Source organism: Sciurus vulgaris, assembly GCF_902686455.1.
Source record: "Sciurus vulgaris genome assembly, chromosome: 7".
Classification (NCBI taxonomy): Eukaryota; Metazoa; Chordata; class Mammalia; order Rodentia; family Sciuridae; genus Sciurus; species Sciurus vulgaris.
This window is the reverse complement of record NC_136467.1, coordinates 4,348,876-4,420,964: the sequence shown is the minus strand read 5'-3', so window position 1 is coordinate 4,420,964 and position 72,089 is coordinate 4,348,876.

Sequence of the window (72,089 nt, the reverse complement as noted above, 5' to 3'; positions counted from 1 at the left end):
ACACAAATTTTAAATCAGGTTGCCTATAAATATGAAAGGAAGTTACTTTTTAACACATGTACTGTAAGAATTTTGTGATGTGAGTCATTAGTATTTGAATATGAGATATATGCATACATACATGTAACTATAAATAAGTGGTTATTTATTAATGCTAAAATCTATCAAAGGTCCTAAGGGAAAGTGTTTCTTCCCATAGTGCTCGGGAAATGATCCAACTGATAGACTGATGTTCCGGGCAGCAGGTATGCCCTCTGCAGAGCAAGTCAAACAGCAAGAAAGTCGTACAGGGGATCAATTCCAGTTTTGTAATTGGACAGGTTCCAGCCATTTTAAACCTCTCACCAGAGAGGAGGCTAATTAATTAAGCTCAAATTTTTCTGGCTGTGTATAAGAATAGTGTGCAATCCTGAAGAGCAGGTATTAATCAAACCTGGCACCAGGGTGAGGAAGTAGCAGTGGTTGACAGCTTCCCTCTGCCACTCGCATGGGGTCTGTGCATCTCAGGGCGCACACACCAGCCCTGTGGGTCCAGGAGGAATGGGTAAGTCAGCCGCCCACAGAGTGGGTGTGAACCGAGGAGGTCCATAGAGGAAACAATGCTTAAGACGATGGCAGAGAGCAGTGTAGATTAGTTTATTGGATTATCTTGAAAGAAGTGCAGTCTAGCCACACTTGTGATACCTGCGTTACTCGCCGTAACCATTTAGGGAACCCTGGGAAAACAGCTGATAAACCCAAGTAGGTGGCTCTGTGCAGAAGGATCCCTTTGACTGTGTCCTTTTTGTTGCAACTCAAGCCTCCGGCTTCAAATTAATAAACCAGCTTAAGAGCAATTTCCTTAGTAAACAGTTTTCAAGGTTAAAACCAATATTCCTCATCAACTCTGCACAAATTTTCTTTAGCTTTGTGCTGCTAATTTGTTTTTTAATAACATATTTATCTTGTCTGTTGATCTTAGTTCTACAAGAACAATTTACTTTGATCCTTCTGATTTTAATTGACTTCTTTGGCTGATAGTCTAATACATATTCTACCACTTTTGAACTCCTAAGAATATTTAATCCTGCACCAATCATAAAATCAATATAACTGAAGAATGAATTATTATAAAATAAAAATATAAATAATAGCAAAAGACACAACTTACTCTTTTACCAAACAATTAGAAACAGGAACAAGTGACAGGAAGACTTTTGGGAAGATCATACTTGGCTGAGAGTTTTGAGCCACGTGGGAATAAGAGGGACTGGGGGAAGTCACTGTGGCTGTCCTTCCATACTGCAGCTGCCATCTTGCTATGTAACAAGAGACACAAGTTTCATTTTCAGTCCTGGTGTCTGGCAGAGAAATCCTGAAGCCCTTGGAGTTTCCTGGGGGAGAGGTGATAGGAACACCTCCCTGTCACAACATTTGAGATTAGTTCCCATTCCTGATGCAAGAGTTTCTAGGACCTCTGGACTCCAGGGAGGATGGGTGTCTTTTTATATGCTGATGAGAAACTTGGAGGCAGAGTTTCCCAGGTAGGTTGCAAGAAAGATCCAGGCACAGTTAGAAAGATCCAGGCAAGGAGTTTCAGCCTCAGCTCTGTCTTCTGGGAAGGGAATGATTCATCCATCATGCCTAGGTGACGAATAGTGAAACCTCTGTAAGAATCCTCAAGGATGAGAGCCAGAGAGGCCCTGTGTTGGTAACCTGGAAGTCTGTTGGTGTGCGGGCCAGGACAGACCAACTCTGCATCCCTTCCCCGGGGGCTGCTCTGAGTTGTGTCCTGCACAACAAACTAGCAACAGTACAACTGTCTTCTTGAGTTCTGTGAGTCTTTCTAGCAAGTTATTGAATCCTGGGAGGGGCTGGAGGAACCTCTGATATATAGCCAGTGGGCCAGCAGTACCGGGGCCAGCAACTGGCATGGGAAGTGGGGGCAGTCTCCTACGTAGTCCTTGAGCTGCGGAGTCCCAGACCAAGTCAGAGCTGCTGTTATCAGAGTTTAACTGACAGCTGCTGGTATCCGGAGACCTGGAGAACTGGTTGCTGGTGGAACAAAACCTGAAGGTTACGGTACTGTGTGTGAAAGCAGTTCAGACAAGAAACAGTGTGGTTCCTCACATTCAAAGGTAAGCACCTGACCCTTCTCCAATAAGAAACCATGTCCTCGTAGAATAAAGATGGCAATCCTCTAACAAATTGTTTTAATTAGTTGAAGTAATTCACCTACTTTACTAGACACAGCTAGTCAGAGTCTCTGTTTCATCCTTTGTCTATTTTAGGAAATTGCAATTTTTAAAGATCTATGTTCATTTTACCCAGGGGGTTGACTCTAAAGTGGCTCACTGTAATTCTGCTATCATTTTGATACCTGTATTGATAACATCCCTTAGATTCTAATTTGGGAGCACGTGTTCTTCATTAATGGGTGTAACTATGTGTTTATTTAACTAAGAGTTTCTAAGGAGAGACTTCTGAATTGGTGAGTTTTCTCCTTTGTTATGTTATATTTGGGGGGGATTCTGTGCTTCTCCTAATTGGTTTTTCCGTCTTTTTACTTGACATTGATTTTGCTCAGCTTTTTCAGGGATTTCACGTGTGTCTGTAATGGTTATAAATATTCTCTCTCGTTGTCACTGGCAGCCCCTTGCTCTCCTGGTAACATGCACCATACACCCTTCATCTTGTTTAATACACTTTGGAAGGTGTGTTAAATATTAGGACTATGTCTTCATCTAAATATTTGTTAGCATGTGCAGAAAAAGTCAAATAAACTCTAATTATATTTGTAGCAAGAATTTTAATGAAAAATTCAGGAGCAATAGACATTCATATATTTTTTACGTGTCATTTATACTAATATATGCATTTAAAATCCTTTGAATTTGCTCATTTCATCTAACCAATTTTTTGGTCATAAAATTGTAACTCCCATTTTATTTTGATATGACAAGGACCTGCATTGATTTTCCTTTTTAAATTTCTGTTTCGAGAATTTCTGTTTTATCTCTCATTTTCTTATGTGTCCAAATATCAAAATCAATGTCTCAATTTCACTGTGCCCTTGTTTTGTTTGTGATTAATTTAGGCCTTCTTCTATATTCCATTTATGATTTGGGAATCTTCATATTTTCTCCTTTTTTGTGTTTTGTTTTATTAATTACATAAGATAATCATTTAACTTGTACATTTCTAGCATTTATTCTTTCCTAGTTTACCTTAAATATTTTGATGTTTTCAAATTTCACAAATATTCATAGGTCAGTTTGTTTATTTGACTTGATAATAATCATTTTATTTTCTCTTTTTGAAAAAAATGTTACTTAATTTTTGAACCTTTTTTCTTTTTTTCTTTTTCTTTTTGGTAACTACATGCAACACTAATTGAATACTAGTTAAAGACTTTCATAACTCGCCTTAGAAATGTTTTATTCTTATACAGCTTATTAGATCTGAACCTGACATTGTTTCCCTCCTACAGATCAGTGAGACTTGGTAACTGCCATTGGACTGTGCATTTCTAAAAGTGACTACATCCCCACGTGTCTAAGATCAGTGCCACACTGAGCTGTCACACTCTCTTCCACTTGTGCCCATCCCAGGTTCTACAGGTAGGAATCTTACCAGTGACTCCCCTAGGTCCTTCTAAGAACCCTCACAATGGTGCCCATCAGCAGGAAAGCTATCCCCCAGCCACCAGCTGGTAGATTCAATTCCACAATCCAGTCCTTGTAGCCTGACACCTGGGAAAACTTCTGACACGAACTTCCATCTATCAGGTTCCTAGATAGAGATTTGTACGAAAGGAGTTTATTTGAGGAATGCTTTTGTGAGAAGATAAGTAAGGGAGGCAGGATGGGAAAGCTAAGCAAGATGTGTTTTCACTCAAGACTAGCTGTGCGCTATCAGGTGGTGACATCTCCTGAGCAACCAATGTAGCCTCTTGTGTAAACGGAAAACGATGGTGTTCACAGGTTTTAAAAGAAAAGGAAAGGGAAACAGGTGACATTATTTTAATGATACATTTTCTTCAACTAAGTATATCTAAAATATTATTTTTAACAAGTATCAATGTAAAAAATAATTCATAGATATTTTATATTCTCTTTGTGTGTTGTCTTGGGAATCCAGTGTACATTTTACGTCTATAATGCATCTCCATTCAGATTAGCCACATTGCATGTGCTCAGTGACCAGCTGTGGACCATGACAATTTGGTTGGACAGAGAAGCTCTGAAATGTGACCTCATTGCAGTTAGCACCACTCAGAGGGGAGGGACCAGCTGCCTTGACTGCCGCCAATCAATGGTCAGGGCTGGTTTCCCCTGAGAGGCTTGAGGGTCTCCACACAGTGGCTCCTATGAGGCACAACACCCAGGAAGTCATCGCTGCAGAAGGTGGCAGCTTGGTGTACCTACCAAATGAAATCTTTTATTTACATATGCTTTATCCGCCAAAGCAGGCACCATTTCAGTTTCTTCCTCGGGATTACACGGGTGCAGCTGGGTGGACAGAATAACTTGTAATACTCAATAACACAATTGGATAACTATGGTGAAAAACAATTGTACATGCAAACAGATACCAATATTCTTTCTGTGTCAAGATAAATATATATAAGTATAATATATGTACTATAGAATAATATTACAGAGGTTTCTAAATGTTCCCAACACAAAGAAAGGTAAATGTTCAAGGTGATGAATACCCTCGCCACCCTGTTCTGATTATTATGCATTGCATGCATGCATTGAAAAATCACACTGCACCCTATAGACATGTTCAATTATATTTAAATTAGATAAAAGTAAATAGTTGCATATAATATTTAAACATTACAAGAAGAGACATCATCATACACATATATATACCTAAACTCTGACACTGCACAATAATTTTTCATCCGTTATAAATAATACATTTTATTCATGTTTGAATATAATACATTTATGTTCATGTTTGTTTTATTAAGCCAATCTCAAACTAAGTTCAAAGGATAAGCACTATGTACATCACATGTATTTCTAGAAAATTCACATATATTTTGAAACTAAACAAAGTACTTTTAAGTGACTCATGAATTAGAGGAGAATGATAATGCAAATCAAAAATGCTAAGAACTAAATATTATTGAAAATCTAGCATGTGGTTAAAGCACTATATATCTAAGTGTTTATATTGGGAAATGGCAGACAGGGAGAGATTGTTGTAGGCAGGCGAAATCAATACAAACAGTGAATAAAGGAAGCAATAAAGATAAGAGCAAATAAAAATAAATTAAACAAAAATAGAAACCACAGATACCCATATTCTTTCTGTGTCAAGATAAATAGAAACTACCATCCTGACTGATCAAACAGAAAGAGAGATGTTGCAAGTAAATACTATTAGGAATGCGGAAAGCCTGCAAAGACAAATGCAACTAAATAAGAAATGAAACCCTAATATATTACAAGTATTATATCATGTACAATAAAAGTTTTATGTAAGTATGTGTAATTGTGGTAGTTTATTCTGGCATAAAGAAAACTTTATACATATATATAAAACAGTGTATATATAAGTGTGTGTGTGCAAAATGTGCATATCCTATGCTATAATAAAAATCATCCTTCGGATTGTTTTCTGATACTAGATGCTAACCACTGAAACTCACGTAATAAGGATAATGAAATGGCACAAAATGACAGGCTCACTCACCTGAATATCTAGATTCCAGAAATAAGGAATAAAATCAAAAGCAAACTACCAAGCACCAATATATGAAAAGACAGTTCATCATGCATAAATCAGGTTTATTCCAGAAATAAAAAGTAGGTTTACCTTTGGAAATCTGCCAGTTTAATTCAGAGAACCAGGATGAAGGAGATTATTATAAGCTGATCTCATATATGTAGAAAGAATTTTGACAAAATTCAGCTATATTATAAAATCTCTTACCAAACTAGAAAGAGAAGGGCACTTTCCTAATCGATGGGGCAAGTGCACTCAAGCCTACAGAGGTATTTAGAAGGGCACCTGGGGAGCTGTGGGTCGTCTCCGGTACTGCCAACACTCCAGGGGCCTCAACACGACTCCCACGTGTCCTCGACCCGTGCACTGGGGTGCAGGAGACTTAAGGTAGCAGCCCCAACGGCAAATGGACAAAATTTCTGAATACAAGAAAAAGATATAAAGAATGCATTTCCACATCTCAACAATAAATATAAAAGTATTTAAATGTTATTTTAATGGCAACTTTGTCAGTAATATAAGTTTCTTGGAAATAAACCTTCATAGATAAGGACACTCCTCATCGGAAGACTGTTCTCATCCATTAATCATCAGAGCAGCATAAATAACATAATGAATTTCCATTACACGTCCTCAGATTGGCCAAGCGCAAGATGTTCCAGGTATCACCAAGAATGGGGGCAGTATGGACCCGTGCCATACACCTGCCCGTCAGTGGTACAACCAACTGAAAAGCATTCTGCATTACCACGTGAGTGTCCACATATGACCATCCCACACTGAGCAGTGAGTTGTCCACCACAGAGGCACCAGACAGCAGAAGCCGTGTTCAGAGTATCATCCACACAGTGAGAACTGGGTATTCTACCTCCTCTACCTGCTGGATAAATCCTAGTTAAGTGTCAGTTCCATGTAGTTCTATCATCAGTGAAATTAAAAGTGAATTTGCAGATAAAACGAGTGCTAATCTCAAATACTCGATGTTGAAAGTCAGAGAAAAGGCATGTGGTGTGATTCCACTTTATGTAGTTCAAACTATAAATGATGCACATTTTAATAAGAAACACACAGATATACACAGCTGTTAATGCTATTTAAAAAGGAAAATGGATAATTAGCACAAAAATCAGGACCATTGCTACTCCTGAGAAGAAGACTGTCAGGAGAAAGGACAAGTGAGCCAGGCACAGCAGGGAAATTACTGATAATATTCTAATTTTGAAGGTGATAGAAGGTAGAGAGACATTCATTTTATCATTATGGAGATGATTGTTAAATATTTACCCTTTTCTATTTCCATCATGCATTTCAAAATAAAAAATGAAAGAATATTCAGAAAGAATGCAATTTCTCAAAAGTTTGTAGAAATAAAAGTAAAACAATGATCATTTCCATGACTGAAAAGCACATAATTCTGTGACCTATATTCAAGTGATAAGAAAAAAAAAATTTTAATATAAAGAGAAAGAATACAACCAAATGGAATATATTTAAATTTATAAAATGAACATAAATAGACATGCACATGTACTCATATCAATAATATTGATAGTATTTAAAATTACTAACTGCTCATAACTTTTGTGAAGTGCTTTCTATGCAACATAGTAGGTAAATTTTATGTGACTTTCTAGTTGGTTGCAAAATCTCCAAAAATTGATGTATTTGGTTGTCATTCACATAAGTTAAACCATATGTATATTTCCACTTTTAAAAACTTTACTAGGTATTTAGGGATAATACCTGTTTTAGTCTTTTTATTATTTTCTCATGTATATTTTTAAATGCTTTATTGAGGGGTAATAGACACACTGATATTCACCTATTTATGTGTAGAATTAGATGATTTGGTAGAGAGCTGTGCCTACATTACCGCAATACAGTTTTAGAACACTTTCTCACACCCAAACATCCCCCAAACTCTTTAGCTGATACCTGCTGTCAACACAACACAACAATCTTTGATCTTCCTCTGTCTCTAAATTTCCGTGTTCCATTGGTTCATACAACGGCTTCAGGAACATGTGTTCTTTCCTTCGTACCCTGTCACCCACAGTGTGTTTAGGGTGTCTGCATCGTTACATGAATCTGAAGCTCTTTCCTTTCATTGCTAAATAACGTGCCTCTCAATAGACAAATCGTGTTTTATTTTTCCATTCTTCAGTAACAGGACTTTGCATTAGTCCAGGGTTGGGTTATTATGAACACTACTGCTTCGTTTCTTTATGAAGACACGTTTCCATTCCTCATAGGCAGATTCCTACAGTGGAATTGCTTAGTTGTTTTGGTAGTTTTATTTAACTAGCAAAACAGTTGTTTTGGAAACAAAACAGTTGTTTTGGCAGTTGTTTAGGAAACTGCCACACTGTTTTTCCAAATATCCATAATATACTATATTCCATCTAGAAATATAACAGCATTCCACCTTCTCCTCATCCTGGCCAGCAGTAGGTATTTTCTCTTTTTTGTTATAGTCATTGTAGTGAATATGAAATGAACTCTAATCATGATTCTGAACTGCATTTTCATAAGGTCTAATGATGTTGAACATGTTTTCAGGTATTATTAATCAAATATTACAAATCTTTAATGAAATGTCCATTCAAATCTTTCCCTCATATTTTAATTGAATTATAGCATTTTCCTTCTTATTATTGAGTTGTTGTTTTCTTTATGTAGTCTGGGTGCAAGCTTAGATGAACACTTTGCATCTCCTTTCTGTCTCTTTCTCAATTGTATATTTTAAATATCATAGTTGTAAATGTTAATAAAATCTCAATTCAACTTCTTTTTGGATTGATGGATCACATTTTTGGGGGTGTATCTAGTTCTCAATCAACATAAAGTCATAAAAATTTTCTCTTTGATGCTTGTGTTCCAATATTTTCTTCTCCATCAGATATTATTTTTATTACTTCCATCTTACAAAGGAGGCCTAAAGATGTGACAGTCTCCTATCACGCAGTGAGTGAGTGGCAGAGCCAGGATCTGGAAGCTGGCATTCTGGCATCAGTTCCCATACCATGACACTGTGTGGTACTACCCTGTTCATGGTACGCTGATCCTATCCATATGCATGTGGCGTCCCTAAAGTTTAATAAATGAGAATAACCATGCAGGTGTGCATGTCAGATACACTCATCCCTACTCTTCACACAGACTTCATGACTCTGAAAATAAAGTTAGTCTTAACCTGAGTCGTCCTGACCTGCACTGGAGGTTCACTTCTGGTTTTGTGCAGAATGCTCTCCCCTCCTCCGCTCGACTGCTTCTCTTCTGCAGCTGTAGCACTGGTGTGGTCACAGACTCCTGCATCTCACAGCCTGGAATGCTGCCCACATCCACATGCTTCTTCCTTGGCCTGAACTGCTTTTCCTGCCCAGGTAACTGTATCACTAATATTCTGAGACGTGAAGTTCAGGTGACAAAGACATTGAGAGGACTAGTTTAACGTCCAGGAACTACTGTCCAGTGGAGGAGGCAGAAGTCCTACTGAGCTTGTGGCTTTAGCCCCACACACTCAGTTCTAAGAGTCATTGAGGCGTTGCACTCAATGATCACAAACTGTGAACTAAGATAAAGGTGCGATATGTAGGAAGGGGAAATTAGCTTTAAGTGGGAAGATTCTGGAAACCTTTATGGGACTAACAGATACTCACAATCCATCATACTGCTCTTAAGGCCTGTTTCAAGGTCAAAAGACCTTGAAAACTGTTTAAAGTTCACCGCCATGCAGATCCTATGAAGCATCCCTGTGGCCTGTCTTCTTGACTTTCAGGTCTTAATGAGATTAATGGCTTGATGGATCACCGTGCTTTAATGGTAAATAATAATAAAGTCCAGGGACGTGACAATCCCCGTGTTGTCCTTGACTCTTATAGGCAACTTTATTTCATTCTTCCTTTTCCTTCCTACTCATGGTAAAGGCCAAATCAGTAAAGGTCAAGCTGACTGGTATGGATTATTATAATATTGTTCTCAGCCTGTCCAGAGATCAATAGTGGATGTCATCATCCATTTTCCTGAAACATGGACACTAACTTCATTATCCTCATACACAAGAGGAAGCAGAGCCCGAAGCTATACCGGTTTCATACTTCCTCTGTTCCCTACTTCTCTTCTCATTTGAACTTTAAAATCTGCACATTAAAATGTTTTCAGTAGCTTCTCCTTAGAGATGCATGAGGACAGATCCCGGGCCAAGCCCTTCCAGTTCTCTTTGGTGGATACGTGATACACCCTGAGGAAGGCCAAAGGGTCACACCCTCTTCAACAGCTTCAAAGAGAGACATGCCGTTCCCCAGCCGGCCTACGCCAGGGGGAGCGAGCACAGACACTAACCCTGGTGACCACTGGCTGAGAAGCAGCTGAACACAGCGCCCTCTCCGGCCACTTACCCTGCAAATCCCCAGTTCCCGCCACACAAGACATTTTTGTGGGCATGGAAATGGCAAAGTCGACTGAAAAGTGAAGAACACGGAACCACGGCTCTCAGCAGTCACGCCAGGACGGATCTGACCACCTCCACGACAAAGCTGATGGCTGAACAAATCTGAGCTTGTGTTACTTTTTCTGTCATGTTGGATCTGATAATGTCTACTTTGCTGTCTTTTGGAGAAAAATAAACGTAAACTTACCTATGTAAGTGCCCAGTTAATATGTGAAATTTACCTAATACAATCTAATTTTGTTTGCTTAGGTTATAGACCATAGGTTTCAAAGGTTTTGAGGACCAGGCCAAATATCAGCATCAATAGCATGTCAGCAACTGTGGAGTGACAGTGTTATACACATTATCATGCAATATTTCACTTAATTAAATGTTCTATATTTAGGAAATTATGATGATGGTTATCCCTGGGGTGGAAAGGACAGTAAAACACCACAATGTCCCTAAATGCTTCTTTCCATTTCAGAGAACCTCACCAAGTCAAGGAGACCCTGAGAGCACACACAGCCCTGAACATGCAGATCAGCGCTGGCCTGAGTACATGGACACTCTCTCAAGCACTGGAGAGGAGGACGACTGGGCCTGTGGGAGAAACTGCATTCTTGCACGTATGCAAAGTTCTTTGGAATGCTGGCCTCACAATAAGACAAAGCAAACTTAACCTGCAAGTAAGTCCCCCTTCCTGCTAACGGGGCAGAAGAGAGCACCGTGAGAGAGTAGGTGATCTTCCAGCCCGCCGCCTGGGGACAATACTCTGTGAGGGACGGAGATGCTGAGGTCCTACTTTCTGGTGGAGCACCCTGAGGGAGGAAGATGCGGTCTGTCCAGCCGGTCACCCCTGGACTCCGGCGAGTACCACAGTGAAGGATGGGGACATGGTGGGAGGGCCGTGCTGCTGTCTGTCCAGCCTGCTGCTGTTGAACCTATCCTGTGAGCTTCTTGCAATAGACCTTACGTCCCACACGACATCTCTGGAGTCTTCTGTGGTCACTCAGCAACCTATCCCATATTCTGGACGATGTCACAACAAAATTTTGAGCTTTAATTTTTTTACTGCTAAGCAAAAGATCTAAATAGAAATGCAAACACAAATTAGACACTAAATTGTATGGCAAACTTAGCATAACAAAATACAGTTCATCCCTACCTAAAAATCATCTTTGAATTTCTGAATCACTCTGACATTCAACCTTACGCGATTAATGCTACACCATAAAATGACATGTGTATGTTTATTAGTTATTGTGATCTCCTATTACCAAGATGGATGACTGACTGAGTGTTCTTCCTATATCTTATAAATCTAACTTATGACCTTGCATACTTTCAATAAATGAATAAATGCATTTATAAAGGGCTGAATGAATCTCACAGATACTACATACATTAAAGGAATGTGACATATTATACTGGAACATAAAATATTTGTCCCAGTTTTTTCTGATTCTTCTAAAAGTAAAACCATCTTAGGAGCTGAGCTACCAACCATCACATCATTGAAGAAATTTAAAACAGAATTTGTAAAGATTTTGCAGGAAATTCTGGTATCTCCAATGACTCTTATTACAGAACACATTTTAACATGGAGGTAGAAAAAATTGGAATGTACTTTAAATCCAAAACTGAAATGATGGAACAATTCAAGTTTGTCCTCAAAGAAGGTATTTAAATATTCCTTTTGTAAAAGAATAAAATAAAAATTAAATTGGGGTAAAATACGGAAAGCTGCCACATAGAGAGGACCACCCTTTGCCTTGTCCTAAGAGGCAGACCAGCTACATGATGGCGGGTTGTCCAGGGACCGGTCTCACAGGGAAAATGCGCTGCACCACGTTCTGGTACGCACTGTGCATGAGACGTGGAGGAAAAAATGGAAGAGAAGTCCAAGCTCTCTGTGGACAGTGATAGGATCTTTTTCCAACTCAGTAATCTGTAAATCTACAATTATAATTACAGGGTATTTTTATCCTCTGGGTTCTAGTACAACTCCATAAAATCGAGGGTTAGTGAAGTGCAGTTATGAAAGAAAAGGGAGTTATGGAAAGGAGGCAAGGAGACATCGCAGGTTGGTCCTCTCATCCTCCCCATGAGCTCCCCAGTCCTCCCCAGGGGGCACTTCTGTGTGAGTGCTTGAGGTTTTCTTTTGGAGGAGTGGGGCGCTGTAGCAGAGCTTTCTTACATTTTCTGTCAGCGGCACAAACAACCCCACTGACACATTCACGTGAATGGCAAAAACAAAAAAACTGAAGAAATGAGGTCATTTTTGTGACTCAACCATGGTAGCTATTATGCTCCATGCTTGCCAAGAAGTGAGACCACCCACCAATGGAATTCAGGGAGAATGGCTCTGAGGAAACAGTGCCACCCTGTGCCACCAAGTATCGTTCTTGTTTTTGTTTTTTTAATTTATTTTTATTGTAAACAAACGGGATACATGTTGTTTAGTAAACATCTTTAGTAAACAAATGGGATACATGTTGTTTCTGTTTACATGAAGTAACAGCATACTATTTGCATATTCATATATATATTTACATAGAGTAATGATGTTTGATTCATTCTCTTATTTTTTTCCTTCCCCCCACCCCTCCCACCTCTCTTTTCCCTCTATACAGTCCCTCCTTCCTCCATTCTTGTCCCCCTTCCAACCCGTTAAGTGTCATCATCCACTTATCAGTGAGATCATTCCTCTTTTGGATTTTTGAGATTGGCTTATCTCACTTAAGATGATATTCTCCAATTTCATCCATTTGCCTGCAAATGCCATAATTTTATTATTCTTTATAGCTGAGTAATATTCCATTGCATATATATACCACAATTTCTTTATCCATTCATCAATTGAAGGGCATCTAGGTTGGTTCCATAGTCTGGCTATTGTGAATTGAGCCGCTATAAACATTGATGTGGCTGTATCTCTGTAGTATGCTCATTTTAAGTCCTTTGGGTATAGGCTGAAGAGTGGGATAGCTGGGACAAATGGTGGGTCCATTCCAAGTTTTCTAAGGAGTCTCACACTGCTTTCCAGAGTGGCTGCACTAATTTGCAGCCCCACCAGCAATGTATGAGTTTACCTTTTTCCCCACATCCTCTCCAACACCTATTGTTGCTTGTATTCTTGATAATCGCCATTCTAATTGGGGTGAGATGGAATCTTAGGGTAGTTTTGATTTGCATTTCTCTTATTACTAAAGATGTTGAACATTTTTTCATATGTCTGTTGATTGCTTATAGATCTTCTTCTCTGAAGTGTCTGTTCATTTCCTTAACCCATTTGTTGATTGGGTTATTTGTATTCTTGGTGTAGAGTTTTTTGAGTTCTTTATAGATTCTAGAGATTAGTGCTCTATCTGAAGTATGAGTGGCAAAGATATTCTCCCACTCTGTAGGCTCTCTCTTCGCATTGCTGATAGTTTCCTTTGCTGAGAGAAAGCTATTTAGTTTGAATCTATCCCAGTTATTGATTCTTGCTTTTATTTCTTGTGCTATGGGAGTCCTGTTAAGGAAGTCTGATCCTAAGCCAACAAGGTGAAGAAGTGGACCTACTTTTTCTTCTATAAGATGCAGGGTCTCTGGTCTGATTTCAAGGTCCTTGATCCATTGTGAGTTGAGTTTTGTGCAGGGTGAGAGATAGGGGTTTAGTTTCATTCTGTTGCATATGGATTTCCAGTTTTCCCTGCACCATTTGTTGAAGAGGCTATCTTTTCTCCATTGCATATTTTTGGCACCTTTGTGTAGTATGAGAAAATTGTATTTATTTGGGTTTGTGTCTGTGTCCTCTATTCTGTACCATTGATCTACTTGTCTATTTTGGTGCCAATACCAAGCTGTTTTTGTTACTATTGCTCTGTAGTATAGTAGAAGTTCTGGTATTGTGATACCCCCTGTTTCATTCTTCCTGCTAAGGATTGCTTTAGCTATTCTGGGTTTCTTATTCTTCCAGATGAATTTCATGATTGCTTGCTCTATTTCTGTGAGGTACGTCATTGGGATTTTAATTGGAATTGCATTGAATCTGTATAGCACTTTTGGTAGTATGGCCATTTTGACAATATTAATTCTGTCTAACCAAGAACATGGGAGATCTTTCCATCTTCTAAGGTCTTTCTTAATTTCTTTATTCAATGTTTTGTTGTTTTCATTGTAGAGATCTTTTACCTCTTTGGTTAGATTGATGCCCAAGTATTTTATTTTTTTTGAGGCTATTGCAAATGGAGTTGTTTTCCTCATTTCCCTTTCAGCTGTTTCATCGCTTGCGTACAAAAATGCTGTAGATTTATTTGTGTTGACTTTATAGCCTGTTATTTTGCTGAATTCATTGATGAGGTCTAGAAGTTTTCTGGAGGAGGTTTTTGGATCCTCTAAATATAGAATCATGTCATCTGCAAATAGAGACAGCTTAAGTTCCTCTTTTCCTATTCGTATCCCTTTAATTTCTTTGGTCTGCCTAATTGCTCTGGCTAGAGTTTCGAGGACAATGTTGAATAGAAGTGGTGAAAGAGGACATCCATGTCTTGTTCCCATTTTTAAAGGGAATGGTTTCAGTTTTCTCCATTAAGAATGATGTTGGCCATGGGCTTAGCATAAATAGCCTTTACAATGTTCAGGTAATGTCCTTATTTTTTCTAGTGTTTTGAGCATGAAGGGGTTTTGTTTTTTGTCAAATGCTTTTTCTGTGTCAATTGAAATAACCATATGATTCTTATCCTTAAGTCTATTGACATGATGGATTACGTTTATTGATTTACGAATGTTGAACCATCCTTGCATTCCAGGAATGAACCGTACTTGATCGTGGTGCACAATTTTCTTAATATGTTTTTGGATACAGTTTGCCAATATTTTGTTAAGGATCTTTGCATCTATATTATCAAGGGTATTGGTCTAAAATTTTCTTTCCTTGATGTGTCTTTTCCTGGTTTGGGTGATATTAGCTTCATAGAATGAGTTTGGTAGGGTACCCTCCTTTTCTATTTCCTGGTATACTTTGAGAAGTATTGGAATGAGTTCTTCTTCGAAGGTCTTGTAGAACTCGGCTGAGAATCCTACTGGTCCTTGACTTTTCTTGGATGGTAGATTTTTAAAATGGCTTCTTCTATTTCATTGCTTGATATTGATCTGTTTAAATCGTGTATGTCCTCCTGGTTCAGTTTGGGAGGAGCATATTTCTCTAGAAATTTGTCAATGCCTTTGGTAGTTTCTATTTTGTTGGAATACAGATTTTCAAAGTAGCTTCTCATTATGTTCTGTATCTCAGTGGTGTCTGTCGTGATATTTCCTTTTGCATCATGTATTTCAGTAATTTGAGTCTTCTTTCTCCTTCTCTTTGTTAGTGTGGCTAAGTTTTATCTATTTTGTTTACTTTCTCAAAGAATCAACTTTTTGTTATGTCAATTTTTTGAATAGTTACTTTTGTTTCAACTTCATTGATTTCAGCTCTGATTTTAATTATTTCCTGTCTTCTACTAGTTTTGCTGTTATTCTGTTCTTCTTTTTCTAGGGTTTTGAGCTGTAATGTTAGGTCATTTAATTGTTGACTTTTCATTCTTTTCTGGAATGCGTTCCATGCAATGCATTTTCCTCTTAGTACCACTTTCATAGTGTCCCAGAGATTTTGATATGTTGTATCATCGTTCTCATTGACCTCTAAGAACTTTTTAATCTCCTCTGTGATATTTTTTGTTATCCATGTTTCATTCAATAGTATATTATTTAGTCTCCAAGTGTTGGAGTAATTTCCTTTTTTTATTTTGTCATTTATTTCTATTCTCAGTCCATTATGATCTGATAGAACACAAGGCTGTATCTCTATTTTTTTGCATTTCCTAAGGGCTGCTTTGTGGCATAACATATGTTCTATTTTCGAGAAGGTTCCATGTGCTGCTGAGAAGAAAGTGTATCTGCTCGTTGATGGATGAAATATTCTATATATGTCTATTATTTCTAGGTTATTGATTGTGTTATTGAGTTCTATGGTTTCTTTGGTTGGATTCTGTTTGGAAGGTCTATCTAGTGGTGACAGCGGTGCGTTAAAGTCTCCCAGAATTATTGTGTTGTGGTCTATGTGATTCTTGACATTGAGAAGGATTTGTTTGATGTACAGGGATGCACCATTGTTTGGGGCATAAATATTTACTATCATTATGTCTTCCTGATTTATGGTTCCCTTAAGCAGTATGAAATGTCCTTCTTTATCCCTTCTGACTAACTTTGGCTTGAAGTCCACTTTATATGATATAAGGATGGAAACCCCCGCTTTTTTACTGAGTCCATGTGCGTGGTAGGTTTTTTCCCATCCTTTCACCTTTAGTCTGTGGATGTCTTTTTCTATGAGATGAGTCTCTTGCAGGCAGCATATTGTTCGGTCTTTCTTTTTAACCCAGTATCGTTCTTGTTGATCTCCTTTAGTGCTCCTGATCTCAGTATTGACCAACACCTTGCTTCACTGATGAGACTTGACAGGAGCTAAGCCCCAGCGCTGCGGCTTCCCACTGAGAACTCTGACTTAATTCATCTCCACCAACTCGGCTCTGGGAGTAGATACATGTTATAAAACTCCATTTTACTGTGCTTCTCAAAGTGAAATCTTGCCAACATTGTCTGGGTTTACAGTGGCCAGTTAAGATGTCATCTGAGGTCATAGACTACTAGAATAGATTTTTAAATTCCATATAATTTTCAGCAACTTACATGAATAAAACAAATAAAAATGCAGACTCAATAAAAGTTCTTAGAAAATATACTGTGTGCAGAAAGCAAAGTCAATACACTATACTTCTGTAATAGACAGCATCGTTGCTCATTTACTGCTGAACAAGAATTAAGTGCAATCCAATTTTTCTCCAATAAGATATTCCATGAAATATCCATTAGGGTATTTCAATATTTGAATCAGTTGAGCCTGTAACAATTATAAAGACACCATTCGAGAATGGTAATATTTTTCCACTTAATGATATAAATCATTTGATAGATTTCAGGGTTAAAATGGTATCAAAAAGGCTCCATCATGAATGGCAAAATCAGATCTGTCCCTCTTGCTGTAAGTCATCAATGTCAACCTTCAATCCCTCTGTATTTGACCCTGGATTTTGGTTCCCATCTTTTCAATTTGAAAAAGTATCTACACACATTATTGTAGAAAGATCATGTTTAAAAAAAATGGATGATGGAAAAATTAACAAATTCTGAGATAAAATTTCAGGACAAATAAAAATGACAAAGCAAGATCATGTTGGCATGTGAGTATAAATGCTATCAAGACAAAAGGTAATTGTTTTGGTGGAATTTGGTGACTCTTCATAGGCAATCATCACTTTTCACCATTGATAAAAGAACAAGAAATGGTGGATTTAAAAACACGCCATATTCATAAAGTATTGCAACCTAGAAATTAAAATATTTGAGACATGATGCATTCAGAACTATCCCCTTAGGAAGAAAATATCTTTCTAATAGTGTGCAAACACTTCAACTCTATCCTTATGATCATTTAAGAAATTAGGTAAAATTAACATTATGGCATACATTATGCTAAGTCATTTATACCCTGGTATCTCCTATGTTAATTTGAAAAGGTCTCATTTTGCAATCAACCAAATCAAGGAAAATTAGAGGTGGAATATGACTTGACACTGTAAAGGTTTTCTTGCATTCATGGGTAAAGAAAAACACCTTACCAATTTCCTGGGCCCTGATTTAAAAGGAAGTGCTGACAGAAATAATTTCCTTAGGGTATTTATACAGAGCCAGGGCAAGCACTAATCATCAACCTACTCAGGGAGGTACTAGGTCAACCCCCAATTCAGTTCTTACCAAAAATAGCACATAGCTTCACAAGTCCAGCTACGAAAGAATAAATCTTATGTTCATTCTATCAGGTAATAAGAGTGAATTTGGGCACAAAGTCCCCCATGAAACTGATGAATGAAATCTAGGAATTCAGACCCTGTTGACATTAGTAAGGCTTACATAAATCACCATCAAGTGACAGATACCATAAACCTTTATCTAGCTGAAACCGTGACGTCTTTCCTCACAAGCTATGTTTAATTGGAAGGTTTGAGCTACATGGGGCTCCCGGAATCATCTTCCATCCCTCAAAATTTCAAGGTTTGTTTTTTTACAAGTCATTCATGCTGATGGTCTCTAAATGTTTCCAGCTCCATAAAATTGATCCATTCTGACTTATAACAGGATGTGGTCTCGTCCCTCACTGCACAAAGAGGAGCCCCAGGGCTGCACCAAGGACATCCCTGGGTGTTGGTAGAGGCATGTGGCCACACCACAGCCCTGGCCCTTCAGCACCGCCCTTCTGTTAAGATGCCCCATCAATGAGCAGAGGAGAACACCAATTCAATCATTATATCCACATGCACGAGTTATATTACATCAGGTGTGACATGACATAAAATCCAACCTTTTTATGTCAAAACCATCACTGATGAAGTTTGGGATTGGCTTTGAATTGAATCTGTAAGTAAATTTGGTTTCGCTTGGGTTTTTTACTTTGATTCTGTCAAATTCATGCTGAAGCTTAATCCCCACTGAGGCCTGTTAAGAGGTGGGGCCTCTGGGGAAGTGACCCCTGGATCAGCACTTGTGGAAGGCCTGGAGGAGCGAGCCCCAGTCTGGTGTGGCCTTCTCTTCTTCCACAGGGAGGACGCTGGGTCTGTTCCTTTTGCCTTCTATCCCTTCTGCCATCAGCGGATCCCCAGAGGCTACAGGCCCAAAGCACCAGATCTGCCAGTGCCCTGACTTCTCAGAACTGGGAGAAATAAATTTCTGATCTTTGTAAATTATCCAATCTAAGACATTTTTTCACAGCTGCGAAAGACAGAAGAGGACAATATCTTAACAGTATTGGATTTCCAATGACTTAATGTGGTTTCTCTCTCGATTTAGTTAAGTCTTTTTATGTTCTTTCAACATTAAATTTGTTGCTTTCAGCTTAAAAATCTCGTACATATTTTGCTAGATTTATCCTTAAGTCATTTATGATGCTGCTGTAAGTACCAGTTTAAATTTTTAATTTCTGCCCACTGATAATATATGGAAGTAAAGTTGGTCTGAATATTAACCCTGAGTTCTGTGCCTTATACATTTTTAGTGTTTCCTTCTGCTAATAAAGACCGCTTTATATTTTTCCTTCCACTTACAAGTTTTTGTTTCTTTTCTTTGTCTTAATGCACTGACTAATACCTTTGGTAAAATGATCAAAAGCTGTCAGAAGGACTTGATAATGAAAAGACCAGAAATCTATGAAATTGAGAACAGTAGAACAATGGAGAAAAATCAATGGATGTGAAGACCACAGACACACTTATGCTCCCAAAGTGGATAACACTGATGAAATGGACAGATCCTTTGAAAGACACAGAACAAAATACACTTAAAAATAGATGGATAGCTATAATATTTTTAGATGCTATTAAGGTTTGAATGCGTTTTGTCACCTCTAAAATTCATGTTGAAACTTATCCCCAATGCAACAGTATGAAGAGGAACATCCTGTAGGGACAGCTCCGCCCCCGTGAATGGGTTTAGGACCCTTCTCAAGAAGCCAGTCTGACAGAGGGAGCTCACCCAACATCCATCGGGTCTGACCTGTGAGGACAGTGTTCCTCTCCTCTCCTCCCTGTCCCATCCTGTCCTCTCCTCTTCCCACATCTCTTTTCCTCAGGAGGACACAACAGTGGTGCACCATCTTGGAGGCAGACACCGGGTCCTCTTGAACAGGACCAGCCAGTCCCTGACCTTGGACTCCAGAGCCCTGAGAAATAAGTTCTTTCTAATGCACCTAGTCTTTGCTATGATGTTATAGCAGTTCGAATGGAGTAAGCATCTGGTGTTTCCTGTTGGCCGCGTCATTTCACAAAGCAGGATCAGCAGTGGAGCGGTAGGTAGGAAGCCTGGTTAGCGGAGAGTGGCTTCTTGACTCGGGCGCGTCTCTTCTTCAGCGGGTGTGGCTCGTCCACAGTTTCCAGCGGGGAGAGATATACAGAGCTTCCTACTTCATCCTGGATGATGCTGCCGGTCTCTCTAGCAGCCTCGCCCTCTTCTCTTTGTCCCTTGTGATCCCGACACTCGGCTCTTCCCACAGTGTCACCTCCCTGTTACCTCTGCCTCTGCTTATGCCCCAAGCCTGAAGTGCTTCACGTGTTCCTCATGTTTACCGATGAGGTTTTAGATGATGAGAAGAGAGAATCCAGTTTGGGCATCCATCATTATTTCAGAGCAACTTGGGTGTTCTTGGATTTGGGTTTCAAATCTTACTCTTTTTTTCTTTCTTTTGTTTTGGGTTTTGCTGGGAAGTGGGGGGATGGCAGAAGGGTTACAAAAGACCTTGATTGAAAGAGGAAGACAAGTCGTGAGAACCTGGAAACCTGGAAATCCAAGGCAGATGCCATGTAGCTAAAACTGGGTGATGTGGATGGATGGGGCCCGGTTCTGGGTTGATGCTGTGTGTGGTGCACAGGTGGAAGATGGACATAGGGGCTGAAAGGGAGCCTGGAGGGCCCACAGCCCCAGCAGCACAGCCTGTTCCTGCCTCTGCCCTGTGCATGGAGGACATGCTAGACCATGTCGTCACCTATGGTGACCCTGTCAACACAATCCTGCTTGCTTTCCAACACCCTCTCCAGACGGGCCTTTCTCACAGCAGAGTCAGACTCCATTGGCCCTCTGATCGCCCAGGACTGCCGCCCAGGGACCCTCACAGGCTTCCTTTTCTGTCTGGGATTCCAACTCTCTCCTCTCCTTTTCCTGCATCATCAGTTGCTGAAGCCCAACTGCAGACCCCAGTCCTACACAATTTCAGCTCTTCATCTATTCTATTTTGGAGTCCAGAAGATTTTGGAGGCTAAATATTAATATAAAATCACACTGAATGCAGTTGCCAAAGTCATAATTGGCAACCTCCAATTCAACCATCAAAGGGTCTGAAAAACCAGAGCATTTAATTCAACTCACTCTTCCATTCTTTTATAATTGGTGCATTAAAATCATACACGATAGTGATTTTTTGTGTCTTATGCACACATGCACATGACATCATTTGATCTTCCATGTGTCTTGGTAATGATTGCATATCTATTCTTTCCTGCTCTAATGCTGCCTCTTAATCTCATACTTATTTTCACTCGATGGTTTTGTTTATTGTTTCAATGAGAAAAAGAGTCTGTCCACGTTCTCTTACCCAGTTTACAATGGGCAGCTGTCTCTGCTACCTGAGCCAGCCTTCCAGGGCTCGGTCATCATCACATTGCTTCTCATTTATTCCTGGGCTTCAACACATTTATTATCATTTCTTCTCCTCCTAGATTAAACCTGTCTTCCCGGGATAGATCAACTAAGTCTGCCTGGAACTCAGGTGAGTCATGGTTTGGAGTCTCTGCTTCCTTCTGCAGCTAGTGGCATCTGCGTTGGCAGTTTCCAGCTAGTCTCTCTTTTGCCCTCACCTCTCGGACATTGTTCCATTATTTCACCAAATCTCCTTGTGCCTTCCTGTCTATTGACTTTCCCCCACTAATTCCAGTTTGTGGTTCTTACCTAGTGATTCAAAAGCAGCATTTCAAATCATCAGTGCTTCAGGAAAGACCGTCTTCCTTTGGTCTCTGAAACTCAACTTTCTCAGCTCTTTTCTTATTTAACCAGCAATTTTACCTCCATTCCTACTATTGCACAGTCCTCTTGTTGCTGCCTTCTACACTTGGAGGATGTTAGAACTTGGCTTTATAACACTTGGTTTCTCTCCCCACATCCTTCCTCGTCTAATTCCATCCTATTCTATTGCTTAATTACTACCAACATTTCAAACAATACTAACCATGTACCTGGAGCTAAGATTGTTTCATGTACTGCAAGAACACCACCTGATGTTCCTTCTTGTATTTCAGTGCATGACAACCCCTGCTTTTCTCTGTCTTTCCCATCTCAGAGAAGGGCCATGCCATCCTTTCAGTAGCTCAGTACAAACCAGAATTAATAGAATGCATGCTCCCCAAACTAGAAATTTTAATCCCCTAAAGTATTAGACAGATTTTTAAAATGACTTTAATTTTTTCAAATCATATTTTATTCAAAACCAGAAATTATAATAGTATTGTTAAATACATAACTGTTTTATGAGTATGCTTTTCCATGCATGTTTATGTAAAAATGTCGTTTGCATTCTGACATTCTAAATTTAGAATACAAAGCATGCTTCTGTCACGTTGCTGCCTGGATATGAGCTGCAACACTCCTGAGTGCACAGCCCTGCAGCTCCCAGCATGTACCCAGGTATCAATCTTTCTTCCTGACTGACTTGGGTTTCAAATGTGATCAATGGGCAGAAGCAAACACGCCTAGATAACACAGAATGTATTACTTCCTTTCAAATTCACTTTGCATTAACTTGGTGAGATGTGCTGACTTGGTGGAATCACCCAGCAACTTGTAAATGATGCATGGAAATGAAATGAAAGACTCCTACTCTGGACCTAAGGCCATCAAACTTGCCTGTGGGGTGTGTGATCACTGCATCCAGGGCAAACATGGTGCCCCAATTCTTCACCTGGAGATTAGAGGATCCACTCCTACAAATTAAGATGTTCCTCGGAGTGTCATTTCTTCAGCAGTAGTACCTTTCACATCAACGGAATCCTAACCAACAGTAACAAAAGAGTCCTACGGTGCATTCCCTGTATGTCCACATTTTTAGTGACATGATCTAATCTGGAAGGAAGCAACCAGATTTTACAATCATCAGATTTTTTAATGTTTTTCTTCAAGAGAAGCTATGGATATCGTTCATGATGAAGTTGGTCATTCACAGCCCAGCTCCTCAAGGATACAGGCTGGATGCTATTCTTTATAGGATAGGGTTCACAGCCCAGGAGAGACCCAGAGAGGCAGAGAAACGCCAGTGTTTATGAACAGCATAGAGATTAAACCAGATTTCCTGGAGTAATTCTACAGGAAAGGACTTTCAAGATGAATTTATGATTTTAAATGATACATAAGCTTTTTTAAAAAATAGCATGTCTGTGTCAGCATCACGCAGGATCTAGAAGTAGAAATCTAACTTATCTAGATTATTGAAAGAAGTCATAGCATTTGAATTTTCTCTACAGTAAAACTGAGCAGCAGCCCTTTACAATGTGAGTACCTAGATATTTCTATGCTAGGGCATTGCTATCTTTTAGGAGAGATGACTGGGTTTATTTCCCATGAAAACTGAGCAAATCTTGTGCTGGACTGGGCAGGACTATTCCTTGGACCCTGCGCCGGTGCTTGGGGCGTCCTGCCTGCTACACGAGTTTCTATCTTCAGTATTCTGTCCTGTGGGGGTGTTTAGCTGAACACCAGGGGGGCCTGAGAGCGCCAGGCAGGTGTTCATTTATCACCATAACCGACCTGCATTTTGCCTCATTAGTTTTCTGTCCATGTCTCTCTATCCATAGGACCAATTGCAAAATCAAGACAGATTTTGATGGTTTTTTAGCGAGTATGGGGCTGGATCGAGACTAATCAAAAGCTGAGTGTTATATATTTCATATTTAAATGCTCTGAAGGAATGGGGGAAACAGCCACAATGTCATTACCATGCTGCGGAAAGAACCTCTTCAGTGGCTGTCCTTCTTAGAAGACTCAAGGCTGAAGGCACAGAGAGCGTCTTAACCATCCAGGTTGCTCCCGTCATAGGCCTTTGCTGCCTCCTGACAGTGGGAACATCATAGAGGCTGGCGCCAAAAGACCTGCTGTGGGGACCAGAGAGCACAGGGGAGGGAGGCCCGCCGTGTCCCTCAGAGGAGATGGAAGAAGGTCTGGACCTTTATGATTACGTATTAGTTCTCCTTTTTGGTGGAGGATCTTTTATATATGAAAAAAAAATTAATAAGCATTATTTAAGAACTTTTAACCCTTTTGTCTCCTTTCTTGGAAGCATTTTGAGAAAGATGCATTTTGTTGTAACTGGCAGTTTTCCAAATCCTCCTCCTCATCTCGTCTCGATTCCTAATAGGGAGTCCTCAGATACATTCAGCTTTCTTGCAAATGCACTTGCAGTCACCATGTTTAGCTGTGGCAACCTTATCTATTTTTACATTGTCAGTAATGTATTCAGATCCTGAAAATTATTTGGTACAGGATTCCAAAAGAGAGGGAACCGGTCTGGCCCTCCTTGTGGTGAACATTACCCCGCACCCTCACTTCCCTGGGATTCCTGCCACAGAGAACCCAAGTAAAGCTGCTTAAATATAAATATTGTGGCATAGATTCTTACTTTGGGTTGTAGTTTCTCAGGATCTTTGTTCCCTTTTAGCTACAGAAATTTTGAGAGAAAATTACTTGGCTGTTTTAAGAACTCTGTTTCAAAGCCCAAGGTTACTTCCTTAAGGAATAAGTTTTAGACAGAAACATTCTGCATAATTGGAAAGCTTCTCTCCAGTGAGTCTCTCTCTCTCTCTTGTTCCTCTCTCTGCCTCCTGGACTTAATGCATTTCTGGGTCAAGTCCCACACAGTTCTGATTCTTTCTACTCCACTTGCTTAGGAAAGTTGCAGGCACAGCCCTCAGACAGCACTCCTGTATTTCCTCCTCACCTGGAGAGTGTGTTCCAGGATCACCACCAGAGGCAGGCTTGGCATGCTAGAAGTACCTTGATCATTCCCTAATATATGTTTAGACACCTCTAAAATTTGGTATAAATTTAAGTTTTTCTTTCAGATTTTCCTTTAAATAGATTCTGGTCCCATTTTCCAAATAAAATAAAATGCTGTTATCTTTAATGAAAAAAATATTTTAAATAACTTTAAAAAGTTATAAGGCAAAAACAGGAGCACAATTTAAAATTAGTAAATAAGTTGACTGGGTTTTGGGAAAACCATTGGATCTTCTGAGAAGTGTGAGATGATTCATGATACTGTACAATCCTTGGTTGGTTTGTCTGTTTCTGACTCTGTCCTGTGTTTGTACAGGGCCTAATTAAGAATAATGTTTTGATAGGTTTGTTCAGGGAAAGTGAGTGATCAGTACAGGACAAGATGGTTAGGGAGGGAGAATCAATTATAAGTTGAATAAGTACATATCCAGTAAATCAGGCAATTGATCACACAATTTCTTACTATTTTTATTTTTTGCTACTATTTATAAAATGTAGAAAAATCAGTTGTCAATTGAAGCACAAGTAGCTGGAAAAGAAATAAGTATCATTTTCTTCAAAATAGACTTTTTTTTCTAAATGTCTACTTTTTTCCCTAATTGTTCTATTTTTTTCCTAATTGTTCTATACATGTGTTTTGATTCTTCTCAACTGCATTGAAGAAACATTTAAAGACTTCCGGAAGAGATATGAATAAGGATAGAAGTAATTTTATTTTTAGTGAATAATTTTATTAAAATATGAAATTTGGGAAAATTACAAAGTTTATACTCAAAAAATGTAAGAAATCTTTTGGGTGCTTTTTTTTTGGGGGGGGTGGATACCAGGGATTGAACTCAGGGGCACTCAACCACAGAGCCACATCTCCAGCTCTATTTTGTATTTTTTTTAAACACAGAGTCTCACTGAGTTCCTTAGTGCCTTGCTAGTGCTGAGGTTGGCTTTGAACTTGCCATCCTCTTTTGAATACAGCTTCCTCTGCCTTCTCTACCAAATTCAAACTGCATATTTTGATTCTAAAGGGATGTTAGGATTTATTAAATTGGGATAATACACAGGCAAATTTAGGATAGGGAAGACAGAATCGGGGACCATGGAGAGAGCTTGTTCCCTAGAAGTATGTGAACCCTGTGCAGTCTCAAGTACTTCCTGCATCTGATCAATCATTGCTTTTGCATGTTCAAAAAGTTCCTGAGAGGACTGGACTGGATATTCTAAGAGGAAGATTAGTGCATTCTCTTATATCAGGTCAGAAAGGGACCTATCCTTTGCCTTCACCGCTCAAGAGACATCTCCTCTTACAGGTTGTCTAACCAAAAGTGTACATTCCAGTGAGTCATCATGGCAAAGTGACCAGCACCTGAGGGCACCCAATAAAAGCAAAGGAGAAAAAGTTTGGACACATAACAATCTGCAAAATACAGCTGCCAGAGGAAATCATATTAGTCCAGGCTCTCCAGAGAAATAAAAGAGCTAGGATGTAGACACGGGCTAAAATTTATTTTGAGGAGTCAACTCACATGATATGGTGACTGAAAGAGCACCTTCACAGTGTAGCCTGGGCCAGCAGAGCAGAGAGCCAGGGAGGAAATAATATAGTGGTTCAAGTCTAAGCTCAGACTAGGAGGTTTCCCTATTGCTCAGGAGAAGCCAGTTTCATTGACTCAAGCCTTGAGCTGATTGGATGAGGCCCACAGACATCGACTTCACTCATTCCTCCAAGTCAAACGTTAATATCATCCAGAAACACCCTGAGAGACACATCCAGAATGCTTTTGGCCACACAGCCGGGCACCTGTGGCCCAGTCAAGCTGACACACAAAATCAGCTGTCAGGAAATGAGTGAATTCAGTCAACAAAAGCAGAAATGGGAGATACAGGAGAAATTTAAAATATGATGGGACTTAACACAACCCAGCATGGTTTATCAACTAAGTATTCTGTAAGGGAACAAAGTCAATGATGGCCATTTTCTGCATGTGTACTGATGGCCCCTAGAGTCACGTGAAAGTCATAGTTCATAACACAAAGCAAAAATATGAAGTGATTAAAATCATGAGACTTTTAGCAAATGTAGAGAATTGTGAACAGCTTAAGTACCTTGAAGACAAAAGGACACGTAGAAGATAGGAAAACTTCTATAAAGAACAGAGGAAAATGCCTATAATTTAAGGAAATAATCTACATCTGTAAATTTGAAGAATTCACCTACATGTAAACAGAATTGATGATAAAATGCATGCTATGGTTTTAATATGAAGTATTCCCCAAAACTCATGTGTTAGACAATGCAAGAAATTTCAGAGGTGAAATAAGTAGATTGTGGAGCTCTGACTTAATCAGTGGATTAATTCACATGTATGGATTAACTGGGTTGTAACTGTAGGCAAATAGGGCATGGATGGAGGGAGCTGGTCACTGAAGGTATAACTTTGGAGTTCATATTTTGCCCCTGGCACGTTCATCACCTCCCTTTCTGCTTTCTAGCTATTGTGAACTGAGCAGCTTTCTCTTCCATGTCCTACCACAACAGTGTTCTGCTTCACCTCAGGCACAGAGCTATGGAATCAGCAGACTATAGACTGAACCTCTGCAGCCAAAGCCCAAATAAACTTTTCGTCTTCTAAGTTGTTTCTGGTCAGGTCTTTTGACAGTGACAAAAAGCAATCTAAAACTGAGAGGATACTGAGATACTGAATTGTTGTGACTAACCTGACCATGTGATTTGAAAGCTTTTGGAGCAGGTTTGTGGGAGGGATTTGGAAAATTCTGGAAAAGCTTTAGAATGTTGACATGTAGCTTAATAGTGATTAGGGTGGGAACTCACATGACCATAATGAAATGACAATAGGAGCATGGACAATATATACTGGACTCATGAGTTTCAGAGAAGGACTCTATTGAACTTTGACTAGGAGCAACCTGTATTACAGTCTGGCATATTTTTCCCATGTCTTGAGGCTTTCTATAAGATGAATTATTCTGGCAGAGGCAATTTCAAGACAGCACAACATTCAGGTGGTAGCGTGGATATTGTTGGCAGCGTTTAGCTAAGTTTGCTGTGAAAATCAGGAGTAGATATGAGAGTGGGGAAGTTTAAAAAATTGACAACTTGGCCAGAAAAGTGCATACAAAACTGGGATCAAGGAAGTTGTGGTAAATGAAGAGATTAGAGTCACTAAAGAGATGCTAAATACTTTATGTAAAGGCATAGGAAAGATGGCTTGAGGGCATCTCAGGAACAGGTAGGACCACATCCAGCTCAGGCTCAAGGATGTTAAAGTAAAAATTTCTTTGATAAGAGACCATGAGGACATACTACTTGCAAAGGGGTGACTAAGGAGTTGTTTTACTGTGCTCAGCTGCCCAAGCAATAAAAGGTAGCCATGATCTCAGGAGGCCAGATTACTGCGTGAGATGGCTTCAGAACTTGGCATCATCCAGGTAGTACTGGTTCTGCAGGAATGCAGAATGCTGGAATTAGGGAGTCATGAAGTCTTACATCACGATTTCAAAGGAAGGCTTCAGAAGTCAGGCAAAGCATAGTATGGTTGGGATCCCTGGAGAAAAACCTCTAAATGGGAAATAGGTGAAGATGTGAGAAGGAAGTCAAAGCGCCAGCAGAGAACCCCAGAGATGAAGAGACACTAGAAACACAGACATGTGCTGAGGAAAGTTGCAGAAATCAAGCAGAAACAAGACAAGAGAGAGGCCACGTAGGCCGTGATCAGCAATACCGTATTGATGGACCTACAAGAGACTTTTGAAGAGAAAATCATGATGCAGATGTTCAACAATAGAACTACAAAACTATATGCCTGGATGGATTTTTTTTTTTTCCCCATTCTCTCATTCGGTGCCCCTATTCACCCTTTTGGGATGAAAATGTTTGTTCTGTGCCATTATATGTTGAATATATGTAGCTTTCTTTTGATTTTTGCAGGGGCTCACAGTCAAGAGTTTGCCCTGCGTCTCAGAAGAAATTTTGATTTGGGTTTTGGGGCAATTCTGGGACTGCTAACACTATAGGGACTCTTGGGAATGAACTCAATATATTTTGCATTGTGAGATGAGCATGGGTTATTGGGTCAGTGGCACAATGCTGTAGTTCAGATATGAGGTGTACCCCAAAAGAATGCTCAAAAGTGAAATGAGTACATTACCAGATCTATAACCTAATCATTGGATTAATCTACTTGAATGGATTTACTGGGTGAAAACTATAGGCAGACAAGGTGTGGCCAAAGCAAGTAGATCCCTGGGACATGCCTCTGGGGTTTATATTTGTCCTTGGCACTCCCTTCTCTTCTCCTTCTGCTTCCTTGCTGTCATGAGCTGAGAAGCCTTACTCCACACCCTTCCATCATCATGTTCTACCTCACTCAGGCCCAGCGCTATCAGGTTGGATGATCATGGACTGAACCTCCGCAATAATGAGCCAAAATAAACTTTTCTTCCTCTAAGTTGTTCTTGTCAGGTCTTTGGATCACAGGGATAAAAAAACTGACTAAAATAATGCACAAATTTAGACCCATCTTTGTTTAAAAAACATGACTTCCCTTATTAAAGGAACATGCTTTCTTCAAAGTCAAAAAATGTTAGTCTGGCATCAGACTTCATGTACACAAGTTGGAAAGTTAGAGGCAGTGGACAGATTTCCATGTTACTGAAAGAAGATGGAAACCAAGGTGACAGTCTGACCAGAGGGAAAATGGATTTGAAGATATGAGAAAATTGAAATCATGCAGTGTCTATGCCTTTATCTAAGTGGAAAATAGCAAATCATCTAGTACACACAAATGCAAAATTAAAAGTTGTGTATCACTGGATTTGTATTACAAAGGAAATTCTGTTAAATACTTCAAGGTATTAAAACATTAGAAAATAAAAATACAGGCATTTCATAAAAATTAAAGTGTAGTATGAGTGTTCAAATATTTCTGAGTATGGATGATGGAAAATTAGAAATGATATTAAGAAAATAAAAAGCTATGTATATGCATACATATGCTCACATGCCACAACACAGATGCACTCTGTGAAATGCATCACCAAGTGATTTCATCATTGTGCAAACATTGTAGAGGGCACTGACACACCTTCAAGGTGTGGGTCAGTCACCTGATGTGCTTCTTGATGCGATCATAGTCAAGGAGGTACGCAGGGCTGTGGGTTAGTAGCGCCATTTGCCATCTCACAGCAAGTTTTCTTGTAAGTGGGTGTGCGCCATAAAACAAGGCAAGAAGCAAGGTATGTATGCATGAACCAGCAGTATGTCCTTTGTTGGCATTATCAGGTGTTGTGTAGTGGGCATGATCGCATGTGCTGTGCTTCTCTACAGCTGGCACTGAAGCAGGCTGGTTTGCAGCAGCAGCATCAGGCACCTGGAATCTCTCGTGAAAATGTTACCATGGCTATGACGTTAGCAGGCCTGTTGTGGGGCGCAACTTAAGAACAGACCACTCACCACTGAGAAGTCCAAATTTGAGAGTCTTTTTTAAGTCTGACAGCTGACTGTGTCACACAATGCCCCAAAAATGGTTATTGGGAGAACAGCCCCTACCACAGGGTTGTAGGGGTTCCTATACCAAAAATCACATCAATCATGTGTCTGTTGCTATGATTTGAAATTACAAACTAACATCATGAGATCATTATCAGAGGGAGAAGTGGGTCAAAACGACCCTTACCTAGGTACAAACTAAAGAATGGTTACTAACATCCACACAATCACTGTTCACATGGTACACTGTTTAGGAGCAATAGGAATCAAAAGAGAGCAATTTTTCTTGACATAGGAATTGTCACTCTGTATTGTTAAACATGTCACACTAAGTAACTGATGATGGACACAGAGGAGGGGTGTTCCCATGGGAGAAGCTTGTTTCCTACATAACATGGAGTCTCAGAGCAAAATGGAGTCTGTTTAGTCATTTCCCTTAGAGTCTGGCCTAGAACATTCTCATGGAGTCAGATCTGTCAGCCCATCACAGGCCGGAGGAAGGTTTCAGCCCCGATGTGATCATATGGAAGTACTGTCACATATGCCTCCCTGCTGAGCCAACTACAATTCTGTGGTGTGTGACTTTGAGTGATGTGTGCAATAGACATTTGCACACCTTAGAATGAAGACTATATAATGTGGGCAGATAACTTTTAAAGATAGGAATAAATCTGCCCTGGAAGAAGAGAGAAAGTAATTGTTTAGACCACAGGCAGAGAAAGCCTAGAGAGACAAATGGGTGGGTCCTACCCGGGCAGTGATAGTAGTTAGTGTGCTGGAAGAATCAGTAGAGAAACAAGGGTAGGATTTGAAGCAGAGTAAAAGGGAAGATGCAACTAATAGAAAAATAAAAAAAAAAAAATCATATAAAATATAGAATGAAGAGCAATCTGATACATAAAGTAAATATAAGAAAAACAGATAAAGAAACAGTGAAAAGTAATGTTAGATAACCTCATCCACTCCAGAACAAAAGGATTCAGGGGACAAGGTGCAGAAGTAGCAGCCAAAATCCTGGCATCTTTTCAAATCCCAGGTAATTACAAAACAACTAAAACTGCATCATAAAATTTAAAAATCTATGAATAACACTCACAGCATAATTAGATAATAAAGTATAACCTTAAACTTCAAAGCACAGGAGAAGAATCACCACCTGCCGCAGAAAAGTAGATTGGGGTAGCTGTAAGGAGAAAACAGGGAAGTAAGGGTGGATCTGAGATGAAGCGGGAGATCCCCAAACAAGTGAAAGAACCTGGGCACTGAAAGCGGCAGCTGAGGTGAGAAGGGTTTGTCCACGCAGCTGGAGTTGAGTCCAGGAGCCCCTGAGCAGCGCCTGGTGGAAGTGGAAGTGTGGGCTCCCAGGACCCATCGGAACTCTGCAGGAGGCTCGGCATCACACAGCACTTCAGACCCGGAAGGAATTCCTCCACCCGGACCTAGAATTGGTTAGAATTGAGGTGACAAAATAAAGGAAAAGGTCCAGATCCAAGTAAGAAAAATAAAGAAGGAGGGAGTCTGATGAAGCAAGCTGCCATGATTTTACCACTTCAAAGAGAACGACAGAAGGAAGAGCTCACTGAAATTAAAAAAGCAATCTAAACCAAGCCTGTCTCTAAAAGTTAAGTAAGATGGAATTTACATAAAAATGAGCAACAACTCTATAAAGGTAAGATTTTTTTATGCAGAACTTATAAGTTAAATTTACTTAGCAGCAAAAAATTCTATGAAAGCATGCCAAAAGCATGCATAAAATAATAATTCTAAAATACTATTTTAAACAATCTAAAAGAGAAAAATGACATGAAACATAAGTATAATTCACAATAATAAATTAAGCATAAGAACTCAATAAAGGCAGGATTCAAAGGTAAATATAATTTAACAAGGAACAATTTAACAATTTAACAAGGTTAGGAGGAACCCAGGAACAAATTAGCATAGAAGAAATCAATATAACTAGGAGGTAAAAGGAGAAAATACTTTTAAAAATTAAAATGCAATCAAGACATAAAAATAATATCCAAAAGATATAAAAATTAAATCCAAAGTAAGGGACACGTGTGGAAGTGAGGCTGACATGATCGAACATGCGGATCACAGGAACTGCTGAAGATATACACCGAGCAAGGAAAGGGAGAACGTTCTAAAGCCGTAACTCAAAGAAACTCCTCAAATTTTTTTTAAATAATTGAAACTAAAATTGAGAAAGTGAATACTGTATCTGATAATTTGGGGACATAATGATCAACACCAAAATGTATTTGCATATAATTACTAAAGGTAACCAATGGTAAAGAAGTTTCATGTTCCTAGGCAAATGGAATATATGCCATATAAGAAAAATAAAATTACAATATCCTCCAAATTCCAACAACATAGTATTCCAACAAAGGGTTTGTGAGTGATAGAAAGTGTAACCTAAACGACGGAGACACAATGCCCTCAAAGCAATACTGCTGGGGGAGGCTGCTCCTGTGGCCTCCTCCCAAGGAGGCATTCACACCTAGAGGCACGCTGAGAAGACAGCTCTCAGCAGGGGGACCGTGGCCACGTGGCCACCATTAAGTAAGGAATGGCCAGAGAAGTAGATTTACATGCAGGCAAAAACGGGAGGTCAGAGTCTGTCTTGGCTACAAGGCCTGCAAACGTAGATGGAGAGGGGTGTCAAGATGAGGCGGGAGGAATGCAGGAGACAAACATCCCCGCACAGTCCTGTTAGTGGCGATGCTGATGTTGTCATTGGGGCACGTGTAGGTGGATGTTCTAGCTCTGCCCCCGGGCGGCCCCTCCCACTAGGATTCTCAGTGTCAAGAAAGGAGACACCTGCATGACACAGCAGGTTAGAACTAGAACCTTACAGTCCTGTCCATGAGAGACGGGAGGAGGGCTGACAGGACACGGGGTGGACGCGTGTAAATACACCTTTGTGTGTACATATCAGAAACTAAATATGTGGTGGGCAGGTGATCTTGGACTTGGTGACCTTTACAATCTCTCCTCCTTGACTGGGCTGCAGCTGTGTCCTGCTTTTAACTCATAGACCATGACACATGAGACTGGACGCCAGATCCGGTGTTCAAAGTACATCACAGAAGCGTCCACGTGGCCAGCAGGCTCGCTCGGTGAGCCTTCCTGGGTGCCTGGGAGCACGCAGCCCAGCGGGGAATTCTCACCGGGAGGCTCCTCAGGCAAACCCAGGCTCTCAGGCCCACGGGGCACGAACCCGGCTGCCTTCTAACCTGCAGGAAGCCTGAGCAAGGCGGAAGCGGCGCAGGAAGGATCTCCAACACAAAGACAGCACCGCACGAAGCCAAGGCAGGGTCCCTGTTGGCTTATTCCAGAGAATCTCAGAAGCAAGTCTTCTCTCCATTTTTTCCCAAGTGTGAAAAAGTGATCATTTTAATTCTCAACTTAGTGTTTGTAGAGTTTGCTTTAAGATTAAGACACAACAAAGAAGTCTTACGGACAGTGTCAGGACGTCTCCAAAGGAGCTGCGGAGCCGCGAGGCCCTGGCGGCGCTGCTGTGGCGCCGGACCCTGCGCTCGGGTCCCCCTCTCCCCAGCACGCCCGCGCTGGGCCCGCACCGCTCTGGGCGCGGCCTGCCTCTTGGCCTTGATACTCGCCTTTTCATTTCCAGTACCCGAAATGCTCCTGCTCAGCAATTTTAACACTGCAACTTAAAACTGCAGGACTCGAGAACACATTAGATAAACAGCCACTAGAGACGCGAGGACATCCAAAAGCTCTACAGAAGCAATTCTTGAGTGCGCAAGCTTTTCCACCGAGGCAAGTGCTGCGAACCGCGCGGTCGCTCCTCCTGGCTGCACAGGTTGGTTTGCGAAGTAGACTCGCGCCAGCCGCACCCAGGCGGGACCCAGGCCAGCTGCGCCCTGGCAAGATCGAGGGCCACTCCCGAGGTCTCCCGGCGCCTTCCTCCCTCATCACTCACTTGCGTATCACCACGGATTAGGCATGTCTGTTCTTAAGCTTCATATAAATATTCTGCTTCTTAAACTTATATTGCTTTTAAAAATTAGTTATTACTGCATGTGCCAGTGTCTCTCCCTCCTTTTTAACTTTTTTGATCAGTTTTCCATGATTTGCTTGTTTTATGTTAGCTTGTTTTACCATCTTCCTGTGGATGAGCATTTGGGTGGTTTCCAATTTGGATTTATTACAAATAGTGTTCTTATGAATAGTCTGGTAGGAATCTTTTGGTAACGTATTTTTTTCTCTTTTGTAAAGATACTGAAGAGTGAAAGAGTCCCTTTGTAAGAAAATTGTTAATAATTTGCAGGTGGTTCTACAATTTCACACTTCTTCCTATAATGTATAGAAGTTGTATTTACTCCAAATATTTCCAAAATTCAGGTTGCTCCTTAACTTTAATTTTGGCATTTTGTGGGATGTGAAAGGGCATCTCGGGGGAGTTTTCTTTTCCTCTGATGACCAATAATGCTGTGCACCTTTTTCCATGTGCCTGATGGTCATTTCTGTATCACCTTGTGACGTTTCCATTTGTCTTGACATTTAAATTATATTTTTAGTATTTGGTTTCGGTGGTTATTTGCATATTATAAATACAAGTCCTTGATCAGATATACAAACCACAGAAGTTTCTCCCAATACCAGAATCAAGATTTGGTTTGTTAAAATCTTGAGACAAAATCAAAAATGGCCTCTATCTCTCAGTTAAGTTAGTAATGACCTCCCACTAAGTTCATTGCTATGAATATGTTAATCTAAACCATCATTGAATTAAAATTTATTCTGTTTCTAGGCAAATTTATTTGAAGTTAGAGTCCCCAAAATTTAGTTTACCTCTCTGATCTAAGTTTCAAACAATAGTTTAAAGCATATTCATATTTTAACACTGTTAAAAATAGGAGTTATGAATTATTATTTAACATAGTGTATACTTGCCATATATTATTATTAAATTATCATTCTTATTATGTCTTTAAATAGAGTGATATTTCTCAGTACTACACATGCATAAAAATGATGATGAATTAATATGATATAAATATTTCTCCCCATCATATTAGCATTTCTAGAGAATTGTCATATTCTTTAAAAAAAAATTCTCAAAAAGTCAGATTCAGCATCTTCTACACTGAAGAGTTGCACAAATTTTTTTTCACACAGGATCTGATCAGTCACATCAGTTGTTATTATAGCTTTGGTTGTTAATTAAATATAATATCATAATTATATATTTCTTTATTAATATATTGACAGCTAATATATTTAATGATCAATTGATTAATTTTTAGATCATTAGCCTTAGATCAAGTTATTGAGATTTTACCAAATCTTCTGGGGGAAATACCAGTGGTTCCAGGCAAAGCGGAGTCCATTTCAGCATACTAAAGTATCGCTGATCACACATGTGGACATTTTGTCTTTCACATCTGGGCTGGCGGATTCACATCTGGGCTGGCGAATTCACATCTGGGCTGGCAGATTCACATCTGGGCTGCTGGATTCACATCTGGGCTGGTGGATCCACTTCTGGGCTGGCAGCATGTGAGGAGGCCCCCAGCCTTCCCTGCTCCGCTCTTGCCAGAGCCTGCTGCAGTTCTCCACAGTCAACATGAGGCCTGACCTGATGACTTTGCTGTCCAAGGGCTGGTGTCCTGACTGAGTACCACTCACTGCCCCGTCTGGCCTCTGCAGGGTGCTCTCCTCTGCCCTGTGGGAGCAGATCCCGGAGCTGAGGTGCTGTGATCCAGCAGTCCTCAGGGCTAGGCCAGCATAGGGTCCCAGAGGCCAACCAGCAGGGAAGGCGTGCCTGGGAAGCTCATGCTACATGGCCACTGAGCTTTCCTGGACTCTTCTTTAGGTCAAGGAGGCCAGTGCAGCAGACACCTGAAGCACAGTGAAGACGCACAATGAGTTTCTTTGTAGCCACAATAATGAAGCCGTGATGGAGTTGTGAAATGGCATGCTCTAATTATCTGCAGCAAACATGATTTTGAAACGCCTGTGAAATAGTGGCCTGCACACAAATGCATCCCAGTTTTTGTTGTTGTTTTTAACTAAGGGAATTTAATTGTATTGACTTTTCTGAACTTTAAGACATTTGGAAAAAAAATGCCAAAAATTACCAAAATACCAAAAGAGTCAAAAATAAAACGTAACATTTGCTGTATGAGTGCCTGCATATTTTGTTGCACTTCCTTATTGGCATGCTGTTTATTTTTATTTTCTTTTTTCACATATCAGTTTAATTTTCAGTTAACTATTACAAAATAAAAGTGCGTCTGAAAATAACCACATTTCTAACATGCTTTTAATTATTCTCTGATTTCTTTAGTAATAAATACGATTTGACGTTCTAATGTTTGAAGGCAAATCATTGTGACGAGGCACTTTTCTTCAGGCTGGGACGGAGGAGCAGTGGCTGCGCTGTGACTCCAGGAGCCCAGCAGACACGGGCCGCCCCTCACCTGAGGGCCGGGTGCTGCAGAGCTGTGCTCAGGGCACGCACCTGGGGACCTCCAGGGCCCGGCTCTCCAGCCTCCTACTGCAAGTCCTTGGGTATTTCTCCTCTCAAGTCTTCAGGTCTTTTTTGGTTTTGTCTTGCTTTCAACAATTACTACTTGAAAAATTGCAGCAGGAGTTAGATAACGGGTCACATGTGCAGGAAATGACAATCATAGCCATTCATATTTCTAATATTTCTTCATATTTCTAAATAGTCTAAATATTCAGCTTTATTTAGAATTGATAAATTAGAACTATGTACATGTAAGATGTATAGCGTGAGGTTTTGATACATAGATATATTGTGAAACATCCCTGTAACCAAGCTAATCTGCATATCCACCACCTCACATTTCAGTTTCTTTCTTTCTTTTCTTCCTTCCCTCTGGCTTTCCTCTCCCTTGCTCCTTCTTCCTGTGAGATGAGAAGACTTAAGATCTGCCTCCTCTAGACTAGATGATGGCTAATGTTAACCACAGCCACCAAGCCGAGTGTTAGATCTCCAGAGTGTAAGCATCCTGTGCGGCTGACACTTTGCACCCTTGGTCCACTTTCCCGTTTGTCCCCTGCTCTGGGCCCCTGATAACCACATTCCATTCTCTGCTTGTATGGATTTAACTAAGTTCAATTCCATGTTGTAATGGAGAGCATGCAGTGTCTGTCCTTCTGCACCTGACTTGTCCCTTACCATCATGCCTCCAGGTTTGCCTGCATGTTCACACGTGTGTATATATTGGAACCTGTGTGTGTTGTATGCGCTTGTGTATGTGTGCATATCTTTAACCTTCCTCATGGACATTCCATTTGTTTCCTACCTTGACTATTGTAATTATTCTCTGATGAACGTGGCACTGCAGATATTTCCTTAGGACACTGATTTCATTCTTTGGATGTCCATCCAGAAGTCGGCCCACTGCACTGTAAGTACTCTTGATTCTGGAGGAGCTTGCATGTTGTTTTCCATAATGGCCATGCCAACCTGTGTCCTGCCCATGGTGGGCAGCACTCTCTCCTCTCCACACGCCTGCCGATGCTCCATGCCTTCTTTCTCATACAAGCCATTATGACAGATGTGAAGCTGGGGTGGCAGGTGACATCCCCATTTTGATTTGTACTTCTGTGATGAGCAGTAATGATCCAAACATTCACAGAGCATTTTTCATGTACCTGCTGGCCATTCGTAAGTCTTCTTTTGTGAAATGACTCTAGGTTTCTGAACCATCTTTAAATTGTTATTTATTCTCTTGTTCTTTTAGTATTGAGTTGTGTGAGTTTCTTATATTTTGTATATTAATATTTATATACACAATCGGCAAATATGCCATTGCACTGTGTATCAGTTCTTTTCCTGAAGCCTCCCAGGTTGGTCAATCCCAGCTGTCTGTTTTCATTGCCTGGACTCTTAGTGTGGTGCAAAACAATGCTTTGCCTAGACCAATGTCAGGAAGCGGTTTCCCTATTCTCTTCTAGCAGTTTTACAGTTTTAGATCCTACAGTTAGGGCTTCAACCCATCCTGAGTTCTTTTGGTTCAAGTGTGAGAGTGGGTGCAGTTTCCTTATTTCTCATAGGATACCCCGCAGCTCAGCACTGTTGTCGAAGAGGCTGTCCTTTCCTCTTGGGTTTGTAGCACACTTATTGAGATGAGTTGACCATAGGGGCTTCACTTTCTTTATGGGCTCCCTATTCTCTTTATTGATCTGTAAGTCTGTTTCTTGAAAGCTTCATAATGTTTCGTTGATTGCAGCTTGGTGGTTACTTCAAAATTAGAAATTGTGATGCCTCCAGCTTTGTTCTTATTCAAGAGTGCTTTTGGTATTTGAGGTCTTTTGAGGTTCCATATAACATTTAGAACTATTCTTTTTCTGTATTCGTAGAGAACACTGTTGTATTTTGGAGGGTTGCCTCAGATCTCTTGCTTACTTTGGTTAATATCAACATTTTAAAAACACTAATTATTACAATTTGTACACATAGCATGTCTTTCCATTTATTTGTGTCTTCACTAGTTTCCTTCATTCATTATCTTATAATTTTCCATGTGCAAGATTTTTATCTCTTTAGTTAAGTTTACTCTTAATTGTTTTACTGTTTCTATTGCTTAAAATGGGATTTTTTTTCTTAGCTTATTTTTTGGACAGTTCTTTATGTATGCAGACATGTCTAATTTTTTGCATGCTGATCCCACGACTTTACTGAATTAGTTTATTTGTCTTAACAGATTTTTGGTAACATCTTTACCGTTTTCTACATAAATGAGCAATGAGCATTTCATCTTCAAGCAGGGAATTCTCCATCTTCCTTTCTGATTCTAGTGACTTTCAGTCATTGGTCAGGGTTCCCCGTGCTATACAGAATACAGGTAGTGAGCGTGTCTTCTCACCTGCACTGGACCTAGGGGGAAACCTTTCCGTTGTCACCATTGTTTGGGATGTTGACGATTGGCTTCTGGCGTACGGGCTTTATTGGGTTAAGGGAAGCTCCCTCTGTACCTATTTTGTTGAAAGTTTTTTATCATGACTGAGTGTTGACTTTTGTTGAAAGCCTTCCTTGCATCTATTGAGATGATTATGCATATTTTCTTTCTTTCTTTTTTTTTAATGTTTTGTAGCACATTGGGTCTTCTCTCTTGCTTTCCTAGTCTAGTCCAGTCTGGTTTCTAGTTTGTTTACACCAGCTCGTCACCAACACCTGAGTAAGGTGTTCTGCGGCAACACTATGATGGCCACAATGCCAGCCACTAGCAGATAGAAATTTCAGCTCTGTCATGTTTGTGGTCCCTTCTTGGCCAAAACATTATTATGGAATGCATGACTTTATGTATAATTATTATAACTTTCTGCCAAAATATCCCTCCTATTATAATATTCTGACCTTGGTCTACAAGGAAGTTGTTGGCTTTGTGTCAAAATCTTGTCTAACCCCCACTTTCTTTTGATTATGAAGTCATCCAATACCTTTTCCCCTTTACTCCACTTCAGCATCTTCCCAGATCTGTGTCTTCCATCCATACAGCCACTCTGTGCCTTGCACTGTGATATTTAAGCCATTTATGTTTAAAGCAGTCACTGGTAGCTGAGGACTTACCCTTGCCGTTGTGTTCACAGTGCTCAGTTCTGCAGCTGCTTTGTTCCTACACTCCTCTCTTGTTGTCTTGGCTATTTTATGATTTTCTGCAGTGATGTGATGTGATTCTATTTCATTATCTCTTTTACGTAGATTTTGTGTGATGGCCTCAAGTCTTTCATAAAACATCATGTAGTTATAATCATCTATTTCCAGCTGATAATTTTAATCAAATTAGCAAATTCTGAGTGTTACCTTCCCCACACATGCATGCACACTGAGAATTGGCTTTATTTTATATTGTTCATCCATTGTTTAATCTTTCAGCAGTTACTTTAGGGCTAAAGTAACTGACATGCCACAATTTCACTGTTTAGGCTATTCTGTATTATTGGATGTGTTTACTTTTTTTGATGGTTTTGTGCTTTGATAGGCTTTCACGATGCTGTTTAGCATGTTTTAATTTGAATTTGAGGAGTTCCTTTAAGTAAATCTTATGAGGTAGGTGTAGTGATAATGCAATCCTTCAGTATTGTTTTGGTGGTAAAAATATTTACATTTCCTTTATTTAAGGGTTGTTTTTGCTAATTAGTTAATCTTAGTTGGCAGATTCTTTTTTTCAGTACTTTGAATGAATAATCCCACTCTCCTGGTCCACAAAGTTTCTTTTGAGAAATTCACTAACAGTCATATAGGGGTCCCTTTGTATGTGATACATCCAATTATTTTCCTGCATTTAATTGTTTCTCTTTGTCTTTAACTTTTTTGTCCTTAACATTTTACAGTTTTCTTATAACTATCTCAGGGTAATTTTCTTTTGGTTGATCCTACCGAGGTTTGTTCTAGTTTCATGAATTCAGATGCCAATTTCCCTCCCAAGTTTTGGGAAGTTTTAAGTCATTCTTCCTTTAAATATCCTCCAGTCACCTTTTTTCTCTCTCTTCCCCTTCTGGACTTTCTACGAGTACATTGGCGTACCTGATATCCCATAAGTCCTAGAGGCTTGTTAATTTTCCCATCTTCTACTCTTCTTTCCTGGATGATTTCAGTTGACCTGCCTTTGAGTTCACTGATCCTTCCTGCTACTGGCCCAGTCCTCTGTTGAGGCTGTCTATTGCATTATGCATTTCATTCATTGTATTTTTCAGCTCTAGAATTCCTGTTTGTTTTATTATGATTTCTCTCAATTTGTTGAACTCGTTTTGTTCATATATTTTTCCTGGTGTCCATGAGGGCTAATCTTTGGCAGCTCACTAAGAACCTTCAAATAATTACTTTGATTTCATCATTAGGTAATTTTTTGATATCTATTTTTTTAAATCAGATCCTGGAAATGTATTCCTTTGGTTGTGGTATATTTCCTTGGTTTCATGTTCCTTCTTATATTGTGTTTGCATCTGCACATTTGAAGAACCTAGTACCTCCTCCAACTATTTGAAGTGATTTTGGTGGGAAAGACCTTCAGGCCCTGAAGAATAGGGTAAATAGTGACTCTGTGTTCAGAATAAGACCCAGCAATGTACGGGCATGCTAGCTCCAAGAGTATTCATGAGTGCCAATTGCAGAGATGTCATGACAGAGTTGGTCCCAGGGGTCCCAGAATGGCATCAATTTCAAGGCTAAGTACAGAGTGTATACCTCCATTTCTGGTGAAACACAGCAATGGTTCCAATTTGGGGTGTGGAGAAAATAAAGCTATAGCTTTGGAATAGGGCATTGAAAGGTTCTGTCCCAGTAAGGGTTCAGTGGTGGCTCTTAATACGGGAAGACACCACAGAATTTTCTTCTCTAGGGAAGGGCATAGCACCATGGACTTTGGGCAGATTCTTAGCTGGGGTGACCACCAGTAAAAGCCACAGGTGTCCTTGGTTACAAAAGCTGTGAATGCTCACTGATGGTGGCGTCGATGGTTGCTAGCGTCTTGGTGATAAAGGGACTTCCTGTTCTTACTTTTCCACACAGAGAGAAGTCATGACCAAGGAACCCCTCTTGGGGCCAAGCTCTGACATTCTGAGAATGCAGTGAGGTAAGTACTGTGCTGCCTCCACTTTCAGGGCCACATCCTTGACTTCTGTGCTACATCCAGTTGTTGCTTATCTGAGGAGTTATGTTCTTCCGTGAGTAGTTGTTAGATTATTGATTTTCTCTGGAATGAGGGTTAGTCATTTCTATTCTGCCATTTGCTGACGTCAAATATCAGTAGCTCTTACAATTACAACAGTTCTTACTGAAGGCATTTCTACATTTTAATTATAGCTTCAGTTGTATTCTGAGTTTCCAGAAGGATGTGCATTTAAGCACAGTGCGCATACTCTGGAGAATGGATACCATAAGATTAATTTTGTGGTTTGAAGGACAAACAGTTTTTCTGAGAACTGTGTTTGGGATAGTCTAGGTTGCCATTTTACTCTTCATTAAAAGTCAGATTCTTTATGGAATATAACATTTTCCCAATTTAGGCTCTTGACTAAGTTATTCTTCAGATGATTCATGTCTAGAGTTCCTTGTTTTCTTTTTTATTTATTTTCTTTTTTTAAATTTTTATTATTTATTTATTTATTCATTTATTTATTTGGTACTGGGGATGGAATCCAGGGGTGCTTAGTCACTGGCCACATCTCCTGCCCTTTATTCTCATCTTTTAAAAATTTGAGACAAGATCTCACTAAGTTGCTGAGGTTGTCTGAACTTGCCATCCTCCTGCCTCAGGCTCTGAGCTGCTGGGATGAAGGTGTGCACCACCAGGTCCAGTTTGTTTTCTTTTTAAAGTTTATATTATGTAATGTTTTATTCCCAAAATTATTTACTTATAGTATATGCAACTGTTCAAATAATAAACCTGTTCAAATAATAAAACAAAACCATAACATTTATATTACATTAACAATAGTTAAGTGTTTGACGCCCAGATGAGTGAGATGAGAAGTCAAAATCTAGAGGACCCCAGATGATTCTCATTTTCCCCCAAGGTAACACTATCTGAGGGGTGGGACTTCGGAGGCTGTACTCCTGAGCCCAGAATCGAAAGCCCTGTCCCCCACTGCCCACTCACACTTCAGTGTCTGGACACATCCAGGAAGCCTCCTCCCTCACAAACCCAGCAGCGCCCCTTTTAACGCAATCCTAAGGTTCCAAACTCACTGGTACAGGAAGCAAACAAGGAAACTTCAATCACTCTGAAAGGAGAACTTGAGGGTAGAAAAGACAGAGTCCCGCTAGTCACTGCGCCCCACATCTGGAGCCCCATGCCTATGAAGAAAAGCAGAGCTGGTACTGCAGGGCTGTCCCCAGCCTGGGTGGTGCCTCCCATCACGTCCTCCACAGGAGGAGCTGTTGGCCCAACACAAGTGGCTCTTGCCTGTAGGAGACTGGAAACTTTCCAACATAAAGGATCAAGTTTCTTTTTCACACAGGAGCCAAGAAAACTTAATGGGAAATAAGATGATTCTTTCAATAAAAAATCCTTGGAAAATTGGATATTTGTATTGCAAACATTAAAAAGGATCCTTGGTTCATTTGGACAGTAGTTAACAGCATCAATTCAAAATTGGTCACAGTTCTGTGACCACAGAAGCATTGGGACACGAATTTAATCTTTCACTTGATTAGTAGAAAAATACAGCTCAAGAAACATATGATGACTTAAAAATATAAGCGCATAAGTAAAAGCCACAGAATAAGAGATAAATATTTACAGGTAAATTTCTATCAAGACTGACCATGAAAATAGGAGCAAGGATTCACATTAACAATATTTCAAATTAAAGACAGAGAATCGTCATAGACACTTCAGGTGTCAAAAATGGCACGAGGAACATCAGGAAGATCTTCAAGACAAGGCTTATCAGCATAGGAAAAGTGCACAAATTTTTGACAAAGATAAGTTTTCAATAGACTATCCACTAATTCATATGTATATATGTATTAAAATTGGATGAGTAGCTAAAATTATCCTGCCAAACAAACTTCAGAATGAGATGTTGGCACTAGTGAATTAAATCACCTACTTAAGGAAGAAAAATGATCAAATCTGCATGACAGGTTTTTCAGAGAGTGAAAGAAGAGGGTGAGGCTCCTCTGTCCATTTTTTAAAAAGAGCGTGACAGGGTTCCAAGAGCAGATCAAGGCATCAAAGGGAAGCTTCAGGCCTGAATTGCTCATCAACGTAAAGGCAAAGGCTCTTAATAATACGTCAGCACACTGGAGCCACGCATCCAAAATGGGTGATACACTCAAGGAAGATTGCCAGCAGAGCAAAAGGTTTGCTCAGAATTTTAAAAAGATTGGAAAATCACAAACATTTTTAAAAGTTGGCACACAGGATATGGGAGAAAAATATAATGTGAATAGATTAAGAGACTATATCTGACAAAATTTAATATTGATTCATCAAAAAAATGCTCAGAAAGATAATAATGGAAACAAAGATCTTGAATGTGATAAGTCATCCACAGAAACCTACATGAATCATGATGCTCATTGAGAAAGACTGCATTTTTTTCTCTATGTTAAACAAGGCAGGTGATCACATCTCTAGTCGGCATTTCACTCCAGGTCGAAAACAGTGTAATACGAAAAGAAAAATACAAAGTTACAGGTTTGAAGGGAAGAAGTCTGATTTCTCTGTTCCCTAAGGGCAAGTATATTTGTGTAGAATATCTTAGAAAATCTATAAAATAGCTATCAGAAGTAAAAAAATATGTAATTAGGAAAGATACTACAGGATCAAAATGCAAAAACCAAATGCATTTCCAAAAGCTAGTAATAAACAGTAGGCAATTAAAGCAAGGACAGTTTAGCAGATCCTCCAAAAGGAGCATCTTCACCAAACCATTATTAGTCTTGTAAATTGAAAATTAAAAACACTGGAGAATTTTAATAAGAACTTAATACATGTAGATAAATTCATATATTGGAAGACTCAGCATTGTTATATTGTCATTTATCCCTAAATTGGTCTAGAGCTTTATAAAAATCAATGAATTGATTTTTTGACAAAAAAAATTATTGGAATGATTGCAAAATTATGTACAACAGGCAAAACAATCTTGAAATAGAACAAAATCTGAGAAATTGCAATAATTCACTTTCCAACTCGTATTAAAACAAGACATTGTTATATTGACTTAAAATTAGACAAGCAGGCCAATGTAAGAAATTAGTGAGCCCAGAAATGGAGCTAAATATAAAGGGCACTGAATTACATGGGGAAGGGCATCTAGGATTTGACATCCACGTCCACAGTCAGTTATTTTCACCAATGGAGACTCAATGAGGAAAAGAACCAAGGCAATTTAATAAGGGAAAAAAATAGTCTTTCAACACAGAGACCTTGCAAAACTTGATATCGTTGTATAAAATGAACCTCAATCTCATACACATCTTACAATGTAATTTTTCAAAATTGATCATAGGCAGATGAAATCATAAACCATTTAGAATAAAGCGTAGCATATTTTTTTAATCATTGGAGTAATACAAAATTTCTTAGGTTGTAATAAGCAAGACTCATAGAAGAATCATTTGTAAAGTTGATTCAAAACCAAAAATGTTGGGTCTTTGATAACATCATTATGGGAATTAAATCAACACATTAACCAGAAGAAAATGCTCACCACATCAATATGAAGGAAGATATTTGTATCCAAATCTAAGGAATATTAAGAATTACATAGCAATATGAAATATAGCCCTTGACAAGATGCTCAGTTTTGTAAGTTAAAATTGTAAGTTCAAATAGAGTAAGCTAACACTACATTAGAAATCATATCACACAGACTAACAACAGCAAATTGAAGTGCAACAAACAGAAATTTCACAAATTGCCAGCCAGAATGTAAAACACTTTCGCCTTGTCTTTTAAAATTAACTGTACACTCTGTATATGAATGAGTAATTAAACTCTAAAGTATTTACTCAAGAGATAGAAAAGTCATGAGTTTGTCCAATTAGACATCAATGGATGTGAGTATTTTAACAATCTGAAACAGGAATTAAACCAAGTGCATGGCAAAAGATAAGCGGACAATCAGATCTTGGGACATCTGCAGAATACAGTTTTATTCATCAAAACCTGTGCACAATGTCTATATAAAACTCATATTTTTAATAATATGGTACATCTCTAAACACTACAGTGATTTTTTTCAAAGGGCAAAGAGTTGATATTTTACAATTTAATTTCTACGAAACTAGAGAAATGAAATTTTATCAATGTAGATATGAAGCCGATAGTAGTTCCATGGAGCATAAAGAATAGATAAAGGCCAAATTGCAAAATTAAACATTTTAAAAATGGAAATGTTCTGTATCTTGATGAGGGTGGGGTTACACAGGTGCAGGCATTTGTCCGTACTCATAATGTGTATTCTAATAGAACTGACTAAACTATAAAGATGTGTAAGTGTGGTTGAAATTTGCCACTGATCAGCTCCCATCTTGCTTCCCAGCAGTACAAGTTTGGAGGCCCAGATCCCCTTCTTTATGATAAGCCATCTCTGTCCAAACTTAGGCCAGACTGGCCAGGGAGTTCTCCTTCATGTAACATTCTTTGACCTCCTGGGAGGTTCCTGTGCATCAGATTAGGATTCATACAATGCTTCAAAAGACATATTGTAATTTTCTGAGATGGGCCTGTACACCCTTCTGTCCTCGCAACAGGCAGTTAGGACAACATGCCGATTCCCAGGCAACCCTAGTTTAAAGAGTTAATGCTGTGAATCTATAAATCCTGGAGTCCCTAAAGGTACATCTCAGGGTCACAGTCTGATTTCAGACACTCTGGTATCTTCTGTTCCTCACGGAATCTTCCAAGCATGAGAATATTTTTTACTTCTCTAACCAGAACAGCCCGATTCTCTATTGTCATTAAATTCTGTTTACAAACTGAATACCAAGGAAGAAAGGGATTTTTAAACAAATGCAGATAAGATTTTCAAAGGCATCCTAGGAATCAGAATGTGAATCACCAGGAAGAAAGTTGGGAACTCTCCTGCCATCTGCTGTGCTCTTACCACCCAGTGTGTCTTCTGAAACCCAGACCAGAGGACCCAGGTGAGTCTGAGAATGCTGGGCAGAGGGCTCCCCTCTCAGCAAGGGATCCGCCTCCCTGCGGAAAGATGCCCTCAGCCAGGTCACAGGGAGGAGATTAGAGGAACAGAACCATTTGGAAAGAAATGCAATACGTTCTAGACTGCAACTCCGTGAACCTCTGGGATGCCCTCAGCCCCTTAGTGTACTCTCCGTGCCCACACTACCTCCTTGTCTGTCACCTCCCACTCGCCAGAATGTTTTCCTCCAGAAACAGGATTATTTTACTAACAGCAGGAGCTCTTCTGACCAAAAAAGAGAAGAAAAAAAAAAAAAAAAAAAAGAAAGAAAGAAAAGGAAATGGCAGTGGAGTTTTATGGTAAACGGGTATTGAGAATATTTTATATCTTCTACCCTATCTACGTCTCCTTTCTTTAATTAGTACATGTTAAAGAATATGACAGAAATACCCACTGAGCAGCCATGAATCCCACAGTCAGGGCGCAGGAGAAGTAGAAAGTACTCCTGTGGCTAAGGACAGAGGGTGACGTCTGCTGAGGCGGAGCCAATGGCTTCCTGGGGGAGCGTGCGGCCACCAGAGGACTCCAGAGCAGGGGGGTCCCCAGCGGGAGAAGCACCCCAGCTTTCTCTTTGCTCTTGTCTGTCTGTTTTTTCCTTCGCTCTCCTTCCCTCCTCGCAGGGAGAAGGTCACTGTGGTGTGACTAAGAGCAGAAATCGATGGTGGCTGGCTCCGTGGTGATGGAAGTCCATCCATCAGCAGGACTGGTGACAGTCACCCAGCCCGCACACCCCCATGCTGCCAAATGTCACATTTGGAACTCATTTGCATAGCCGGGCAGCACTCCCTGTGGAGTCACATGGAACAGTTTTGCAGCTGTGACAGCTTGAAATAGACAAGTCCGTGCAGCTACTGCTGGCCTCCCCTGCCTTCCCCTCCCGAGCTCCACCGGATGCTGGGCCTGGAGGGCTGAGGCCCCGCCCGGCCTGGGAAGCAGGAGACGCCCTCAGTACCCTGTGGGGAAGGCCAGGAGGTGCCTGGCGCCTCTCCCCGCTCTTGCTGGCTTCTGCAGTCACCTGTTCTGCCTCACTGATTGCAAAGAATGGCCTGCTGGGTTCATGGGCAGGAACATTTCCCCAGCCCCTGGAACATAAAGGCTCCTCTGGTAATTTCCCCACGTTTGACAATATGGCACATGGGTTTTTACTTCTACTTTTAAAATTATTTCTGTTTGAATCTGTGTCTGTGTCTCTCTCCTCTCCACCCCCCGACTCCCCACTCCTTTTTCTTTCTCCTGTGGCTCTATAATTTCCCCATTCTTTCCTTTTTCTCTCTCCACATGCACCCAATCAAACATACACAGGCATATGGGAGTAATGCTCTGTGAATTAGAGGCCTTTGACTGAGCCTCCCTAACTAATTAAATTCTATTTATACTGAGAATAAGCACTAATAGAAGTACTAATAGAAATTTGCTGAATTTCTGAAGTCGGTTGTTGAAGCACTGCTTCCACACAAGTCAAGGCACAGACCTCAGGTCCTGTGTCCAGTGAGTTTGTCCAGGAACAGCCTGTTCTGAGGCACACTGCTGTCCCCACCCAGGGCAGTTCCTTCACGAGCCTTGTTACTCCTTCTGTCCCCTGGCCCCCTCTGCCACCTCCGATTTCTGTCAACAAGCTACTCTTCCGTCCCGGGCTTCTGGGTGAATGGAGTCCGTCAGCTGTGCTGCTTTGCAGTAGGTCAGTGCCAACACCAGCCTCCAGCTGCTGTCCCCTGCGGGTGAGGTCCTCCTTCCCCAGTCCGGTTCCACACAGAGTTTTGTTCTTGGGCTTCTGCTCCAGTAGTTAAAATTCTCTGCATCCTCCTGTCTCCTCATATTGGAGTCAGTGTTTTGCCCTGTGGTCTCAGAATAGCTACCGATTTAATCTTTTTAATTTTTGCTTTGCTCGTTTGAGACAGGGTCTCACTATGTTCCTCTCTAACCCTCGGGCTCAGGGGATCCCCCGACTCAGCTGGCACTGTGGGATCTTGCTACCAAGGACTGGCTCTTGAGTTTCTCCCTTGAGCTGTCTCCTGTGAGGCTTCAGCAATGCCTGTCAGACGAAGGACCGGAAGTTTCTGGACAATTTCCAGTCCTCTGAACTTATTGGGACTTATTGTACTGTTTATAATATGGGGCTGCCTGGTGAATGTTCCTCCTGAAATCGTGAGGCTTCCTGTCACACTGACTGAATTTAGTCCATTGATGGGCTGTTACAATCTACATCCTTGCTGATAGTTTTCGCTTCATTTTGGGCAATCTGTGTAAAGACTCCAACTATGATGCATATTCGCCTATGTATCTCTCTAATTGGAAGTTTTTGCTTTTTGTGTTTTAAAGGCTCATGTTTAGACACACACATGGCCAAGATTGGGAAGCAGGGCTTCTTGATGAACGGACCTTATTGTGATGGGGGAAGGGACCTACTGTTTCCAATGGTGCTTTTGAGCTGCAGTTACAATTGCCCACCGTGCGTCACAGCCTGCCCTGCTTTCGCAGACCTAGCACTTACATGGTCTGTCATTTTTCACCTTACAAGGTCTGTGTTTAAATAATGCTTCTTATAGATGATGCTTATTTCATATTTATTTCAGAGTTTTCTTTTCCATTGGTTTTATATTTTTCACTTTTAATCCAGGCTTTAAAAAAAGCTACATATTTCTTTTCATCCCCCTCCCCCTTTTTTTTGTATTGGGAATTCCATCCAGGGACACTTTACTGGTTAACTGCTCCAGCCTGTTTTTTTATTTTATTTTATTTTCAGGTAGGGTCTTGTTAACTTGGTAGGGAACTTGCTAAGTTTCCCAGGCTGACCTCAAACTTGCCGTCCTCCTCTCTTATTCTCCTGAGTTTCTAGGATTGCAGGTGTGCACCACTGCACACCTGGCAAAATCTGTATTTTGTTCAGGCTTATTTAGTCCATTTATATTTAATGAAATTATTGGCTACGTTACTTATTCTCTTTATATCAATTGAGACTCACGTTGGTGTCCCTAAGAATCTCCTCTGATGGCTTCATTGCTGTGTCTACTTTTCATCACTGTCCTAAGGATTATAATATGCAATGTTAGCTTATCACAATCTATCACTCTAATGGATGCTTCCAGTTAACTTCCTCTAGTCAGATAACCTGTGCTCGTATTGATGTATGTTTCCCTTCTCCGTCCATCACGGGCCACATGGTGCGCTGCCGCTTCTTGTGTAAGTACTCAGTGCTCAAGGGCGTGTGTCCAGACCTAGTAAACATGACTGCCGTCTTTTTCTTCTGAAGATCTAGGTTTCTTTCTGATACCCTTTTTCTGCTCCCTGGAGAACTGCTTTCAGCATTTCTTGTAATGCCATCCATCTGGGGTTAAATTCTCTAAATATTCCTTCATCTGAAACTGTCCTTCTTTAACTTCATTTTTTTGAGCTCTTTAAGTTTTTTGATTTTGGGTTTTTTTTACATTTTTGTTTGGCTGTCATAGCTTCTATTTGAAATCAGCTCTCATTTTAATTATTGGTCCATGTGGATTTTTCATGCTATTCTCTTTGCTTTGATTGCAGCAATGTCACTATTATATGTCTACCTGCAACTTCTTTGCATTTATTCTCTAGGTGTTCATGATGTATTGAGATCTATGAACTGTCATTTCCTTGATTTTAAAATTTTGGATATTATTTCTTCATATATTATTTTATGTCCCATTTTTTGTTCTTCTCTTCAGCAGGAAACTTTAATTACAAGTATGCTGAGTCATTTGGTTGTGTACCAAAAACTCACAAAAACTGTTCTGTTTCTGAATTTCTTTGTGTCCTGTTTTCCCAGGGAGTTATTTCCGTAACCTGATTCATCTCTACTGCTTATTTCCTGTACCTTGCCCATCTCTGATATTTTATCCTGTATATCATTTTGATTTGCCTTTTCCCCCGTTTCCATCTCTCTACTGAAATTCACCATCTTTTCACGTCATCCATCATTTCTTACTTAAACGTAAGTGCCACGGTCATGTCAAAGGTCATTTTGACTGTGATAAGCTTCAGTTCTAAACATGATTTGAATTCCAAATGCCAGTGCTTCCTCCCTCCATGTCTGCGGGGCCCTGGGTCCAGGTGGCCCTCTGCGGTGTGGGAGACACCGTGGTGTTTGCACACAGTCTGCCAATGCCCTGCAGCCTTCTGTCAGTTCTGGCCTCTCCCCCTCCCTATGAGGGGCAGGCTGTGGGAAGGGATGTCAGGCTGGGCCCCGTGAGGAACCATGGCGGGGAAGGTCTGCGCACGCTCAGGACAGGGAGGGTCGATGCTCTGCACCCCTCGTGGGCTGACTGCAGGAGCAGAACCCTGGACGGGGGCGGCTGCGCAGATGCCTGGGCTGGGCGCTCTGTTCCTGCAAGGTGTGCCTTGTTCGTCTACCTCCCAACACTCCGTGTTTCCCTTTTCATGTGAGTCATTCACTTTCTTCCTGAAATATATTTTTTATGTCACGATTGTTCGTTTCCCTTTATGTGTTAGGAAAGTTAGTTAGAGTTGACGATAAACAGCCTCAGTGTCTCTTTCTGTGAAAATGTGGTGTTGGGGGTTTTTTAAATCTCCCTCTCCCTCCTCCTTCCCTCTCCTCTACCCTCCCCCGCTCCTGTCCCCTTTTCCTTGCCCTCTTACATTACTGGGATGGAACCCAGGCCTTTGTGCATTAGGCAAGCCTCTGCCGCAGAGCTACATCCCCAGCCGCTTTGCTTGTGTTTTGAGACAGTCTTGCTAATTGTCCAGGCTGGTCTTGAGCTTGTGGTCCTCCTGCCTCAGCCTCCTGAGTGGTTCAGATTACAGACATGCACCACTGTGCTTGGTTATTTTAAATTTTTCTTTTTCCCCTTCATTGCCAGGGATCAAACCAGGGCTTCACATGCTACACAAACACTTTACCACTAAGCTATTTTCATCCCCTACCTTTATTTTTAAAGAGTAAAATCCTGAGGTATAGAATAATACCTTGGCAGTTATATTGATGTTTGATTGGATTTAGGCTTTTGCTATATCTGTAACAGTTTGCTCTTCCTTATTGTTATTCACCTGTAGACAGTATGTTCTCTTGCTCTTTTTTATTTTATCAGTTGTTCTACAGAGTTTCCTACACAATCTTCCTTCTATTCACTGAGTTTCAGATGTTTGTCTTATATAGAGAAGGGCTGATGTGTTTTATCATGTTATGAAAAAATCTCCTCTATTAACTGTTTGAACATTAGTTATAACCACTTCTCTCCTTCTACTAGGACACCAAGACACACATTGTAAAGCTAATGAATAAGTCCCACTTTTCTTTTATGCTTTATTATTTTTTAAAAAATTCTACTTTTCATTTGTGCTTCAGTTTCTGTATTTTATTGATTTTCCTTTGAGTTTCTCAATTCTGTTTCTGCAGTGACCCATCGGTTCCCAAATTTATTCATTGACTTTTTAAACTTTTTGGTTCTGAGATAAATGTAAATCCATATGACATTGTAGAAAATTATATCAAAAGATCTATAACTCATTAATTTTGCAATGGCTGTAACATCTGCAGGTATATACAACCTGGGATTGACAAGTGGTACAATCTCCAAAACTTATTCCGCTTTCGGCACTTTTACAACACTCACTTGCGTGTGCAGCTGTGCAGTTCATGCAGTTTACTCTCAGACGCAGATTGGTGACCCCTCCAAATTCAAAACATATTTCATCGTAAGGGTCCCTTCTGCTACTCCTCTATAACCAAAGGCCATTTCCTCTTGCTCCTCTTCCTAGTGTGATTGGGTTAGAATCCCACACTTAGGGATCTATTAATCCAGTTTTGGTCATAGGGAGCTGTTCACTTGATCTCTGTGTCTTTTTAATGTATCCCCTTATTTAAGGATTTTGGGGTAACATTTCCTTATATTCTGAAACTACAGATTCCTCCAACTTCTTTTCCAAGGGATTGCTTTGAATCTATAGGTCAATTTGGAATATATTGCCATCTTAACAATGTTAATTAACAATGTTAATTTCTGAGCTATAAACAAGGATGTCTTTCCATTTATTGAATCATCTTCAATTTTTATCAACAGTGTTTTAGACTTTCCAGGTTACTGGTTTTGCAATTCTTTAAATTAATTTTATTTTAAGTATTTTTTTGTTTTTGTTGCTATTATAAAATAAATTGTTTTCTTAATTAATTATTTAATTAGTTTAGGTAACAGGGATTGAACCTAGAAGTGCTTTACCACTGAGCCACATCCCCAGACCTCTTTATTTTTTATTTGTATTTTTTTTATTTTTACAGACTGCATTATTCAAATGGGGTACAACTTTTTATTTCTATGCTTGTACACAATGTAGAGTCACACCATTCGTGTAATCACACATGTACACAGGGTAATGATGTTTGTCTCATTCCACTATCTTTCCTGCCCCTGTCCCTCCCCTCCCCTCATTTTCCTTTACTCAATCCAGAGTTCCTCCATTCTTCTCTTAACTCCCCACCCAGGTCTCACTGAGTTGCTTAGGGCCTCGATAATTTGCTGAGACTAGTTTTGAACTGCCATCCTCCTGCTCAGACTCCTGAGCTGCTGCAATTACAGGCACGAAGCACTTTGACCAGCTTGATTTCATCTTGGAGAAACTCATTGTTAATTATAGAAATACATCTGATGTTTTTATTTGAAACTGGTATTTGCTGATTTTGCTGAAATAATTTTAATAAACTAATCCATTTCTGGGTGCAGCATTTAGGTTTTTTAATTTCCTATGCATGTTCATGTTACCTGCAAATAGAGATAAAATTTCACTTTTATGTCTCATCTAAATATCTCTTACTTTTCTTGCCTGATTTCAATGGATAAAGCTCCAGGTATGATATGCAGTGGTGGTGGTGAAGAGTGGACCTCCTTACCTGCTTCCTGGTCATAGAAAACATTTCAGAGTTCTGCCATTAATCTGATGTCAACTCTTTTTCTTTCCCCTTCTATTTTTGGTAAATCCGTTCATCCAATTGAGGAAGTTTCCATTTCTAGTTTTTACCCATTTTTATCATGAAAAACTGATGGATTTCTCTAATTCTTTTTCTGCTTCTGATGAGATGATTGCGTGTGTTCTCTCTGTTCTGCTGGTATGACACAGTACGTTGATTGATACTTGCATGTTGAAACACTGTCATCCCATGATAGCCTCCATCTGGTCATGCCACGCAGTCTCTACACGGAGCAACTGGTTCTGTTGGCCACGATTTCCTTGAGGGTTTCTGTACCTGTGCTCATAAGAACAGTGGCCTGCAATTGCTCACAGTGCTTCAGTATCAGGTGAGTCTGGCATCGTGGAATGAGTGAGGAAGGGATCTGTGCCTTAGATTGGTGTTCTTTACTGTGCTGACGAAATTCACCAATGAAATCTTATGGGCTTGGGTTTGTGGAAAGTTTTCTTGAACACTCATTAAGGACATATTCCAGTTTTCTATTTCTTCTTGAGTAAATTTGGTTTGGTTTCTGTTGTCTTAGGGATGTCTGTATTCCATCCCTGTTTCCTGATCTGTTGGCTTACATTTACCTAGACCACTACCTTATGGTCTTTATCATCTCTGTAAGGTAAATAATAATAGAACTTTTTATTTATTATTTTAACAATTTCAGTCTTCTCCCCCTTTTCTTTTGTCATGATTGCTAAAGACATCAATTTGGTAGATATTTAAAAATTTTTGTGTTATCAAATTCTCTATTAGTTTTCAATTTTGTAGATTTGGTTAATGTCCATAATTGACCTTAACAAAGAAAAATATCCTCAATAAGATTGATGGATCTCATCCAATCAACTGAAGCCTTAAGGACAGAAAATGAGGTTTAGCTGAGAAAAAAGAAATTCATCCTAAATGGCACCATTAACTTCTGAGTTTCCATCCTGGAGACCTAGCTGCAGATTTTGGACTCCCCAGTCTTCGTGATCATGGGAACCAACTTATTTATATCTACACATTTACACACATGCACAGCTATGCCTTAGAGATACTGTGGGTTTAGTTCCAGACCACTGCAAAACAAGTATCACAATACAGCAATCATACAATGCTCACAAAAGTTACGTTTACATTAGCTATTAAGTGGTCAGTGGCATTATGTCTAAGGAAATCCACGTACATTAATTAAACACCGAGTGTCAGAAAAATATTGGTGCTCATCTGGATGACTAGAAGAACGGAGCAACGACTTGCTTGGAGCAGGATCACTACAAACTGTTCTCTGTGAAGTGCAGCAGTGCAGCCTGACCAAGCAGGTACTGTGCACGCACATACACACACCCTCAGGAGACACTTCTGAGAAACACAGCAATGCCTTCACTGTGCCGACATCTTGTGGTGCACCAGCAGCAACCTAGGCCACATGTTGGTCACCCCGAGTGACTGTTCAAAGTCACGGAGACATGTGATGAATGTGATGCATGCATGGGATTGCTGGCATAACATAGCACACGGTTTCACAGTAAATGTGTTTCAATAAGGAAAAGGCGTGTGCTCCAAAATAAAGGTAAAAATGTAGTAAGTGCATGAACCGGTATTGTCCTTTGTCATTATCCAGTCCTATGCACTGGACACAGTTGTCCTGCTATGATTTCAAGGACTGGCCGTGAAGCAGCTTGCTCACACCAGCACCAACACACACATACACACGTGAGTAATGGGTCGTGCCATGGTGCTAGGATGTCCCTGGGGAAGGTAGGGATTTTTCAGCTCCCCTGTAGTTTCAGGGAACCCCACCCTTTCTGCAGCCTGCCACAGACAGAGCTACCCCTCTGTGGCGCATGACTGTGTATAGCAGTGTTGCTAAGCGGTGGGCCACAAAGCTGGCTCCCTGGAGAACTCTGGTACAGACATGCACCTCCACTTGGCCTCGCCAGTCCTAGTGTCCCTCAGTGTTCCTCAGCTGAAGCCATCTTTTGCTATGATATTTGCCAAAAGGTGCTTTCCCCGACTTTATGCTCCTTATCGGATGCGCTGTTTGACATTCTATACGAAGGAATAGCTTAAGCTTCTTTTCGCCTAGTTACCCGTTTGCTTATTCACATCCTCATGCATAACGACGGGCTGTAATCTCTTATAGCTATCAGTCACCTCAGTTTTCAAATTGTGCCCAGTTTGGTTAGCGGGAACTCAATGAAGTCGAACTTCAATGGACTTTTGACACACACCACTGTTCTTTGACAACTCCCTGGCTTCCTTGCACAACAAAATCATTCAGGCCAACTGTATACTACCCATTCCCCCAGTTCTGACATTACTATTTCTCTAAGGATCATGGTAAATTTTTTGTTAAGATAAGAAAAGAACTTCTGTCCAAGTGTGCTCACAATTATTGAAGCATTATTGCTCTCAGGTGTGGAGGGAGATAGTGCTAGGGTATGTGTGTGAGAGAGAGAGAGAGAGAAAGAGAGAGAGACGGAGAGAAAGAAATAGAGAAAGACAGAGACAGGCAGAGAAATTGCATGCAAATATCAATAAAAGTGTGAGTTCAATATGTCCAAATCCAATGCAATGGTGGAAATTCTAGTACTCTCCCTCTTCCTGGCTGTGATTCCGTCTCTGACAGTGTAACCTGGCTCCAAGACTCGCTGAATCCAACACTTCTGCATGTGACTAATGTCCCATCCAGGGAGTTGTCCTGGTTGCCCTATGTCCATGAGAAAATCGAGCTTTATCTCCTGCTTCCTTTCTCTTTGATATTTACCTAATACATATTTTCCTCTTCCCTCAACTTTTTCGTGGCTGGTTTTGTGTTTTAAGAAGGATATGTATGCAGCTGTAAAGGTCTCTGTTGATGGGTGGGCGTCGCAGCATCCCACGGAGATCCTGGAGGTGTAGAGAGACTATTCTATTTCTACTTCGCTTTGTCCTGGCTTTAGATTCTCTCCTCCCTCGTATCTTTTGCAGTAATTGAGCCTTCCTTCCTTCTTCGGTCCCCTATTCCTGGAAGGTCTTCACTCTGCTCTATTCCTTTGGAACTTAATAGGCATTTTACCCTCCGTATTTCATCTGTGAGTCTCTAACTTTGATCATGTGTTCGCTGTCTCCCCGACTCTGGAGAATTGCACGTTTTACACTTGCAATGAGGACCAGGCTGCTGCCCCTGCCCTCCCTGTGGTGATTCAGTGCCACGCGCTGCAGAGTTTGGGCTTCCGAGTCAGTGTGTCCTCGAACCTCCTGGGGCTTATGACTTTCTTCCTCCTAGTCTTCTCACACGTCTTCTGTGGACACTTTTCTTTTTCCTCAAGGAAGTTTCTCTGGTGCAGAGCCAGTGGACAGTAAACTTCTTCAACTGTGCCTGCCCGAGGATAGGTCTATTTTATCCCTTCCTTTAAAGATGGATCTGCTGGACACAAACCACTGCAAGCCCCCCTCAGGCTGGGCCCGGACGCAGCCTGGCCCCACCCCTCCGCACACTGTAAGTGCAGATCTCACTTTAGCCCATCTGGCTTTCTCCATGGCAGGTCTTACGGCTTTCTGTTGGAACGTCACTGAAACACTCAATATGAATATTGACTACCTGCTGGCGGGAACCCCTGGGCTTCCTAAATGTGCCCATCGGGGTCTCCCAGCAGATCTGTGAGGTCTGCTCGCTCCCACCCCCTCCTGTGATTCCTTCTGCAGCTCCTCACGGTAGGAGCTGGCCCTCCTCACACCCTCCTGCTGACCGGTGACTGCTCTCGCTCCCCTCAGGGGCTCCTGGGCCTCCTCTCCAGGCTGTCTGCACGATGCACATCTGTCACCGGTCCTCTCTCCAGCTAGCTTCATTTTGGCCTTTGAATTTCTATTATAAATTTCATGTCTGGAGTTTGAATTTGATTCATATTTCGAGTTACTGTCCCATATCCTCTCTTCTTATATTATCACCTTTAGTTTTAGAGTATGTCAAATAGACTTATGGACTAGAAATACTGTACATGGTGGTTCTCATTACTACCATCATTGCTTATCTCTTTCTGTAATTTTCTATAAATCAATCAAAATAATCATGGCCCCTTTATAGTTAGGCATCAAGAATTTGGTTTGAGTGCCTCTTTTCAATCGCTTGAAGAGTCAGAGAGTAGATGGAAGTGTGCGTCTTCCGAGTGGGTTTCTCCCACACTCTGTTTAGTCCTTCTTCTTCTAGAACCCTGAGGACAATATCCCCTAAATTAAGATGAACCCAGAGTTCAGTTGGGTGAAAGTCAAGACTTGTTCTGTTCTAGCCATGAAATGTGTCACCAGCAGAGGCCTTCCTTCAGCATGCGTTCACTCCGTCACCCCACAGGGATTTGAGGCTGCCTCCTGCCTCCCAGATGGCTCCAGGTGTCTGTGCTAAACCACCAGGAAGTGGCACACACTGCCAGGGAAACACTGGCTGCAAAGCTTCCCAGCCCTGTGGATTCGTGATCGATTTTCGTTTCTGGCCAGGATGTTATATAAGAATCTTTAAATCTTTGCTTTACATTTTAACTCAGTAGAGATGAATATAATCTACCATTCTTGACATCTAATGTGTTATTGATACTTATGGAATGAAAAGCATGTTGATAAGAATATATGTGATAAAATAAGTTCTATATTTTATATAAATATTTATATGCTCACAACTATTGCAAGAGAAAATTATATTAACATTCCTAGTTACCAGATATTTCATAATGACTCTAAATGCTTTAAACATGGAAATGTGGAATGTGTTTTTTAAATTATATTACTGTACCCCTGGGCTTAGTGACATAGGGTGTAACTAATAAACTGTACGAACATGAATATTTATGTGCACACATAATCATACATACTTAAATACGGTGCTGCTTCTGATTGTTGCAGCCTGAGTGAATCACAATGCTTTACCACAATAGGAAGCTCGACTCTTTACGGGGACTGCAGTGATGTGTTCTGTGTCTTGCAAAACTCTCAGGAGGAATCTTTTTTGTCAAGGGCTGCACATCCATCCTGGTTACACAGTACCAGGTTAACCCAGAGATGTTATTATCATTATTTTTTTTTTGAGTATCCCTGGAGAAGTTGCCTCTGGGACATATGAGAGGCAGTGATGGAGTCTACAGGATCTCGCCTTCAGAAGCTGTAGAGCTGCAGTCTTCCCTCAGCCGCTGAGTGGGTTTGGGGACGCTCCATGCATTTTCTTGAACTGGCGAAAAAGAACTGGCTTTTATTTTGAGTGAAATCTGGGGACGATCTCACTGTAGAACAAAGAGAGGGTGCACTCACCCACCCTCCAAATCCAGAGTGTCTTGGGACTTGCCTCTGAGACTCTGAGTGCCCGAGCCTCTCAGCTGTCACACGGCCCAGAAGTCACAGCCCTTCTGCTCCAGCTGCCACTCACAACACCACAGCACAATTCCAGCCGAGAGCAGAAAACTGTAGGACTGCAAAGGCTCAGAACACAGGAGGAAGAGGAGAAACACGGGCTCTTCAGAAGATGAGAGCTGTTCTGATAAAAATATCATTAAAGGTGTTAAAGCTGCTCTGTCATTGAATCCAAGAGAGTGTTGTTTTTAAACCCATTTTCCCCTTTCTTTGAAAACCTATGAATTGCACATTTTAACACATGAAAACATTGAGGATTTTTTGTATTTTCTTTCGCCGTTCAGCCTTGGCGTCGCCTTTCTGAGTGAGGAACAGCCTCTGGGAAAGCACAGGTTCACCTTCTCTAGAGAAAGTGAGGATGCAGACATTCTGGGAATTGTCCCGCCTGAAGGGGAGAGAGGGAGCGTGACCTGGCATTCTTGGGTGGACACACTGACCCCACAGCACAAATGGTAACCTTGCGACCTTCCTCACCAGGGAAGGCGCCCTTCTTGCTAGGGGTGGTGATGCCTCTGGGGTCCAGAGTGGCAGGAGGAAAGGCCTCTGGCTGTCCAGGGCTGGCGGCCTCCATGTGGACAGCAGAGGCTGTGTCTGTTCTCAGCAGTGGTGTCTCCACAGTCTTGATTCCGGGCTCCTTCTCTCTCTGCAGCTGACAGATCCTGTGTGCCTGATTTCCCCGAGGCTATGTGAGTCATCCCATTTTCTTTAATATATTCTTCTTGAGATTAAATTATTCATATTTTGTTTTTGATTCTTTCAATTAGGCACAAAATATAAAAGGTGGTAGGAATTATCTTACTTCTCTCTTTAATATTTTCACTTGAGAAAATAAAGATATAACAATACCAATGTTGATTGGCCAGGAAAGAATCTGATTTTGTAGAATGAATCTAGCTATCCATTTTTTAAGATAAAGGACATGTTAGACACTATACTAAGTGTTTTTCATATACTATGTTCTAAATAATATTCAAAATGACTGCACATAGCAGGTGCAGTTATCATGGTTACTTTAAGATGTGAAAACTGAGCCAAAGGACTTAACAATTTGAACAAAGCCACACAGTTAGCAAGTGCAGCAGAGTCTTACCTGTCCTTCATTGTCACACTTCAGAGACTACATTTGGACAAATTCAGAGCTCACAGTACAAACCGTGGTGAGTCACAGGAAAACACTGTCTCGTCACCGCCAGTCTGTGGCTTCACCATCTGTGACATACCATGTAGCATGATCAGTGTTCAAATATCTAATTTAAGATGGTGCCCCTGTCCCTAATCCACTTTAAGAGTAACTTAATATAATTCAATGACTATTATGCATTATGAAAATGTTCTGATAGTGGAATGCAGAAAACATGTTTAGGAATGTATATCCCCAGACAAGGGAGCAATTGTTTTCCTCTCTCATGTCAGGGGGCTGCAGAGCCGGAAGACAGCTCACTGCTGCATGCGCTGGCGTGGAGCCCGGTGGCTGAGTCCATTGGTTTCCTCTGAGCTGAAAGGCGGGACACAGGACTCTGCCAACACCAGGCCCAGGAGACTAGGGATCTGCGAGTACAGCAAAAGCAAGCCACGCTTCACTCCACCCAGCGCTGTGCTGTTGGAAATGTCTCAAGGTTTTATTTTTGATAGCTACTTATGGAGAGGAGTGAAAGAAAGCAGGCATATCAATTCATCTGTGTTATTTTGGTGCTATATTAAGAAGGGACAGTGTTTGGGTTCATGGTGGTCATCACTGACCTGAGTACTATATATTTTAACTACCTATTTAATTAAGTATTGTCTTTGAACATAAGTGAAAGGAGTTTTGTCAGTGAGACTGGTGACTGGATTGACTTCTAGTGGCTTCTAACAAATGGCTTCATGATAAGTAAGTCAGCAAGGAGTGGCCCCACAAGCCGCACATTCCAGGGGTGATACTGCATTCACCTCAGGAGCGGCCCAAAGAAGCCCATAGCTGAGGCTTGGAGTAACTGCAGATTCATGATTTTACAGTTCTGAAGGCCAGAGATGCATGCCCTGTCTCCCTGGGCCACAGCTGGGTCTCCACGGGCTGCAGTCCCTATGGAGATTCTCGCAGGCGAGTCACCTCCTAGTTCCGGCTTCCGGGAGCCCCACACCCTCTGACTGGAGCCTCTTGTTTTCAGGCCAGCAATACCATCCCGCTGGCCTCTGCCTCTGCCCTCAGTTTCCCTGAAACCCCGGCCTGAGCAGGGCAAAAGTGCTGCCTGCTGGCCCCACGCCAGGCTGCAGCTGGGCTTCCCCACCGCCCGACCCCTGAACAATGGACACCCTACACGTGTCTACCCAACTCCAACGCACCCTTGAACCTGGCCACAGACAGCCTCTGCCTTCTGTCTCAGGTGACACCCTAAATTCAGGTCTGTAGGGTCACAAGAAAAGAGTCAGAAAGGTGCAAAAACATTTGATGACTTCTTTTTTTCCCCATGAATCATTACGATTGGTTTTGAATTGTCGACTGTGAGAGAAGATGATTCTAATAACCATCTGGTCTACCTCTTGCCGTCTGCAGGGTTTTAACTGAAGTACCGTCAACACGCCACACCTTTCACCCATCGTAATGCATGGTTCAATACAGTCATGCAACTTTCACCCCGATCCAGCTTTAGAACACTCATATTACCTCAAATATTTCCCACTGGGCCTTTTATAATGTCTGCACACTGCCACCCCAGCCACAGGCAACCGATAATCTGTTTTGTGTCCTTATGGATTTACTTTCCTATTATCTTATATGAAGATAATATAATACTTTTTTTGGCTTAGGTCTCATTATGGTCTCATAATGTCCCTGATATTTGGCCATGCTTTTGACATGTACAGAGTTCTTTCCTCTTAAATGGTGAGTGGAGTTCCATCGCATGGAGATGCCATATTATGTACATTCATGCACACGATGCTGGTTATTTGAATTACTTCTACATTTTGGTTACTATAAATGAAGCTGCCATAACAATTCCTGTGGAAATCTTGTTTTTATTTCTTTTGTGTGACTATTCACGGGTAGAATTGCTGGGTCACAGGGTAAGTGTATATTTAACTTTTCAAGGTGCAGAAGTTCACATAGTCAGAACCAAAATGTAGTCACTTTCGTTAAGCCCTAACCTAAACAATAATAAAATAACATAATACGCACAGCCTGGAGGCTTGCAGAGGGGCCTCAGGCACAAGCGCCTGGTAACCAGCTGCTCCCGCAGAGCCTGCCCCACCACGGCCTTGCAGGCTGGCGGCTAGGACCTCCCACAGAAAGCACTTCTGAGAGGACATCTGTCCCCAGCTGTCTGCACAGCCTCAGGGTCACACCACACTAGGGACGAACCTGTGGCCGACATTAGTGCCCACCATGGATACGAGGTGTCCAAGCAGCTCCTGTGTTGAGGCAGGAATATTCAGAGGTGAAGCCATCGGATCGCGACTGCTGTGACCCAAGCAGTCCATTCAAGTCAGAATGGACATAGCAGAGGCAGCCGGGGCGAGGTGGAGGTGGGCCCGTGACCTGCCCCGGGAGGTTTGTCTTCCCCGCGGCCCCTGCGGGTCCCCTCCTCTTCCAGCCACCGAGGTGAGCCGCTTCCCTCTGGCAGCCCTTCCACCCAGGCCACATGGCACCTCAGGCCCAGCTCTCCGAGTCAGTCCATCTTGCACGGAGCCTCTTAAACCATGAGCCCCCAAATCTTTTCCTCCTCTGAATTGGTCTTTTCAGGTATTCCGTTCACAGAGCTGCAAAGCTGACTAACAATTACTGTTTCAAAATATCTCATGCAATCCTCCTCATTTTTCCCGTTAAAATCTTCCTTGGCTGCCGCCTCCTGGGACACGCTCATTTCCCACTGATGCTTGTTCTCATCACTGCTGTTCTGTTCCCAGATGAGCTTAGACCATCTTTGGAGGCTCTCTCAGTATATAAGTTGACAAAAGAGACTGCCCACACGCCATGCCATTTTACTCTCTCATCCGCAGAGTATGAGGTGGGCATTCCTTCCCATCCTTGCTCACACATAGTATTTTCAGGAATTTTTTAAAGGAATTAAATGATATCTCATTATGGCTACAATTTGCATTCCTAATCCAGGAATTAAAGAATTTTTCTCAACATGATAAAGTCGGTCTAGAATAAACCTGAAATTAACATTGCACTTAATAATAAAGATGGAATGTTTTCACCTAAAATCAGGAGCAAGCTAGGATGCCATTCTCACCATTGCTAGGAATCACAGGACTGAAATACTAGCCAGTCACAAAAGGGGCTGAAGGAAATGAGAGTTGCCTGCCTTACACGCAAATGATTTTCTTATAGGGGGAAAAAACCACCAAGTAAATTCATTGGACCTAAGATCCTAATCTCTTGGCCTAAGTTCTTAGACATGACACCAAGAACACAGCCCATTATAACTACATCCAATACACTGGATTTCACCAAAAATCAAGATATTTTCTTCTGTGAAAGACTTTGTTAGCAGGGTGAAAAGGTAGGCCTCAGACTCAGGAAAGTATTAGCAAATCACATATCTGACAAAGTTTTTGTTTCCATGGGATATAAAATACTTTTAAATGTAGTTGTAAGAAAAGAAAAAAAGAAAAAAAGCAATCTAATCATAACATGAGCAAGAGAATTGAAAGACACCCTGCACATCCAACAGGAAATGCGATAGAAACACACATGTGCAAAGAAATTAGCACTATTGTGCAGGAGGGAAATGCAAGCAAAGGTCACGAGAGACACCAGGATGCTCTTACAAGAAAGCCAAAAAACTGATGGACAGATGACATCCAGTCCTGGTGAGGATGTGTAAAGCCTAGGTATCAGTGTGTCATGAGAATGTAAAGTAGGCACGTGTAAATATAAAATATAAAATTGCACCCTGGAAAGGAGTTTGGGAATTTATACATTGAAATCTACAATATGTAACCCAGAAACTACTCGTAGACACTTACAAGTGAGGAACAAAAGCATCTTTATCCAGCAAGCCGGAGCACAGAGCTGAGCAAGTGGTGATTTGCCCACAGGATGACTTGGAGTAAGGGCAGCACTCAACGGTCTGTGATGTTTGTCCACGCAAGGCCACCTTGGTCATAGCAGCAGTGCTGATAATAGCAAAACAGCAGAAATGACCTTAATTCCCAGGAGTGATAGACAGATGAATATTAAATATAAAATAGAATATTATCCAGCAATACAAAGGAATGGAATTCTCTAACCTGCCACAGTGTGGATGAACTTTAACAACACTATGTTGAATGAAAGGGTTCAGGCAGAAAAGATGTAGGTTTCATGATTCTTTTGATGTGAAGCATCTAGAACATCTGTAGAGTCAACTGAAAGTCAACTTTTCCTGGTCTTGTGCTGTGGGGACTGTGGGGTGCGGACGGGAAGGGACAGCTCATGGGTGTGGGCTTCCTTCTGGGGTGAATAAACGCTCTAAAAGCAGACTGTGCTGGTGGCCACACAACCCTGGGCTTACTAAAACCCACTGGAGAGCGGGCTCTGCGTGGGAGAGCTCCCTGCCAGTGAGCCCCTCAGCCGAGCGTTAAAACGGCCTGTACTCTCTTCTTTTTTTGAACTTGGATTCTTTTTCTTCTTTTGACTTTTTATTCGTTCTTTTCAGGTACGCGTGACAGTAGAGCGTATGTTGCCGATCGTACATGCACGGAGTGGAACTCCCGATCCTGCGGTTGGACGGGACGTGGAGTCAGCTGGTCGTGCGTTCGTCTGGGAACACAGGAAAGCTGTGACCCATCCGCTCCGCATGCTTCATCATCCAGGCTGACAAAAATTCAGGAAATGCCAAAAGTACAATGTCAGGTGGCCCCGCCCTCGGCAGGGCTCGGTGTGGCACGGGGTGTGCCTGGGTGTCACTGTCACACTACAGCGGCCCACGGGCTCTGCTAACCGCTCTGCTTCTCTACGGGGCTGCCCTGGGCGTCATCCCTGGGTGAAAGGCTCATGTAACTGCTCTTAATTTAGAATCCTTCAAATTGAAACATATAAAATATGCGACTCCTTAGCGGGTAAATTTCACTTTGGGGAAAGCAGCTTTTAGGCGGCCGAGCCAGTCTGCTTCAGGCAGCGGCCAGCGGCACTCCTGGGCACTGATCTTCAGCTGGCATCCACAGGCTTCATCACTCCATCCTTCTGGATGGTTCCGTCATGGTTACGAATTGATCCGTTTGAGCTTTAAGGTGATTAGCTTACCAAGGCCTTACCACCAGCATTGAGAGAGGTCCGGTCAGAAGGTCACGCCGTTCCCAGCCCTTAGGGAAGGAAGAAAGGAAACCCAGCGTGGGACGTGCCACTGCCCGGCAGGACCAGCGAGCCCCGGAGGCCTCAGGCTTACAGACCATCTCTCCCAGCGACTGTTGTAGGCCCGGTGCGCAGTTCACTCTGGATTTTCCTCCTTAGAAACTTGGCCTGACATAGGTCAGTCCTTCTCTGAAGGGGAGCCATCCTGTGAGTTTGGAAAAGAGGAAGAAAAACTCAAAACCACACCTGCTGGGGCTGCCAGTCTGAGAACAGGTTTGACAGCTGCCAGCCGCCGTGGCCAAGGCTGGCAGAAAGGCTTCAAAGCGGCCGAGTGAACCGTGGACAGTCACCCAGGCAGCATCTGGTGGCCGTTTCAGATGAGCGCTCTCCGTCCCTTGTGGAAGCGCCACCCTGCGACGGGTCTGGTGGCACGGCCACTGCCAGCTTCCCTTCAGCTGCCTCCCCTGTCAAGGCAGAGAGTTGAGATGTCATATTGGAGAATTCTGGGGTTACTCCAAACTGCTGGTTAACAGAAACTGCCTTCCCTGCTAGATGCACAAGCTTAACAAGACCGTTCTCACCGAAGCAGGATTTCTTCCAGAGCATGTGTATGCTTTGAGAATACACACTAAGTTGTATGCTGTTTGTTTGTTTGTTTTTGAGGTTGGGTCTTTAAATTGTGTAGGGCCCCATAAAGTTGCTGATACTGGCCTCAAACTTGTAATCCTCCTGCCTTAGCCTCCCGAGTCACTGGGGTTACAGGTGTGAGCCACCATGCCCAGCTTGATGGGGTGTTTCTATGAAAGAATTCTTATTTGTGCTCCAGAGAAAGAAACTAGCTAGAACTCGGTATTTTCCAGGTATGATTCAGTGGCTGCCCACTCCTGTCTTAGGTCTGACTCCTCTGGTCCTGTTATCCATGAGGACCTTGCAGTTGCTGGACTCTCCTCTATAGAATAGACACACGATCAGAATATTTTATATTATCGTGGCCAACACTTTTTACTTTTTGGTTAATTAAATATTATTTCTCACTGATAATATCTTAATTATAATGCATGATATGTGTAGCAAAAGGCTTTTGTTATACAAAAGTAGAAACTCATTAGGGGGCCAATTGTGTTAATTATGCCGCATTCACCCTCCTGTCTTGCTGTAAAAATGAAGCAGTGCACACAGGCCAATGTGGAACCGAACAAACCATGTTTCACTTAAAAACAGGTGAGTGACTAACATCCTTCTCTTCCAAATAAACAAGACTAGGTACGCACATGCTTTCTTGCTTTTCTAGAAAGGCTCACAGGCAGATGAAGCGGTGGCCATCTCTAGGGAAGCAGCCCCAGGGCCAGAGTGCTGCCCTGGTTGTCCTTCCTTTCCTTCCTCGATGGTGTGAATATTTAACTGTATGTGAATAGCAGTCTTTCCAGATTAATCCACATCTGGGAGAAGGAAGAATAAGAACTGCTATTGGTCCTATTCCTTGCATTATTTTATTAAAAACAAACAAACAACAACAACACAAGGAGCTAACTGCCTGTGCACTCTGCAGACTCGGTTTCCTGTGTCTGACTTACAGCTTTATCACTCCTGCTGGGTACACACAAGGAGCCCAAGGAAAGGCCCTTTAATGAATGAGCCACAAACACTAATAAATATATCCTGATATGGCATTGAAGTCACAATAATAAATCATCTAAATATAAAAAAGATGGATAGAATGACACGTTTAGCACATATTCATTTCCCCAGAATGTTTACTTGCCTGATGAGATGAAATACCATTAATAAAATGCTTCCTGGGCTTAAGTAAAAATGAACATGTTGAAGAAAGCCACTCACTCACCCATTAAAAATTTACCAAGCCCTCTTGCGAGTAAGTGGAAAAGAGGAGTAAAGATACACAGATGAGTAGCTGAACCTCACATCATTGTGTGCGTATGATCGTAAGCAGGAGTTGGTTCAGAGTCATGACCTAAATCATTCAGAGGAGCCTTTCCAGACAAGTCTTCTTGATCAATTGACTACAATATGAACCCCGGTGATGGGGAGAAGCAAAAGGTGCAAAGCACTCTCAAAGCAGGGTCAGTTTGGACTGAGAATAATCTGAGGCAAGAAGCCAGGTGAGGTGGCTCACACCTGTAATCCCAGGGGCTCAGGAGGCCAAAGTAGGAGGATTGCAAGTTGGAGGCCAGCCTCAGCAACTTAGCAAGGCCCTATGTCAAATAAAATGTAAAATGGGCTGGGGATATGGCTCAGTGGTTAAACGCCCTTGGGTTCAATTCTTTGTATCAAAAAAAGAAGAAAAAATCACCCTGAAATAGGAGAGCATAATGCATTCTGTGTCGTGTACCAAAGAAAGCAAGCCCGATTACTATTCCGAGCCAAGGAGAGGAGGGAAGAGGGCTGGCCGAGACCAGTCACAGAGCTGCCAGAGCCTGGACGGAAGCTGTGCTTCAGTCTGAGAGCAGAGGCCACAGAAAAGTGGGAGAGAGGGGGTCACCTGTTCTGGTGGCTCGCATACTCCCATGTGGGCTTTCTTTATTCTAATGAGCATACTAACTGGTTTCTGAATACCCAACGAGTTCAGCGTTTTGGGGAAAACCTTGATTTATTAATGGTCTTTTATTCTTTAGCTAGACAGATGGAAAATAGATGATGTAGAGATAAAGAGACACAAAGCAAATAAGAGAGAGAAAGAGGAGGGAGACTGGAGGAGGAGAGCCGCCAGCCTCTGACTGCGGGCCGGGACTGCTCCTGTTTGCCGAGATCTCTGGGCCCCGCTGGGATCTGGCTCAGCAGCTCTCATTTCCCTCGGACCCTTTGCTCTTCCTGCACTTAGGGCTTGGCAAGTGTCCCGCCCCTTCCGTTTCTGGAAGAGGCTGTGTGGAACTGCCCCTTCCTCTCGCGACCCTGGGCCGAGGTAAACTCTGAGCCTGCAAATGGTCCCTTGGGAGCGTGGACAGTTGTCCAGGTGGTACATGTGTCGCCTTCATGGCACAGGATTGCTGTAGCATTCCATCGCACGGTCGCATGCCACAGGCAGACGTGACCGTGCTGAGGGTGGTCCCGCCAGACCGTAGCGATCTGCAAAGTTCCCATGACTGGTGACGCCCGGCTGTCGGAATGAGAGGTGTTTGTGGTGCTCTGGGGGAAGAGGGTGGCCCTGCGGCGGCCTGCAGCCCCGACAGGCACCATGCCGCCTGTCTGTGCCACTCGCGCACAGCACCTGCTATCACTAGTGGGTAACTCAGATTTATTTCTGAAAACATAGTATGTGTTGTACCAGCAGCTGCTTCTCACACTGTGTTTACTGCCCCTTTGATGCATCCAAGAAGCCCTGTCCAGTGACTGACCTCCACCCCAAGGTTTGTGAGACTGCCTGCTGGGACATCACACACTGATGACATCACCTGCGGACGCAGTTCTCTGGAGGTGCCTGTCCCTGGTAGCATGGCCGCCTGGTCTCTCGTGATAGTCCTGCTGCATGATTCCCGCTGTTGGCCATCTGCGGCCGAACCTTGCTGTCCGTCCGTTTTGCTTTTAGTGAAACTACTGTGTTAAAATGTAAAGAGCTCAGCTTTGGTTCAGTTGACTTTGGATTGTTTTTATCTTTTCCATTTTATTGAATTTTGTTCTCAATCATTTCTTTCTACTTGTTTTGGTTTTATTCTGTCACATTCTTTCTGGTTTCTTGAACTGGGAACTTCAACTACTAATCGGGTCATTTTGAAGATCTTTTAAAGAAAGATTATTAAATAAGGAAACACAACTTTCCTCATGTGCCATTTCCAGTGTCTTCCATTCCTTTGGATAGATCCATATTTCTCTCCACAATCCTGAGAGGAGGAGTTCAATATCTCTTTGGTTGCTAGTGATGAATTTGTTCAGCTTTTATGGACCAAATATACTTATTGGATCTTCATTTTTAAAATCTCACTAGAAACAGACCTCTCAGCTTTTCTTGCCTGGCCTTCCAGCCAGCGTCTTTGATGAAAGCTCTTCTGCGCCACCTGCTTTGACCCCTACATGGGGTGCATCTCTTGGGCCAACTCCTCTGAAGATGTCCCTGACACTGGTGTGAAGCAGTGTGCTTGTGATCCATCTTGTTCTTCTGCTTACAGCTCATTGAAATCCTTGGACCTCTGTATTTATGACTTTTATTAATTATGAGGGAAATAGAGCTATATTTCCATTTTGTTTTTTGATCCCAGAGACTGAACCCAGGGGCGCTTAACCACTGAACCACGTCCCCAGTCCTTTTTATTTCTTATTTTGAGACAGGGTCTTGCTAAGTTGCTTAGGGCCTCCCTAAGTTGCTGCAGCTGGCTTTGAACTCACCGTCCTCCTGCCTCAGCCTCCCGAGTTGCTGGGATCATAGGCATGCCCCACCACGCCTGGCTACAGCCATGTTTCTCCAACTATCTCCTTTTGTGACGGGCCCCGCCCATCGGCCATTAAGTCTGAGAGCTAAGATGGCGCTGAGGGAAGTTCCTCAGAGCACTTAGGTGGTAAACAACTTTCAGGAGGTCTGACAGCGGGAGCATGAGATGCACGGGAACACCGCATGCCACGGGGCAACTGCCAATAGACTGGCTGAGTCCATGTGATGTGCACGTGGACAGGCTGCTGATTGGCTGATGGGCTCTATAAGGGAATGGTTTCTGGGGTAGGGGGAGGAAGAAGATCTACGGGAACTCTGTAAGAACCTGGGGTAATAAAACTGCTTGAGGAAGATCGTGTAAGAGTCGTCATTGCGAGCGACATCCTTTCCCAAGATTTGGGTGGCACACACTGTAAGCCTCTGGGTGTCCCACAGTTCACTGATTTTCTGGTCCTCAGTCTCTCCTGCTCATCAAGCATCCTCCTGGAGGGTTTCTACTGCTGGGTCTTTCCTGTAACACCTGCATGCAGTTAATCTGCTCAGCCTCGGCTTTGCAGGGGGGTTGTGACGCTCCTCTCTGCAGCCGGGATCTGATGCTCCTGTGCTCCTGCCCACACAGGCTCATACCCCTCTGCCTCTTCAGCCTGCAAAGCGTACTCAGGACAGCCCTTCAATCCCTGCCTAACAGCCTGCCCTGCCGTTTCCTGGTCTGTTCCTCCTGACTGGTCCTGTTTCATGGCCTCCTCCCACGCCTGATGATTTTTGCTCAGCTGGGGGGCATTGTGAATTCTACTTTCAGGTGGTATCTTCATCCCACCCCACGTCTCTTTCACCGTACTTGAACTGTATTCTAAACTTCAGATTAGTTACCTGGAATCAATTGGTCCTTCCTAAGCTTGTTTTTAAATGTCCCTGGTGACAGAACGGTCCTTAATCCAGAGCTAATTTGGTCAGATGGCAACCCTCTCCTGAGCACTCCAGGCCCCTAGCACGCAGGCCTCACTCTGATGGGACAGCCATCCAGTCCAGTCCAGTGTGGGCCTTGGGTGTCCTACCTGCTCACTTCCCATTGTCTTTCTCAGTCCTCATGCTTAGTTGAAGTTTTAGGGGACCCCTTCTGAAACACCCAAAGTTCTGAGACTGGCTAACTCATCTTTAGTATTTGGCCTGTGGCTTCGAGTTGCCCAGCCTGTGTGCACTATAAATTTTGTCTTCTCAACTTTAGAAGACACCCTGGCCCACCTAGCCTCCCTCCACAGCAGCCTGGGAGTTGCTCCGGGCTGCAAGCTGAGTCAGCCACAGAGTTCACCTTGCCTCACTCACCTCTTTCAGGTGCCACTGTGTTCTGCTTTGTGTTTCCCGTATCTGGAAATCAAGCTTTAATGTCATTTGTTGTCTTGTGCATTAAAGAGGGGCACTTCCATCTAACCCCATGTTCCATCAGAGCCCAGTGCAAAATATATAGCATTCCACTCTTTTAGTTGTTGCCAATTTATCGTGCATTGTCTATGGTAAGCGGGACCAAAGCCTTATCTTCTATTGATCTTTATTTTTCTAAATGTTCTTTGTAGATTATACTACTTTTAGAGGATTTTGACTCATTTGGACAAGGAGCCAACCCTGATGCACTATCCTCTCTGATGCTACAAAGATGGTTGTCCTCTATGGGAGGTTTACCAACGGTGGCAAAGTTGGAAGTATAACTGCCTTAGACAGCAACCGCAGGTGTTTCTTAAGCATCATACAAAGACCACTGTCCAGTGAACCCCCGTGCCCGGTCCATTCACGTGTCCCTTAGGTTTTCTCTGTGTGTGCACGTGTGTGTGTGGTTTTACTTTCTCTTCTCGTCACCGTTTTTTGTCTTGATGATTATTACAGACATAATGGTGGGATTCACTGTGACATATTTGTTCTTGCACATTTGGTCAATTTCCCCTCCCAGAGCCTCCCCTTTGACATTTTCATCGTACTATGCAAATTCCAACCAAATGAAGAGACCTCAAACCCCTGGACTCCCAAACAAATACTACGCTCTTCCTCCCATTATCAGGGGCAGTCATAAATTCTGCCGCTCTCCAATATTAATAAAAGGAAAAACAGAAAAGGGAGCACAGGCAAGCTGAAGAGAGCACCTGTCCTAAATGACACCTGGGAAGGGGCGGGATTGCACGGGAGAGG